Source organism: Bos taurus, chromosome 7 (genome assembly GCF_002263795.3).
Source record: "Bos taurus isolate L1 Dominette 01449 registration number 42190680 breed Hereford chromosome 7, ARS-UCD2.0, whole genome shotgun sequence".
NCBI classification, from domain to species: Eukaryota; Metazoa; Chordata; class Mammalia; order Artiodactyla; family Bovidae; genus Bos; species Bos taurus.
In genome coordinates, this window is record NC_037334.1 from 20662044 (window position 1) to 20715136 (window position 53093).

Sequence of the window (53093 nt, forward strand, 5' to 3'; positions counted from 1 at the left end):
GAACTCTGCACTATTGCTGCAACTTTTCTGTAAAACTAAAATGATTACAAAATGAAAAGCTTTAGGGAATCCCTTGGTGGTCCAGTGGTTAGAACTCCGAGCTTTCACTACCAAGGGCCCTCATTCAATCCCTGGTGGGGAAACTAAGATCCCACAAGCCATACAGTGGGGCCAAAAAAAAAAAAACCAACCTTTAGAAAAGATATTTACAAGACACATGGGGAAATGTGAGTACCCAGTGGATATTAAATACACAGGGATCATTGCTAACTTTTTTAGACGTGTTCACGTTGCATTATACTTTTTCTTTTTAGAAGTGAGTTTTGTCTTTTGCTTTTTACAATTCTGATGTGCTTTTAAGCTTTATTGGTATTGTCTTTTTGCTTGTTTTTGGCAGTGCCATGAGAGGCATGTGCGATCTTACTTCCCCTGCAGGGGCTGGAACCTGAGCCCTCTGCATTGGAAGCTGGGAGTCCCTAGAAAAGTCTTTATATTCTAAAAAGATGTGAATGAAATGGTACTATATCAGGGAAAATGAAAGTAACCAAGAGGCAGATTTCTCTGGTGACTCAGACAGTAAAGAATTTGCCTGCAATGCAGGAGATGCAGGACATGAGGGTTCGATCCCTGGGTCAGGAAGATCCCTTGGAGAAGGGAATGGCAACCCACTCGGACTTTCACTTTCAAGAGGCAGAAGGGGCAGGAAGGGAGGATGGAGAGATATGCATGGAACAGGCGTGACGAACTGTCACTCGTGGGATGACGGGGTTTGTGTACTAGGTTCAAGGTCAACTTAGCCTTCAGGCTTAGGGCTCGCAGCACTTTCAGGGGTCCATGGAATGTGTTAATTTTCATTCCCTTTTAAGATCTAAAGAGGAAAATGAATAGGCTAATCATGAATACATAACAACAAACCCAGTCTGGATTTCATCCTTCTGTCTACCTTCTTCTACTTCTACTACTGTCTACCTTCTTCTACTTCTACCTACTTCTACTGAAGATTTCCTTCAGTCTACCAACAGGGTTGTAAAAAATAATTTTAAATATTGTTTTATCAAGGAAGAAGCCTATGAAAACAAAAGTGCCTCAGACTCATGAGAGTCTTAATGGCTAGTCTCCCTGCTTTGGGAGCTTTGATATTTTCCATCTTTCAAAGGTTTTATTTTATTTTTAAAAAATTTATTTACTTACTTGTTTACTTATTTGGCTGGACCAGGTCTTAGTTGTGACATGTGGGATTTAGTTCCCTGACCAGGGATTGAACCCAGGCCCCATGCATTGGAATGCAGAGTCAACCACTGAGAAGTCCCTCCATCTTAGAGAGGTTCTAAAAAGAGTTGGGTGCCTGACTCAGACAGGGAACCAAGGTCATGCTGACAGCAGGTACTCTCACTATAGGGGCTTCCCAGGTGGCGTTAGTGGTAAATAACCTGCCTGCCAATGCAGGAGATGTAAGAGATGAGGGTTCAATCCCTGGGTCAGGAAGATCTCCTGGAGGAGGGCATGGCAGCCCACTCCAGTATTCTTGCCTGGAAAATCCCATGGACAGAGAAGCCTGCAGTCTACAAAGAGTCAGACACAACAGAAGTGCCTTAGCACACATGCCTGCACTCTTGCTATAATGGGCCAAAATTTTCTTCACCTCTCTGCTCTCCTGGTCAAAAAATTAAACTTCAGTCTAATCACAAGAAAAAACATTAGACAAAACAACTAAAGGACGTCTGGCCAAACACCTGCTGGGAGACAGCTGAGGTCCTAACCCAGGTATGGTATCTGGGAATACGACCTTCTTTGGAAATAGGATCATTGCAGATACAATCAAGTTAGAATGAGGTCAGGTTCATCTAATTCAGTATGACTGGTGTCTCTGTTGTTGTTCAGTCAATCAGTTGTGTCTGACTCTTTGTGACCCCATGGACTGTAGCCCACCAGGCTCCTCTGTCCATGGAATTCTCCAGGCAAGAATACTGCATTGGGTTGCCATTTCCTTCTCCGGATGTCTCTGTAAGAAGAGCAAAATTGGACACAGACACACACAAGAAGAAACGGCCATGTAGGGACAGAGGCAGAGACTGGAGGGATACTGCCACAAGCCAAGGGACACACAGAGCCACCAGAAGCGGGAAGAGACAGGAAGGACCTTCCCCTGGAGCCTCAGTCTCAGACGCTGCCTCCAGAACTCTGAGAGATTACATTTCTGTGGTTTTAAGTCCCTCTGTCTGGGGTACTTCATTACTGGAGCCCTGGACAAGCCACAGAGCTGACCAGCACTCTTCAAAATGGTCAAGGTCATCAAAGACAAGGAGAGTCTGAGAAACCATCCCAGCACAGAGGACCTTAAAGAGATGTGATGACAAAATGTCATGAGGGATCCTGGATGGTGTCCCAGGACAGAAAAAGGGCATTAGGGGAAAACAGGAAATCAGAATATAGAGTAGACTTCAGTTAATAATGTTTCAATGTTTGTGTGTGTTAATCACTCGTGACCCCATGGACTGTAGCCTGCCAGGCTCCTCTGTCCATGGGATTCTCCAGGTAAGAATACTGGAGTGGCTTGCCATTCTCTTCTCTAGGGGATCTTCCTAACCGGGAGATTGAACCCATGTCTCCGGCATTGCAGGTAGATTCTTTACCATCTAAGCCACCATACCATATTAATATATTAATAATATGGGAAATCAGATGTGGTTTTATAAGGCAACTCTGTATTCACAATTTTTCTATAAACCTAAGACTATTTTTAAAAAATAGTTAATTAAAAAAAATTAAAAAACAACAGACTTCCTTGGTGGTCCATTGGTTAAGATTCTGGGCATTCACTGCAGAGAGCACGGGTTCAATCCCTGGTAGGGGACCTAAGATCACCCACACTGCACGATGCAGGAAAAAATTTTTAAAAAGAAACCACAAAACTGTTGAATGAATAATAGAGTCTTGGCTCAGCCATCTTCAGGTGTGTAGCCTTAGTCAAATTATTCAGTTTCTCATGTGCCTCAGTTTCCTCATCTGTAAAATGGGGGCAATGAGATTTGTGCCACATGGGGCTGCCCTGAGACCAGGATATGGTGAGTAGAGTCATCATTGTCTCCATCAGAGATGGCTGGTGGCTGCTGCTGGAATTTTGGGTGAGTAGCAACAGAGGGCCCGCTAATACGACCCCATGGTCACACAGAGAGGCTAGACTTCACTTCCTGGCTTAAAGTGCACACAGTCCCGCACAGCTCTGTGTTCCGTGCCCTGCACAGCGGATGGACAAGTAGAACTTTTTCCTTCCTTTGCCATGTTGCTACCCTGTCCGGGACAGGAGACTTGCGATAGGACAGTGGGGGCCAGGGCTGGGGGGGTGGGGTGTTAAACAGGACGCCCCTAAGAAACCAAAGGTCTCCAGAATGTCATTTCTTTAATGTCCACCCTGCAAGGGGCCATGCAGAAGGTGAGGGAATAAATACAGAAGGTTGTAAGATGCAGTGCTCCCGGCTTCCAGCCTGGGAAGGAAGGCGGATGCCTGTGGACCTCGGTTTCCTTCATCTGCAAACCGAGGCAAGACACACTTTGAGCCAAGAGGCTCTGAAAGGGTGTCTCTTTCTCCTAAGAAAACGGAAGTCCCTGAGTTCCCCAGACCTCAGGCTGGGATATCGGTTCCTGTCCGCTAGGGGGAGCCAGATCCCGCGTCCCCGGCATGAAGGACCACTCCCCTCATCCCGGGACTGGCACAGAAGCCCCAAAGGGTCTCTGCCTGAGAGGACATGCCTATAGGTGGGGGTCCTGAGAGAGCCCCACCCACCCAAGTCCTGGATCCCTTGCTCTTTTCACCCTTTCCTGCACCTTGTCCTCCTAAACGGCCACTGTGTTTTCTCTCCGAGGAGGTAAACTGAGTCAAGGGACAGGGGATCCAGAGGCTGTCCTGACGAGGGGCGGAGAAGGAAAGGGATAGCGACCGGCCTTCCACGCCGGCTCACTCGTGGTCCTTCCTCTACCTGGGTCTGGGGCTGGAGCGACATGGGGCATCTGGGCTAGCTGAGCGCCGGCCCACCCCGCGCCCACTGCCCGCAGGTTCCACTTGCCCCTCGCGGGTCCGAGTTCGGAGCGGCGGGCCTGGGTCAGAGCAGGTTGATCTCGTCCAGGTAGCGGGCCAAGACCGAGTCCCGTACGTCCTTGAAAACCTTGCGGATGTTCTGGGTGTCCGTGGCGCACGTGTAGTGGCTGAAGAGGCGGCGGGAGCGCGGGCCCTTCCTTCCCCCGTCGGCACCGTCCACGCAGCCGGCATACATGCGGGTGTACATGTCCAGAATGAACTTCTTGGCTGCCTCCGCGTCCTGCTTGGGGCCTGGGGACAAGGGTGGGCAGTCAGAGCACGCGGCTCGTGTGGCAGGTGAGAGTCCCTCCCTCCTGGGACCAAGGTAGACTCTGGACAACATCGGGGCTGCAGGAACCATCCGGCAGGGTGCCTGCCAGCCTCCACCATCTTTTGTGTTTCTAGCCATTCACAAGACTGAGGCCCAGCCAGTAGGATCCTCAGGGGTAGGCTCATTTGGGTCACATGGCCTGGAATGGACCAATGAGGCTGGTGTCTGAGACTGCACACAACCGTGTTAAGGACCCTCTCTCTTAGCTGGGCTTGGAGCCTGGAGGTCCAGAGAAAGACATCCTGGGGAGATGAAAGAGAAGGGCAGGGATGGCTGCCCTGGTGAGGCACACATGGGATTTCCACCCCCTCCCCATCTCATTCATATACGTATGTGTATAAATATACGTATAAGTATGTGTATAAAGCTGATAAGAGGCTTCAGTCGTGTCGGACTCTGTGTGTGTGTGTATACATATATACATATACACACGGACACACATATATATGAAATACATATATATATATATATAGAGAGAGAGAGAGAGAGAGAGAGTGAGTCAAGGGCTTCTGGAACCCCCCAAGACCCGCCTCCACGACTTAGAAGATGGGTTACCTTATCTGTTAATCCACCTAATCTCTGAGAGTCTGTTTCCTCATTTGTTTAAAACAGGGATCATAACTGTCCTAGGCCTCCCTAAAGTGTTGTGAAGACTCAACACAATCATGTCGAAGGCTCAGTGTTCAATCAGAGAAGCTTTCAGGAGTCTGTACTATCATCATTCTGTCATAAAGGCAGGTCCCATAGTGGTTACGACCTGCCAGCTTTGGATCCAGGAAACTTGGGTGGGAATCCTGCCTCTGCCAGTCACTAGCTGTGTGACTTTTGGCAAATAACTATACCTCTCTGTGTGCTTCAGTTTCCCCATCTCTATAGTGGTGAGAGACATGAGTGCTCCTGAACAGCGATTTTTAATAAGCATTTTTAACAAGTCAGTACACGAGGGTGCTTCCATCAGTGTTAGATGTATTAGCTGTTATTGGCTTATTATTATTGTCATGAATATTATTTAGTAGAGAGGAGAGAAGACCGTGAGTCAGAAGTTAGCAAAGGGTGCTCCAGCCTCTGTGGCTGGCAGAAAAGGATGAGTTATGGGGGTTCCCTGCGACATGAAGGAAAACAAACCATCCTCAAAACGATCTACTTTATCCCTGTATCCAAACTCTCCAAGCCATGGTCCCACTTCCGAACTGCCCAGGGGATGCTCGGGGAAGAGGGAGAAGAGTGTCCAGGCCACCTTCCTGGAACAAGCTGACATCTGTCACCCAGACCTCAAGTCTTGTGGGTAAGATTGGGTGAGACTGGCCACACAGGCTCTGACAGACCAGTGGTCACACCTGTGGCTGCTGCTGCTGCTGCTGCTAAGACGCTTCAGTCGTGTCCGACTCTGTGCGACCCCAGAGATGGCAGCCCACCAGGCTCCCCTGTCCCTGGGATTCTCCAGGCAAGAACAGTGGAGTGGGTTGCCATTTCCTTCTCCAATGCATAAAAGTGAAAAGTGAAAGTGAAGTCGTGTTCGACTCTTAGCCACCCCATGGACTGCAGCCTACCAGGTTCCTCCATCCATGGGATTTTCCAGGCAAGAGTACTGGAGTGGGGTGCCATTGCCTTCCCTGCACACCTGTGGTGACATCATCAAGACTTACACACCAAGCTCATGCTAAGGGTTTCACTTACTGTGGTTGATTGTGTATTAGGATGAATACACAAAACTCACAATTTGGTGATACACCAAATCCATGTCCACTCAGAATCTCAGAATATGACCTTATTTACACATAGTGGGTTTTGGACGTGCGTTTTAAGCTAAAATGAGATCACACTAGGTTAGGTCATGTCCTAAACCCAATGACTGGTGTCCTTGTAAGAAGAGAAGAAATGGGGACTTCTTTGGTGGCACAGTGAATAAGAATCCGCCTGCCGGTGCAGGGGGACATGGGTTCGATCCCTGGTCTGGGAAGATTCCACTTGCCGCAGGGCATCTAAGCCTGAGCTCTAGGGCCCATAAGCCACAACTACTGAAGCCCATGCACCTATAGCCTATGCTTCACAACGAGAGAAGCCACCACAATAAGAAGCCTGTGCACCACAACGAAGAATAGCCCCCACTCCCTACAACGAGAGAAAGCCCACATGCAGCGACAAAGACCCAGCACAGCCAAGAACAAAGAAAGAAGAGAAGAGACAACCAGAGACAGAGAGTCACGTGGTAACAGAGGTAGAGATTGGAGACATGCAACTACAAGTCACGGAATGCTAAGGATTACAGGTGACCGTCAGAAATCAGGAGGGAGGCCTGATTCAGACTTCTGGCCTCCTAAACGATGAGGGGGAAATTTCTGCTGCTTTCAGCACCCAGTGTTAAGGCTTCTGTTACCGTCTCCCCATTCAACGGAGGTGGAAGCTGAGACTCAGAGGTCTCCGGCAGAGATCAGAGATGGGTCTGGAACTCAGGTCTGTCTGACTGCACTTGGAACCCCAGTGACTCCAGGCTGAGGTGTGGCCTGAACCACTGTCTCTCTTGGGAGCTGCTTTTGGAAAGTGAAGGGTATAGAAAGTTCTAGAACCACTCACCCCGGAAACTGGGGAAGTAGGTAGCCAGGTGAGATGTGGGGATCTTCTCCTCCAGGATGTCGGTTTTGTTGAGGAAGAGGATGACGGAAGTGCTTTTGAACCAGGGCAGTTCCAGGATGGTCCCAAACAGGGCCAGACTCTCCTTCATTCGGTTCTGGGTTGGGAGGCACAGGCTGGTCATGGATCCAGATGGATGCTCGTCCTGAACAGGAGCCCTCCCCGCAGGTGGAGATGGGGGCTGGCAGCCCACCATCCAGCAGCTTGAGGCTCCCCAGTTCCCGCCAGGCTGGGACTCAGGGCAGTGGGGCCAGCTGCCTGTGTATGCCCAAGATTGTTTTGTGCCTGTACGTTGGGCTAGTGTACCCCACCCCCAAACTCATGTCCACCTGGAAATTCAGAATGAGACCTGATTTGGAAATAGGGTCTTTGAAGATGTAATTAGTTAAGAATCGGTCACACTGGAGTAGGGTGGGCTCTGACTCCAATGTCCTTATAAAAAGGGGAAATCAAAGGACTTCCCTGGTGGCCCAGTGGTTAAGACTCTGTGTTTACAATGCAGGGGGCAAGGGTTCCATCCCTGGTTGGGGAACTAAGATCTCACATGCCATGCAGCATAGCCAAAAAAGTTTTAAAATTATTTTTTAAAATAGGACTCAGGGAGATGGCCATGTGAAGATGGAGGCATAAATGGTGTGGTGTCTTCTCCAGTCAAGGGATCCCAAAGATTGTCAGCACACCAGAAGTTGGGAGAGCCTGGAACAGATTCTCTTTCACAGGGTCAGAAGGAAACAGCCCCACTGACACCTTGACCTCAGATTTCTGGCCTCCAGGACCATGAGACAATAAATTTCTGTTGTTTCAGCTCCACCACCCACTCCCCATGTACCAGCCCTACCTCCCAGTTTGTGGGACTTCATCACAGCAGCCCAAGCAAAGTGGGACATCATGTGTGGCTCAGTTCAAGCAAGATCTGTGTCAGAATGACCTCAAATTGATTCTATCTGACTCAGTTTGATTCTATCTGACTTAACCCGAAAGTACAAATTATAACACCTGACCCTTGGATCCTGAAACTGTCTATGTGAAACTTTAACTCTGAAAAGTGCACATGTCAGAGATAATAGTGTGCCCAACCTTCACCGTGCTCAGTCGCTTTGGTCGTGTCTGACTCTTTGTGACCCCATGGACTGTAGCCCGCCAGGCTCTTCTGTCCATGGGATCTCCCAGGCAAGGATACTGGAGTGGGTTGCCATTTCCTCCTCCAGGGGATCTTCCCGAACCAGGAATTCAACCCGCATCTCCTGCATCTCTTGCATTGCAAGTGGATTCTTTACCGCTGAGCCACTAGGGAAGCTAAATTAGGAGAAGAATTCATGAAAAGGAGAAGAATCCTGAATAAAAACAGGACATAGCCCCATTACCACAGCATGACCCATACTCCCAGGACACACACACTGTGCTGCAGGGTGTGGGAATAGGGTGGTGTGCCTTGAAGCTTGAGTATCCAACTGTGTGTGTGTGTGTGTGTGTGTGTGTCCCCAGGGTCCTTGTCTCACAAATACTTGTGGATCTGTGCATTGGGGTTCAATGGTCTGGCCACAAAAGAGTGGACGGTGAAGCTCAAAGCCACGCCAGACACACAAAGACTCCCTCAAGAGTGGCGGTAGGCTTTCCTGCTCAGTTGAGGGTCCCTGGGCCAAGGAGTGAGTAAGAGGGTAGGGGAGACAGCACCCCCACATCCCCAGTGGCAGCTCACCTCCTGGTTGTTTTCCTCCAAACACTGGTCATATTCACTCAGTGAGGCCAGGTAGATGAGGGCAATCACGTTCTCAAAGCAGTGGATCCACTTCTTGCGTTCTGACTTCTGGCCCCCGACGTCCACGATCCTGCGGGGAAACCATCTCCTGTCAGAGTTCAGACCCAATCAGGGACCCTGAGACATGGCACCCCAGACCCCAGTCATGGCTGGGACATGCCACAATCAACATTAATAGCAGCAAGAATAGATGCTAGCCACCTGTGTGTGACTGCCTTTCACCCCATGGGGTAGGCATCACTATATACCCATTTTACAGATGAGAAAACTGTAAGTACAGAGAGGAGAGGGGACTATCCTGAACTTCTGTTGCACTGGGCTGCCTTCTACCCCACAGTAGAGGACAGCTGATTGGACACATCCTCAGCCTGCCCTGTTGACTGATGACCCAGGGGAAGTTGCAAAATGTCTCCAGAACTCAGTTTTCCCTTGGCTGTGTTCTGGGTGACCATGGGAGCTTCCAGCAGCCACACTGATGGACAAGAGCCATCCCCTTTGTTTGCGTCCCAGGACGAGTGTTCGCCTCCACCCCCAGACACACCACAACAAAAACCTGAGCCCTCCCGCCTTCCTGTTGTCTCTTCTAAGAAATATGGGTCGCTGATAACAAACCCTGTGTCATTTACCCGGGGATACGACCATTTCTCAGGCAGCAGGCAGGAAATGCCAGAAGCCTCAGAGCAAGAAAAGACTTGCCCTGATGTACAGGAGGAGAATCCAGACTGGTGCCTGAGGCTCCTGAGTCCCAAAACCGGCCTTTCTGGTGATCCCCAGATTCCCTCAGACCCTGTGTCCAGGGTCATATGGGGGAGGCAGTGGCTTCAAATGGGGCTCCAGGGGCTGAGACAGCTGTGGGGTTCACTTACTCTCCAGCCTCCCAGCTCAGAGTCTCCCTTTCCTCTGAGCCCTCACCTTTGCCTTGAGAATGGACTTAAGTTTCCCCTTCTGAAAATTCCCCTCCTCCACCCAGTCTTTCCTCTGAACTTCCCCAACCACTACTTCTACTCCTAAACTTTCACCAACTCACCCATCCACCTGTTCATCCATCCACCCACCTCCTCATTTATCCATCTTTCCACCCACCCATCTAGTCACCCATCTGTCCACATATTTACCCAACCATTCATGCATTCATCCATCTATCTATCCATCTATCCACTCATACAGCCACCCATTGATCCATCTATCCACCTACCTATCCATCTATCCATTCACCAACCCAACAATCCACTCATCCATTCACTCATCCCTTCATCCATCCAACCTTCCATCCATCTATCCACCCATCTATCTACCCATCCATCCACCCATCCATTCTTCTATCTTTCCAACCATACACTCATATATACAAAGTTGCACTCTGACATTCAGTTGATTATCAGTAGAGAAGCGATGGCTTCCCCAATGGCTCAATAGTCAAGAATACACCTGCAATGCAGGAGACAAAGGAGACGTGGATTGAATCCCTGGATTGGAAAGATCACATAGAGGAGGGCATGGCAACACACTCCTGTATTCTTGTCAGAAAAATCCCACGGACAGAGGAACCTGGAGGGCTACAGTTCAGGGAGTCGCAGAGAGTTGGACACGACTGAAGCGACTGAGCACACACACTCACTCAATATCACATAATATATCAATCAGAGAAGCAGTAGAATCAGTCTCAAGCTGTAACTTCAAGGGGCTCTCCATCTAGTGGAGGAGACCCAAATGCAAACAGTAAATTATGAACCTTCTTGTTTCAAAAGCATGGAGCCAAGAGGGAGGGCCATTCAAGGAAACAAGAGGTCAACATGAGTGGGTTGAACACTGGAGGTTCTCAGGCACACCTGCACAGCTCTCTGTCACCATCTTGCTAAGGTCGTTGAAGATTCTCTAAAGGCCAATTCCAGAAGTTGCTCGTCTCTTTGACCTTTTCTTGGTCTTTGACACTGGTCATGGCTCTGCATGGACCATTCTTGGCTGCACGGGACCCCCACACTTCTCTGTCTTCCAGCTCAGGCCTGTTTGCACCCAGCCATCTCCCAGATGTCCCAGACTCCTCAGACCCAACCTGCCCCCAGATAACTCCATTGGCTTTTCTAACACCTCCCTCTCTACCACCACCACAGTGGTTTTTACCATCTACACCATCATCTTGATGGGAAACTCACAGCAAGTCATTTTTGACTGCCTGCTCTAATTCCCACACTCACCCATTCTACATCAGAAACATTTCTTGCACCATTCCATCATTTCCATGCTCGTGGCCACTGCCCAGACCTTTCCCAACCCTGTCTGCCTGAACCATGGCTCCTGCCTCCTCCTGGGTCTCCTAACGCCCAGCCTGAACCCCTCATTGATCACTAGAGGGATCACCCCCTGAGCTTCCCCAGCTCCAAATCAATCCCTCTGATCTAGCCCTGACCGCACAGTCTCTGTCTCCTCCTTCCCATCACCCCATAGCTCTAGTGAACTCCTAATCATTCTTCAATGCCCTAAGACCAATGCCTCCTCCTCCAGAAAGACTTCCCCTCCCAGAACTCTGGGGGCTATGTGTGGGCCCTTCCAGGTCCCAGTCCTGACTCCATGGGGGGATGGAGATGTCTATACCCAGCTTTGCCTCCTCCAGCCTGACAGGCCCTTTGTGGGCTGGGACAGACAACTCCTACTCAGCCCTCAGCGCTGCAGTTCCTTTGGCCCTCCTACAAGAGCTTCCAAGCTCTGTGCTCACCTCAGGTTGGTTTTCTGCACGGAGAAGCAGTACTCGTTGATCCCGGTGGTAGGCATGCGGCTGCGGAGCACGTCCTGTGCGGTAGGTATGTAGCCCTCTTCCGTGATACGGTCCAGATTCGACAAGTAGCTGTGGAACCGGAAGACCTGAGTGATGGCCTTGCAACCTCCCTTTACTTCTCAGATTTCCCCTGACCCAGGGCCCCATGAGGACCCTGCTGGGGGAGGAGAGCCCCCAGAGAGAGGCCAGCATTTCTGTGGGTCCCAGGTGGCTGAGGAGCACAGCCTGAGGCCACAGGAGCCTCAGGGAGAAGCAGCTTCACCCTCAGGGCAGTGTGTCTCTCTGGGGAGGGTGTCACCCCAGGTGTGTCACTGCCACAAGAGCAGTGATACCCTTGAGGACTAGAAGCCAGCGTTGAGCCCAGGACAACATCACCCCAGAAATGGTCTCACGCCAGAAACGGTGTCACCCCAGGGCAATGTCATCCTAGAATAGTCACCTTCGAGGTGCCATCACCCCAGAAACGGTGTCACCCCAGGAGCTGTGTCACCCTAGTAACAGTGCACCCCAGGAACTGAGTCACCTGTGAGCAACGTCACCCCAGGAACACCCTTACCTGGGAGTCAAGACCACCCACAGCACCCCCGCAGTGGAAGCCGACCAGCCTTGGGGCCGCTCTGCCTGCTTGGCTCCCTGGGAATGGGTCTCCTCAGACTGTCCAGGCACAGCCTCCCGCCCCAGACTTTGGTCCTTTACCCAGCCCGCGGACCCCAGACTCACTACACAGCCGAGTCAAGCAGGTGGAACTCTCGCCGGCGCTCATAGCAGGCGCGGATGCCGGTGTCCTCCCACAGCCACTGCATGGCCACAGCGTGGCGCTTCTCGAATTTGGTCACCTTGTAGGGGTCCTGGCTCATGATCACACTGGCGTGGTGCTGGGAAGGGACGGACGGGGCGGGTCAGAGCAGCAGGACAGGGCGGCGGGGGGCGGGGCTGCCCTCCTGCCGTCTCTGCCCCCTTGGCGCGCGTGTCTGCAGGCCGCAGGGGCAGCAGGGGCGCACGCGCAAGGAGCGCCAGTTCGGGTGACCCTGCACGGGACAGCAACCTCTGCTCCATCTGTCCGCTTTTCTTTGCACCGGAAGCAGGCGCTCTTGTTTATGTTTGAATTATCTTTTTATAGAGGTAATTAAGCTACCAGGAGGTCATGAAGGTGGCCCTAGTCCGGAGTGCCCTTATAAGAAGAGATTGGGACACAAACACAACCGAAGGATGGCCATGTGAGGATACAGAGGACAGCCGTCTGCAAGCTAAGGAGAGAAGACTCATAGTGAACCAACCCTGAGGCCTTAGGGGTCAGGAGCTGTGTATGCTGCTGGGGAGAACGTAAACTGGTACAGCCACTGTGGAAAACAGTTTGGAAGCTCCCCCCAAATTAAAAATAGAGCCACCAGGAATTCCCTGGCAGCCCAGTGGTTAATATTCCACACTTTTACTGCCGAGGGTCCAGATTCAATTTCTGGTCAGGGAACTAAGATCTCACAGGCTGTGTGCAGCAGCCAAAAAAATAAATAAGCAAATAATTTGTTTTTTAAACATAGAGCTACCATATGATCCAGAAATTCCACTCCTGGGTATGAAATCAGGATCTTGAAAAGATATCTGCACTTTCAGGCTCATCCCAGCGTTACTGACAGTAGCCAAGATGTGGAAAGAACCTAAATGCCCATCGATGGATGAATGAATAAGGATGTAGATATAGGGACTACTATGCAGCCTTTAAAGAGAAGTAAATTCTGCAACAGAGGACAAGGCGGATAAACCTTGAGAACATTATTTTAAGTGAGATAAGCCAGTCATAGGACAGATCCTGCCTGATTCTACTTACACAAAGAATCTGGAAGCAGCAAGTGCACGGACACAGGGAATGGAATGGGCTGAGGGGATGGGTTGGGGGTTGATATAAATAAAGTTTCTCTTAGTCAAGGGGAACGCCTTCTAGAATTCTTTCTTTATGACATTGTATCTGCAGTTACTGATACTGTATTGTGCACTTAAAATTTGTTAAGAGAGTAGATTTCATGTGGAATGTTCTTCATACAATAAAATCTTTAAAAAGAAGAGTGGAGACTTCCCTGGTGTTCCAGTGGTTAAGACTCCTTGCTTCCAATGCAGGAGGTGCAAGTTTGATCCCTGGTCAGGGAACTAAGATCCCACACGCGGTCTGGTACAGCCAAAAATAAAATAAAATGAAATATAAAAAGAGGGGTGATGTGACACATGGTCTGCATAGCACTGTTCCCTCAGCAGGGTGGGGCAGGGCTCAGGAACCAGTCCACCATAATAATACTTCTAGAACAAAACATATGCCCACTCAGGACTCCTACCAGGCATCATAAGGTCCGAGGGAGAGATGATTGAGCCTTGGGGGTCCACGGGGGAACCCTTGAGGTGGGGGCACATGCTGGTGCTGAAATTGAAACTGTTTAGCCTCTCAGCCCTGTCCAGCTCTTTGCAACCCCATGGACTGTAACTCACCAGGCGCCTTTGGCTGTGGGATTTCCCAGGCAAGAATACTGGAGTGGGTTGCCATGCCCTTCTCCGGGGGAATCTTCGTGACCAAGGGATCGAACCCAGGTCTCCTGCATTGCAGGCGGATTCTTTACCTACTGAGCCACCAGCTGGTGCTAAGCTGCCTTACATGCACACCAGGATCCCAAGAAACCTTGGAGGAGGCGGTTCTTAAGAACTTAGGCGATCTGAGGGGATGCGGTCCCACCTGGACGCCCTAAGGGAGCCCCCTCCCCACAGGGCTCACCTTGCTCTCGGGCCAGCTGAAGGGGATCTGTAGCCGTTCCATAGCTTCGATCATGCTCCTCATGGATATGAAGATGTTCTGGTAGACTAGGGGCCGGAAGTTCTTTCGGTCCTCCTCCGAGTAGCCCGCCCCATGGATGATACGCATCTGTTTGATAAACGTGCTCTTTCCACTCTCCCCGGGACCTGGGGAAACGGCCACCATGGTCAGCTCAGCCCCCGGGGGGCTCCCGCCACCTGGCACCCGCCACCCCCGGGCAATGGGGCTCACATCCCGGCTCCATGACCCTGGGTGAGCACCTTCACGGCCCTGGTGTTTGTGTCTCCACCTGTAAAACGTGGTTTGCTGGGTGGCGTGAGGGTTAAACTGGTTCATGAAAACGTAGTCCTGGAGGGTCAACAAACCACTGGCCCTCGGACAAACCTTGTCAGTGCCTGTTTTTGTTTCATTTTTGTTTGATTTGATTTGATTTTCTGTTTCATGATTATTATTTATTTGGCTATGCTGGGTCTTCTTGGCAGCATGGCGGATCTAGTTCCCCGACCAGAAGTCAAACCGAGGTCCCCTACATTGTGAGGTTGATGTCTTACCCACTAGACTCCCCTGGGGAAGTCCCTGTTTTTGGTGTTGTTTGCATTTTGTTTTTGGCTGAGCTGCATGGCTTGTGGGATCTCAGTTCCCCAACCAAGGATTGAACCAGGCCCTCGACAGTCAAAGTGTGGAGTCCTAACCACTGGACCTCCAGGGAATTCCTGACAGCCACCTGTTTTTGCGTGGCCAGCAAATTTTTACAGTGTGCATGGTTTTTACATTTCTAGTTATTTTCACGATTACAATTTTTACAGTTTTTAAATGGTTAGTTTTTGCATTTTTTCATGGCTGAGAGGAATCTAGACGCTGTTTGATGACACCTGAAAATTACATGAAATTCAGGTTTCAGAGTCAGTAAATAAAGTTCTGGGCTTCCCTGGTAGCTCAGCTGGTAAAGAATCCACTTGAAATTCAGGAGACCCCGTTTGACTTCTGGGTAGGGAAGATCCCCTGGAGAAGGGATAGGCTACCCATTCCAGTATTCATGAGCTTTCCTGGTGGCTCAGATGGTAAGGAATCCTCCTGCATTACGGGAGACCTGGGTTTGATCCCTGGGTCAGGAAGATTCCCCCGGAGAAGGGCATGGCAACCCACTCCAGTATTCTTGCCTGGAGAATCCCCATGGACAGAGAAGCCTGGTGCGTTACGGTCCATGGGGTCTCAAAGAGTTGGACACGACTAAGCACAGCAAATAAAGTTTTAATTGGCACATGGCCACACCTGGTTGTATATAAATTATCTAGAGCTGGTTTCTTGGGACAGCAGCACAGTTGAGCAGTCAGAGACCCTCCAGCTTGCAAAGCTGGAAAGATTTACTGTGCCGTGCTGTTTAGTCACTAAGTCTTGTCTCTTTAGAGACCCCATGGACTGTGGCTCATCACGTTCCTCTGTCCATGGGATTCTCCCAGCAAGAATACTGGAGTCGGTTGCCATTTCCTTCTCTAAAGGATCCTCCTGACCCAGGGATTGAAGCCAAGTCTCCCACATGGCAGGAAGATTCTTTACCACTGAGCCACCTGGGAAGCCCAAAACGATTTTATATCTGGCCCTTTACAGAAAAAGTCTGTGGACCCCTGGCTTAGAATGCACTTTGATATAGTAAGAGTTACATTCCTGTTCACTACTATTAGCAGTAGTAGTCTTTACCATAATTATAATTACTGTTATCATTATTTGCTATAATTATTTCAGGTAGAGAAAGTTTTATGAAGGAAAAACAACAGGATAAATAGAGTGATTAAGTGACTACTGCTAAGTGCATGGAACACTTCTCAGTGGAGGTAACATTGGGGTTGAGATCTGAAGGCTGAGAAGGTTGCTCCCGTGTCAAGGTGTGGGGAAAGGGAGCACCAGGCAGCGGACAGAGCATGTGCAAAGACCCTGGGGCAGGACGGTGCCTGATGTGTTTGACAAACAGATGGGAGACCCGTGTGGCTGGAGCAGAGTGAGCAAGGGGGAGGGAGGAGGGGAGGGCAGGGAGGGGATGGGGCTGGTCATGCAGAGGCTTGTGGGCTACAGGAGAACTTGGGCTTTTACCCTCAGGGAGGTGGAAGCCTGGAAGGCTGTGGGCAGAGGAGGGGCAGGGCCTGACGCAGGTGCTCACAGGTGCTCTCTGGTTACTACAGGGAGGGTTTCCCACCAGCCAGATGGTTCAGGCTGACCCAGGTGGCCAAGTGGAGTGAGACCGAAGGGGACATTCACATGAGATACTTGGGAGACAGAACCCACACAACCTCACAGTGAAACAGAGTGGGATGAGGCTCCTTGCAGGCTCATCTACAGAATTTCCAGGGCCAAGTGCAGGATGAACCCTCAGGGCCCTTCTGAGTGCAGGGTTGCATGGCCCAAAAGCCAGGAGTGGGTCTGTGATATTAACACTAGAACCTTCCAGAGCCCAGGACCAGGAGCTCAAAGAGAAAGGCCTGGCTCGCTGCTCTCTGAGCCCCAATATCTCCCTCTTGGAGCCTCTGTTTTCTCATCTGTGAAATGGGCTTGACAGCCAGGTGAGAGGTACATGGCCAGGAGGCCTCCTCCCACACCTCCATCACCCTGCCAGCCCCTGGGGGACCCTGGCGTGGGGTCCCTCCAAGGGCGGGGGACACTCGTGCAGGAGGAACTGAGACCAGCTGCAGAAAGGGAAGGGGTAGCCTGGCTGGAGCCAGAAAGAGGAACCGGGAGCAGTGGGAACATAGTGGGGAGGAGGCAGGGAGTGTGGGAAGTGGCGGAAGAGAGAGTGATCCCCCATATCACCCATGGCGGGGCCCAGTCCCTCCCTGCCCCCGCACATTTGAGTGCAGTGAGGGCTGGGCTGGTGACACTACTGCACTTGAGATCCAAGAAAAAGAGTCACTTTTCTGTTACCCCAAAGGACATTCATGGGGAGACTGGAAACACTGGTGGGACGTGATGGAGACAAGACTGTATCACATGCGTCAGCCGCTCATCATCGTCCTGGGGGTCTTTGCCTTTTAGTGGGACCCAAACCCACAGAAGTATTTGGAGGATAAACAGGTGAAAAGTAATTATCCTCCAATTAAAAATAAATAAAATTTTAAAAAACGATCAGGGCTGAAACTGTACTCACAAATGGATCAAAAAACAATGAATATATCCGTATTAAATATATAAATGTATAGCAAGGTGGGACTTCTCTGGTGGTCCAGTGGCTAAGACTCTGCACTCATAATGCAGGGGTCCTGGGTTCAATCCCTGGTCAGGGAACTAGATCCCACGTGCCAAAACTAAATAATCTGATACTGCAACTAAAGATTCTATATGCTGCAACTAAGACCCAGAGCAGCCAAATAAATAAATATTTTTAAATGCAATTGCATTTTAAAAAATAAATATATAGCAAGTAAGCTATAGACATACATCATGTAAATTACAAATATATACACACACATATATATAGTGTATATGTGTATGTGTATGGAGAGGGAATAAAGGGCATGAGATAAAATATTAACATTTTCAGGAGAATCCAGTACAACTTTTCTGAAACTCTGAAAGCATTTCAAAATGTAAAGTTAAGAAAGTGGGGGGAAAACCCCTCAAACGCCAGGTGAGATACTGCATTGGAGGCTGAAATGAGAAAAGGGTATTTGTGGAAAAACCAGTGATATCTAAAGTTTGGAGTTGAGTTCACAGAAACTTAAGGGTACAGTTCCCACGTTAATATCTCAGCTATGACAGCCCAGGGCACTTATGTAAGAAGTCATCATAGAGGAAGCTGTTCAGAAGTTGGGAATTCTCTGTGCAGTCTTTGCCACGTTTTTGTCCATTGAAAGTGATTCCAAAATAAAAAGTTTCCAGGACTTTCCTGGTGGTCCGGTGGTTAAGATTCTGTGCTTCCAATGCAGGGGGCATGGGTTCGATCCCTGGATGAAGAACTAAGATCCCGCATGCCATGCAGCATGGCCAACGATTAAATAAGTTAAATGTTTACTATAAACAAATTAACAACAAACAGACACCACCCCTTCAGTCAGGAGCCACCTGTCTCAGATTCTGAAATTCCTTGGGTTTCAGGACAGAGATACATCAAACTCACTAAATATTCCTGCAGTGGGATATCTGACTATCACAGTCGGTGAGATAAACCCACAACCTCACCTCCCACTGGGAAACCTGGAGAGGTGGGCTGGTCTCTGCTTTTTAACAGCTCTATTTATTTGGCATATCACGTGGCATGTGGGACCTTAGTTCTCCAACCAGGCATTGACCCTACTTCCCCTGCAATGGAAGCGAGGAGTCCTAACCACTGTACTACCTGGGTAGTCTGGTGGGGGGGTCCATGCCCCAGCTCCCCCAAGCCCACAAGAACAATGGCCCTTGGCTCCACTTTTCAGGTGGAAGAACTGAGTCCCAGATTGGTGGGGTCCTGCAGTTGGTGAGTGGCCAGATTGGGACTAAAACACAGTTTTGAGTCCAGAGTTCTTGGGCTCTTTCATGATCATTCTGGGAAATTCCCCAGGTGCTGCATGAATCATTGTCATCATTCGTGTCTTCCCAGCAACAAAGATTTAAGTCTTAGCATCTGCCAAGCCCTGAGCCCAGGTCCTCTCTGACTGACCTTGGTGGATCCTCACAAACATTCCTGCTGTGTTCCCATTCACAGTGGAGACATGGGGGCTCAGAGAGGTGCAGTGACTTTCCCAAGGTCACACAGCTAATGGAGAAGCAGAGGAGTAAAAACAAACCCTTGTGGATCCTTCACCAACAAAACAGGATGTGGATGGTAGGCTGAGTCAGGCATCATCAAAATATCAGTTAATAGGATTTTTCTCCACACACTCCGAAGCTCATCGGCTTCTCTGGGTGCTGCCAAAATGGCAGTGAGACCTACGGCCGGGAACTACATTCTTTGACCTTCCTCTGGGCTGCTCCTCTGCGAGCACAAACAGAGATCTCACCAAGCAACAGTTAATTTTGTTGGGATGCACTGTTTCGTTAAAGAAAAAAAAAAAAGCCTGGTTGCCACCCAGAACTTGGGTTTCATGACTCACGTGTGAGTCCCAACCTGAAGTCTGAAACACTTCACCTTTGCAGCCATTACTCCTAGAATCACTGAGGATTCAGGAGCCTCTCGTGGTATGGTTCAGGAAGCTCCCCAAATGACGCCGAAAGACGTAGGAGAGCTGTCTCCACCTGGCACAGCCTCGAAGCCCAGACGGGAAGTGTCCGCTTCCTCCTGGGCACGGGGGAGGAAGTGGAAATGCAGAGGCCAGGAGCTGCGCCAAGTCCCAGGCATCACAAGACACTGGGTGGCTCCTTCCATGGGAAACTGCAGCCCCCACCCCACCATCCACTCCTGGAAGACGGGGCTCCTGGGGCCAAGGGGGTCAGGCCCGGGCAGCTGGAGACCACACAGCTCAGCTTCCATGCCCAGCTCTGCCTCCAAACCGGCTGCAGACTCCAGACCCAATCCTGCCACCTCCCTGGGCCTCAGTTTCCCCATCTGACAGGGCAGTCAACAGCGTGGACTTTGGAACTGGAATTCTAGGCTCCAGTCCTGGCTCTGTGACTTTGGACAAGTTGCTTCACCTCTCTGGGCCTTGGTTTCCCCATCTGGGGATAGGAATGGTTCCCACCTCACATAGGACAGACATAGCTGGCTTCTTTATTATTATTATTATTATTATTATTATTGGAGGGGACACACTGCATGGCATGTAAGATCTTAGTTCCACAAAAAGGGATCAAACCTGCACTCCCTGCCATGGAAGCTTGGAGTCTTAACCACTGGACCACCAGAGAAGTCCCAGAGATGGCTACTTTAATTGTTTGCTTCAGACTCCTCCCCCTTCTCAATGTGGTGACTACTTCCTGCCAGGGACAGACCCCTGGTCCCTTGGGCTTCTTCCTCAAAAGGATCAACTATCGCCCAGAAAAAAATCAAAAACTTTTAAATTCAATTCCTGTTTTTAAGAAGGAGGGCAGGTGTGGAGGCAGCCCTTGGGGCTTGGATGGGGGTGGTTGAAACCACAGTCCAGCAGGCTGTCCACAGGGCTACATCAGTGCTTGGACATGTGAACAATCTCCCTTCTCCCCTCCCCCCTGACCACGAGCAGAAGTGGCTTCCTGATTTGGGGCTGGCTGTCCAGTAGTCAGTGGAGCAAAGGACTCTACCAGCTCTAGGAAGATACAGTATAACTCTGGGGAAAATCACCCCGGAAACTGGATTCATTCATTCATTCACTCATTTATAAAGCATGCCCTCATGACCAGGCCACTGTACTCCTGAAAAATGCTGAGGACAAAGGAGTGAATAAGATGGACATGGTCTCTACCTCTGTGTTGTTTGCTGTGTCACTGGAGAGACAGACGGTGAAAAAGGAAACAGGAAAATACCAGAGAGAGTGTCACGAAGTGAGTGCTATGAAGAAAAACTGGGCAGAGGAAGAAGGATGGGTCTGACTTTGAAGCCAGGGAAATCAGGGAAGACGTCTCTGAGGAGGTGGCACTTGAGCTGAGACCCACTGGCCAGGCAAAGGCTTGTAGGGATGCTGAGAGCCCTTGGCAGGGAGAACAGCAAGTGCAGAGGTCCTGAGGCACGGTTAGAGAAACCTGAGATGTGCAAGGAAGGATCACTAACACTGACAAACCCCTAGCCCAACTGAGCTCCTGCTGCTGCTGCTGCTGCTGCTAAGTCACTTCAGTCGTGTCCAACTCTGTGTGACCCCATAGACGGCAGTCCACCAGGCTCCCCCGTCCCTGGGATTCTCCAGGCAAGAACTCTGGAGTGGGTTGTCATTTCCTTCTCCAATGCATGAAAGTTAAAAGTGAAAGTGAAGTCGCTCAGTCGTGTCCAACTCCTAGCGACCCCCATGGACTGCAGCCCACCAGGCCCCTCCGTCCATGGGATTTTCCAGGCAAGAGTACTGGAGTGGGGTGCCATTGCCTTCTCCAAACTGAGCTCTTAGCTTCCCCAAAAGGAAGAGAAGACAAAGAATGGAAAAAGAGACATCACTACAAATCCTACAGACATGAAAGGATAACAAAGGAGTGTTAGAAAAAATTGTACACCTGTATACTTGAAAACTTCAAGGAAACAGACAAATTATTTGGAAGATACCAATAACCAGAGCTCACAAAAGAATAGCCAATGTAGCTCTATGTATTAAAAAATAGTAAATACCATATAATATATAAAAGCCTAGTTATTTCAGAAAGTGAATAGAGATAGCTATTAAAGTCTTAATTAAAACTTTCCTGTGACTTCCAAAGGAAGACTCAAAGGAATACCCTAAGATTCCACATCAGGGACCATGGGTTCGATCCCTGGCCAGAGAACTAAGAGCCCATATACCATATAGGGCGAGGTCAAAAAACCAAAACAAAATAAAAACCCCTTCCAGGCTCAGATGGCTTCACTGGGGGGCTGTGCCCCACTTTCTCCTCTCTTTCCATCGCTGAGGGCTGCCCCTTCCCACTGAGCAGGAGAAGAGACAGGGCGGCTATCCAGATGACCAAGCCCTGCCCTTTGTCCCAGGGCAGGCAGGTGGGAATTTGGGACCTCAGGGCCTTCCCCAGCCCTCGTCCAGGGCTCAGGCATTCCCAGGAGACCCTCCAAGGTTGGGGTCCCTGGGCTTAGGCCTGTGGGGCCACACACAGGGCAAAGTGGCTGGGGGAGTGGACACATGTGGACCATAAGACGTGAGGTCTCAGAGGTCACAACTTCAGAGCCTTCCAATCCGTCACACCCGAATCACCCCAGCTCCCTCACAGAGGGTTTTGTTTACCTCCTCTTCTTGCTGCCGGAAATTATTTTATCTACTTGTTAGTTTATAGGCTCACAGTCTGGCTCTGTCACCAGAAGCTGAGGTCCCTAAAGTCAGGGACACACAACGCTCCATCTCCCTGCTGTTGTACCCCACCTCTAGGAATTATGCAGTACATCTTGAATGAATGAACCGATCCATCAATTAATCAATCCATTAAAGGTGCTTGGCCATGCTTTGACCATGGGACTTGTCCTAATGAACCACCAGAACAAACCTAGGTCAAGCCCTCAGGGGGACGGAAGGGTCCTGGACTCTCCACGGTCACAGGGCTAGGCTGGAGGTCCCGGCGCTGGGCAGCTCATTCCCTTCTCATGACTCAGGAGCCCGTAGGGCAGGCTGGGCCAGCCAGGCCAGAGTCGGGCCACCCAACTGAGCCACCTCCATCCCTGCAGATGCCCAGGAGGTGGCTGGGCCAAGGGAACGGGCCCACAGCTCCCTCCCTGGGAGGAGGAACCGAGCCTCAGTTGATTCATCCTGAAAGTGGGCTCCCAGGCTGCCCCGCCCTGGGTGGCCTCCGACTCACCCAGAAGCAGCAGTTTCAGCTCCCCTCGGTCGCGCTTCTTCTGCTCCAGGAGGATCTTGTTGATTTCCTGGTCGATCCGGGCCGCCGACTTCTCGTCCTCGGTCAGACACCAGGGGCAGCAGCGCCAGGTGAGCGAGCGAGCCATGACAGGGCCTCAGCGGGCACGAGGCGGCATCGCCCCCGCCCCCGCCCTGGGAGGAACCCCAGCCCGGCGGCTCTGGGGAGGGCTCCTGGCACCGGTGGGAAGGGCCTCCCTTGTCGTGGGGGTCGCCCCCCCAGGGACCCCCTGGCTTCCCGGCCTGGGTTACCGGCCGGCCCAGCTTCTCTAGGCCTGTGTGCCAGCCCCGGGGTGGAGGAGGAGAAAAGATGCTGGCTCAGGGCTCCCCGCCCATCCTCAGACCTGCCTGGCCCGGCCCGACAGGTTGACGGCAGAAGAGCTCAGAGATGAGGTGGGCGCCTCGGGGGAGGGCGGGCCGGGGAGGAAAGGCCAGCCGCCTGGGTGCACGCTGGGCCTCCTTCCTCATTCTGGAGAAGGGGTGGACCCGGTTCTCCGTCCTCCCTGAGCCTCTGACGCCCTCCCTGGCCCACGCCCCTCTTCCCTTCCTCTGGGCCAATTAGACGCAATCTTCAGAATACCTGTCACCATCTTTAATATTTATTTTTTTTTATAACTTTTTGGCCATCCTGAGAAACATGTGGAATTTTAGTTCCCCCACCAAGGATCAAACCAGCGCCCCCTGCATTAGAAGCCTGGCATCTTAACCACTGGACTGCTAAGGGAAGTCCCCCATCCTGATATTTTTTTTAAAAGAACATCCAAGGCCCAGGGGCACATACTGCTTTAAGCACTTCTGTGTATTACGGGAGGTGGGTTTCATGCAGACAGCGCCCCAAGTTCATTCCAGCCCCCTGCACAGATGGGGACATGGAGGCACAACCAGGCCTGACTCCTGGGGGAGGCTGTCCCACCCGTGGGGCCCCAGGGTTTCAATGCAGAATCGGCAGCTTTAGAGCCAGGGCCATTCATTCTCCCTGCAAACTTGTATGTGGTGCCTCCTACGTGGCAGGCAGTCTACGCAAAGATGGGACTGAAACGTCAAACGCCCCCCTACCTCCCTGTGGGATACCCTTGACAGACAAAGAAATATCCTAAATATATGTATATCCAAGCCTATCAGATGGTGATAAAGTGTGTGTGAGAGGAAAATAAAGCCCAGGGAGGGGATGGGAGATGTAGCGGGGCTCATCTGTGGCTTGAAACGTGGGGCAGGGGGAGCCAAAGAAGGTTACTCTGACGAGAGGACCTTTGGGACCAGGACGAGAAACTGGACAGGAGCCTGGCCATAGAATCTCAGGAGTGGAAGCTGCTCCCAAAAAAGCCAAGAAGTCACCATGCCCAGGTCTCCAGAAGTAGAGGGGGACCAGAGGGTGAATTTTGGCTGGTCCCCCACTGATTGCCTCCAATCCAGTAAGAACTTTGCTGTGTTTGGGAGCAGAACGCTCTGGGAGAGGTTCTAGACACTTCTAGAAAGTTCCCAAACACCCCTCTCCCCAGAGAAACACAGAATCCTGCAGCCTCCGGGCCCCTCCCAAAGGTGCTGGTGAGACCCAGAGAGGGTGTGTGTTGCACTTGGGACACACAGCCGCAACCGTCTCCCTCTACCACGCCCTAGCCGCGACCGGTGTGGTTTTCTTGCTGTTGATTCATAACGACTGGCAGATGGGAAGTTCGATAGGGGCCCCCTTGGGTCACTGGGGCCCGGCAGGCGCTGCCCTGCCCACCCTTGTCCCCGCCCCCGGACCGGATGGCCGTGGGGAGGGGATGCTCCCCGGGGCCCCGAGGTCTGGGTAACTTCCCGCTCCCAGGCAGGTGAAGAAAAACAGAAATAAGTCTGGGCCGTGCAGAGCTGGGTGGAGAGAACAGAGATGACCAGCTTGGCAAAATTGAGAAGCCAGGCTGAGTCACGGGATGGAGAGCAGATGGTGGGGCGAGGCGGGGAGTCCCTGGGGCCACCCGGCTGACTATTTCCCAAAGGATACCGGGCCTTCAGCACGTGACATGGGGCTAGCGCGGTAGGCACTGATCTGATGCCTTCCTTGGCTCCCGCTGACCTGAGAAAAAACAAGCAGTGCCTTGGTTCCTTTTGCTCCAGGGCCCAGACTCTGTGAATTTCTCTAGCCTCACAGCAAATCTTCTCAGTTCCCCAAACAGGAAAGGGTTGCTTCCTCCCTTCCAGCCGGGATGCCTGTCACCTATTAGTTGATGCAGGAAAAACAGGGTGAGCTCTATGCATACACACAAATATGGACTTCCCTGGTGGTTCAGTGGTTAAGACTCCACATTTCCAAAGCAGAGGATGGTGGGTTTTGGACCCCAGTTAGGGAACTAAGATACCACGGGGCTGCCAAATAATATTAATATAAATAATAATAATTCTTTAAATGCAAACACACATGGAAAACACAGAAAACATCAACATATATTAATCTAATTATTTCTTGTGAAACCAACACCCACGTGATCCCCACCCCGGCCAAGATTCAGGGTGTCATCAGCCCCACGAGGGCCCCCACATGCTCTTTCAAACATGAACAACCTCCCACCCCCTCCTCTGGCCAGGTAATCAGCACTACAGCGATTTCTATGGTACTTCTGTGTTTGGGGGGTACCTTTTGGTTACAAGATTTATTTTGTTTTTCATTTTTTCAATTTATGTGGCTTGGTAGGCACTTTCTTTGGTGCAGGGTTCTAAGTTTTAACAAATGTACAGTTGACAGAACATGGTTCTGCTACCTGAAGAACCTCCTCCAGATACTGCTTTGTAGCCAGACCCTCACCCAAGCCCTCACCCCTGGAAACCGTGGATCTGCTTTTTTGTTGCTATGGTTTTTTGAACCTTTCAATTTATTTTTATTTATTTGGCTGTACCAGGGTCATAGTTACAGAATGTGGGATCTACTCCCCTGACCAGGGATCAAACCCAGGCCCCCTGCATTGGGAGCGCATCTTAGCCATTGGACCACCAGGGAAGTCCCCGTTTTTGTAAAAATCTTTTTGAGAATGTCATACAAACAGAAACATACATTGTGTAGCTTTTGAGATTAGCTTCTTTCACTTAGCATCTGAGACCTGTCCATGCCTTTGGCTGTGTCAGGAGCCCCTCCCTTTGGACTGTCCAGTACTGTTCCTTTGCGTGGGCTCATCACCCTTTATCCGTTCACCTGTACAGGGCCATCTGAGTTGCTCCCAGTTCAGGGCGATAATGAGCAGTGTTGCTATAAACATATAAATATCATCAGTGTTTATTTCTCTAGGATAAATTCTTAGAAGCAGGCTGCTTGAGTTATAGGGTAATTGTACATGTAACTTTGTAAGAAATGGCTGGTTTTCCAACGTGGCTATGCTGTTTTTCATCCCCACCGCCAACACCTGAGAGTTCCTGTTTTTCCACATCTTCATCAGCACTGGGTATTGTCCTATTTTTTTTTTTTTAATTTTAGCCATTCTAAGATGCTTTATTTTCTTGGACTCCAAAATCACTGCAGATAGTGACTGCAGCCACAAAATTAAAAGACCCTTGCTCCTTGGAAGAAAAGCTATGACCAACCTCAACAGCATATTAAAAAGCAGAGATATTACTTTGCCAACAAAGGTCCATATAGTCAAAGCTATGGTTTTTCCACTAGTCATGTATGGATGTGAGAGTTGGACCATAAAGAAAGCTGAATGCCAAAGAATTGATGCTTTTGAGCTGTGTGTGGTGTTGGAGTAGACTCTTGAGAGTCTCCCTGCGAGGAGATCAAACCAGTCAATCCTAAAGGAAATCAATCCTGAGTATTCATTAGAAGTATTGACGCTGAAACTGAAGCTCCAATATTTTGGCCACCTGATGCGAAGAGCCGACTCATTAGAAAAGACCTTGATGCTGGGAAAGATTGAAGGCAGGAGGAGAGGGGGAAGACAGAGGATCAGATGGTTGAATGGCATCACCGATTCAATGGACCTGAGTTTGAGGAAGCTCTGGGAGACCGTGAAGAACAGGGAAGCCTGGCATGCTGAAGTCCACAGAGTCACGAAGAGTCGGACACGACTGAGCAACTGAACAACAGCAAAGATGCATGTAGTGGCACCTCATTGTGGATTTTAATCTGTCTCCCTGATCAGCTAACAATGTTGCACATCTTTGCGTGTATTCATGTGCCATCCATGAATCTTTTTTGGTGAAGCGTCTGTTCAAATATTTTGCCATTTCTTTTAGTGGGCTTTTTCCCCTATTATTATGTCTTGAGAATTCTTTATATATTCTGGATACAAGTCATTTTATGGGGTATGGGATTTGAAATTGTTTTTTCAGCTTGTGGGTTGGCTTTTCATTCACTTAGCTGTGTCCTTGGTGCTTCACTTTGATGATGCTCAGTTTATCAGTTTTTCCCCCCTTCATAGGTCATGTGCTGTCATGAAGAACCCTTTGCCAGACCTAAGGCCACAGAGAAGTTCTCTATTGTGTGTGTGTGTGTTTAGTCGCTCAGTCGTGTCTGAAACAGGGGCCCTATTATTTCTTTTTTTTTATTAATTTATTTTATTTTTTAACTTTACAATATTGTATTGGTTTTGCCATATATCAACATGACTCCTCCACAGGTATACACGTGTTCCTTTATTTGTGTATTCGGCTGTGGTGGGCCTTAGCTGCGCACACTGAATCTGTTTTTAGCTGTGGCATGTGAACTCTTAGTGGTAGCACATGGAATCAGTTCCCTGACTAGGGCTTGAACCTGGGCGCCCTGCACTGGGAGCACAGAGTCTTAGCCAGTGGACCACCAGGGGAGTCCCAAGAAGTTCTCTGTTTTCTTCTAGAGTTTTATTGTTTTACATTTCACATTTAGACCTATGATCCATCTTGTGTTCCTTTTTGTTTAGGTAGAGGGTTTTTTTTATTTGTTTTGTTTGTTTCTGCATAGGATATCCCATTTTTCCAGCACCATTTGCTGAAAAGACAGTCCTTTCTCTGTTGAACTGCCTTTGTATCTTTGTCCCAAATCATTTCACCATATTTTTGTGTCTGGTTGGTGGTATTGTTTAGATCTCTATTCTTGCTAATATCTTGTCTGCTTATTTTGCCGATCACCAAGAGATGACTGTAGAAGTTTTGAAGTGTAACTGTGACTTTCTCTGCTTTTCCTTTCAGCCATATCATATTTTGCTTCATCTATTTCATGCAGACACATTTAGGATTACTATGTCCTATTGCTGAGCTGATTGTCTTGTGATTCCCTTTTGTAATGTCCCTCTATACTTCTTTGCTTTCTTTATTTACAATCGTATTAAGCCACTCTAAAAATTGTGTTCTTTTTCTGTCATTTTTGAACATTCTGCAAATTATCTATCACTCAACACTTTGTTTGTGTCATAAATCATATGATTACCTGTGGTTGAAATTCACTAATTCTCACTTCTATAGACTATACCGTTGGGTGAACATCCCATCATCCATGTATATATCCTTTTAGTCAGCATTTTCTATATATATATATATTTTTTTAAAGTGAGCTATAATTGATATATAACATATGCACTTCAGCTGTACAACATAATTATTCTGCATTTGTATATATTGTGAAATGGTTACCACAGTAACTCTAGTTAGCATTCATTGGCACATGGAGTGGTTATTTTTCTTGTGATGAGAACTTTAAAAAATATATATATTTATTCATTTATTTGGCTGCACCAGGTCTTAGCTGCAGCATGTGGGATCTAGTTCCCTGACCAGGGATCAAACCTGGGCCCCCTGCATTGGGAGCTGAGAGTCTTAACCACTGGACCAGCAGGGAAGTCCTGTGATGAGAACTTTTAAGACCGACTCTCTCAGCCATTTTCAAAGTACAATACAGTTTTGTGTGGGTTTTTGGCCACCCTGTCGTGTGGCACATGGGATCTAGTTCCCAGACTAGGGACTGAACACATGCTCCCTGCATTGGGAGCTCAGAGTCTTAACCACTGGACCCCCAGGGGAGTCCCAATACAGTGTTATTAACTGTTACCACCATGCTGGGCTAGTCATCTATTCGTGTCGAGCTAAGACCTGGTGCAGCCAAATAAATGAATAAATATATATTTTTTTAAAGTTCTCATCACATTTGGGGCTGTAATGAGAGGGGTGGCTGTGGCCATTGGGGTGTGCCTTTCTGAAGACCTATGTATGACTCTCTGTAAGTAAATGCCCAATTGTGGACCTGCCAGCTTACACCTGGCTTACATTCCCAGATATGACTTCTCTCGCCAAAGTGCATGCACCAATGTACACCCCCGCTCCCTCTGGTGAGTTTTTCTAGATCTAAATGTATCCCACCCAAAAGTCTCTCCTTTCTTTTTTTTTTCTAGGTGACTTTTTATTTTCATAGAATACTCTGACAAATGAATACTTTATCTCAGCATTGTTAGGTCTTTATAAAGCTATCTATTCAAATCATCATAGTGACCAATAAGAGTTTCCATTTGCTTTAAGTATCATGGAAGAATTGTAGATGTATGGGGATCAATAATACTAATAATACTGTGTACTAATAAGAGAGACATTACTTTGCCAACAAAGGTCCATCTAGTCAATGCTATAGTTTTTCCAGTAGTCATGTATGGATGTGAGAGTTGGACTGTGAAGAAAGCTGAGCGCTGAAGAATTGATGCTTTTGAACTGTGGTGTTGGAGAAGACTCTTGAGAGTCCCTTGGACTTCAAGGAGATCCAAGCAGTCCATTCTAAAGGAGATCAGCCCTGGGTGTTCTTTGGAAGGAATGACGCTAAAGCTGCAACACCAGTACTTTGGCCACCTCATGCAAAGAGTTGACTCATTGGAAAAGATTCTGATGCTGGGAGGGATTGGGGGCAGGAGGAGAAGGGGATGACAGAGGATGAGATGGCTGGATGGCATCACCGACTCGATGGACGTGAGTTTGAGTGAACTCTACGAGTTGGTGATGGACAGGGAGGCCTGGCGTGCTGCAATTCATGGGGTCGCAAAGAGTCGGACACGACTGAGCAACTGAACTGAACTGAACTGAATGCTATAAATGCATAGTCTCTCCTTTCTTTAGAAACAAACCACTCCCTTCAAGTGCTGTTCGTTTAATATTAAAAATGTCCTCTAGAAGTCCAGTGGTCAAGATTTTGCGTTCCAGTGGAGGGGGTGCAGGTTTGATCCTTGGCCGGGGAGCTAAGATCCTATGTGCCTCCTGGCCAAAAAACAAAAAACAGAAGCAGTATTGTAACAAATCCTATGAAGATTCTTTATTAAAAACATCTTAAAAATAAGTCCTTTTTGTTTAATGAGGATGTTCACATAGCTTCAAAGTACCTGGCGCTCCTCAGATGATGAGAGACCACAGCAGGGTCCCTCCCTGGCCATTGCGTTGGCCACACACACCCCCCAACCAGGGTTATCCCAAGCCTGGGCTACAAAGCCCCGCCCTCTCCCTTTATTAGCTGATGAATCACAGATTTGATTCCACTTCTGCGATGTATCCAGAGCAGGGTCTGCACCAGGTCCTTCTTACCCAAGTCCACCGCAGCAGGATTCACCACAGCCAAAAGAAGAAAGCACCCGGAACCCCTCCGTGGCCACCTGCGTAGGTGGGTGGTCCAAAGGTTTTCCGTCTTGAAAGCCTCCTGGTTTTGTAAGGACCCTGCGTTTTCACTTTGCTAGTGCCCGGGCCCGGGGGCACCGCCTGCCGTCAGGGCAAGGGCCCAGCTGCTCAGTTTCCCTGTTGGAACGGGGATGTGGAGAGGACATTCCCCGCAGGTGCGCGTTGGAGCCCGCAGGTGGCGGGCTGGCAGGCGCGGAAAGCCGGCGAGCGGCACCTGCCGGCGGAGGAAGGCATGACAGCCAGGTGCGCCGGCAGCGTCTGCGGGCCCCCTCTCGGCCCCCACGTCCCAAATCCCACTCCTTTCCTCTGCCTCCATCATGTCCTGCCTGGTCTAGAGAGGTCCCCTCCATCCAAGTTCCGGGTTCCGCCCTCATCCCCTCAGTCTCTCCTCCGCGCAATAGCCACCAGAGGGCGCGCCTGAGCACTAAATCAGGCCTCTCCCCTCCTCTGCCCGCAGCCCTCCAGGGTCCCACCTCCCTCGGGGTAAGAGCCCAGTTCCTCCCTTGGCCCACGAGCCCCTGCACGAGCTGCCTGTGCCCTCCCTGCCTTCCCTTCCTCCTTCTGTTTCCCTCCTTACTCTGCTGCAAGCAGGCCTCCTCGCTGTTCTTCCAGCAGTCAGGCACAGTCCTGCCCCAGGGCCTTTGCACTGGGCTGTGCCTTTTGCCTGGAAAGTCCTTCACTGGGACTTCCCAGGTAGCTCCGCTGGTAAAGAATCCGCCTGCAATGCAGGAGACCCCGGTTTGATTCCTGAGTCAGGAAGTTCCCCTGAAGAAGGACATGCATCCCACTCCAGTATTCTTGCCTGGAGAATTCCCATGGACAGAGAAGACTAGCGGGTTACAGTCCATGGACTCGCAGAGTTGGACACACTGAGCAACTAAGCACAAACACAGATCCCTTCACATCTCCCAGCATATTATTCATATGCCACCTTCTCAGAAAGGCCTTTCCTGAACAGCCTGTCTGAAGTGGCCCCTGTTGCTCCCCATGCCTCTTTTCCTGGCTGTCAGTTCACAGAGTGAGTCGTGGTGATAAACACTCTTCTCCTCCCTGTATACACAGTGCCCAGGACAGTGCCTGGCACACACAGGTCTTCTAGGCATTTCCATTCCGCTGATGAGTGAGTAAATAAAACTGGAGGACGATGTGGAGAAGTGGGAATCGGGTGAACGGCTGGTGGGAACATGAAAATAAAGTAGCTGCTGTGGAAACAGTCTGGTGATTCCTCAAATGGTTGACTAGCATCACGGTGTGACCCAGCAGTTCCACTTCTCTTTACACCCAGTAAGATGGAAAGCCGTCTCAAAGAGGCACCTGCACACTGGTGTTCACAGAGGCATGATTCATGGCAGTCAGAGGCGGAATATGCCTAGTGTCCACCAACAGACAGATGATGGATAAACACGGTGTGGCCCACCATTGGAATGACTCAGCCTTAAAGAGGAAGGAGGTTCTGACACCTGCTACACCATGGATGAACCTGGAGGACATGATGTGCAGTGAGAGAAGCTACACACAGAAGGACAAACTCCGATTCCACTCACAGGAGATCCCTATAGACTCCATAGAAAATACGGTGGCGGGGGCTGGGGAAGAGTTGGGGAGTTATTGCTTAACAAGAAAGGAGTTTCTGTTTGAAGTCATAAAAAGGTTTTGGAGACCGTTAGTGCTGCTAGTTGCACAACATTATGAATGAAATTAATGTCACTGAATTGCACATTTAAAAATGGTGAGGAGAGGCTTCCCAGGTAGCTTGGTAGTAAAGAATCTGCCTGCCAATACAGGAGATGCAGGTTCAATCCTTGGGTCGGGAAGATCCCCTGAAGGAGGAAATGGCAACCCACTCCAGTATTCTTGCCTGGAAAATCCCATGGACAGAGGAGCCTGGTGGGCTATAGTCCATAGGCTTGCAGAGTCAAGCACACTAGGCATGCATGCACGACCTGATCTCATAACATGACCTATTGCTAATGACCCATTGCAACACAAATAAAATCTGATTTTAAAAATTGTAAAGATGGTAAGTTATATGTGTATTTACCACAATATATGTATTTAAAAAATTTTTAAAGCAAAAAAGACTGAGAGATGGGAAGATTACTGGCCCAACATCTTGGTTTACACAACTGGGTTAGGGGAGGGGCACACACTTCCAAGAGCATCCGTGACAGTGAATGGCCAGCTGGGCCCAGGGAAGGAGGCACACCCCAGGCAGCCGGGCTGTGGTTCCCGAGCTGAGACCCCAACCTGAAGGTGACAAGACCCCTCCCAGCCGCATGGGAATCCAGTGACACCCTGGGGGCCTCAGGGTTCCTCTGCTGTACCTCCCCGCACCCCGCCCCCAGCCAGCAACAGAAAATAAGCCAGAGGGGGGCCACGTGTTTAGGAACAAAATTTATTCCAATTTAAAACAGAATTCATTTCAGGAGAAAGGTATGAAAAGTCAATTTCCACCAGCTTTCTCTGGATTAAGGGGTGTGGGCCCCAATGCGGACGCACTGCCTGAACATGGGCGGCTCCAGCAGCCCCCAGAGGCCGGCACTGAGCTGACCACCCGCCCCTCAGCCCGCACGGAAGATACATGCATCTCAAATGACAAAAGGTTTAAAAACAGCATCTTTATATAATATTCTTTTTTAAATAGATTAAGATTTAAATTGTCTGAAATCAGGATTGTTTAATATACAAGCAGGTGAAGTTGCCCCCGCCGGCTGCAGGGCTCCTCACGCCACTGGGGCGTTGGCACTCGGAGGGCAGTTCTGCTGGGTGATGTGACATGGGGGTGGGGGCTGGCACTCAAGGATGCGCCGCAGAGGTGAAGTTCATACTGGGGGCGAGGAGGGCCTGAAACCTGCCACCCCATTCTCCCGGCGCGGAGGTGGGGCCAAGTTGGTGGGGTGCCAGTGGGCCGGATGGGGAGGTTTGGCACTGCGGGGCCAGGCCTGCCCTGGGATATTGGCACGCTGACCTCTCGGGAAGTTAATACTCTGGGTGCACGTCGCCCACCCCGCCTCCCCCTCAAGAGCCCAATCCAGTTCCCTGTGTGATGTGGGACCGCGGGAGCCCACAGCCAGCGGCACCACCTGTCCCCCACCCCCACCCCACCCCTCGGTACACATCAGGGTTAGGGTACAAACCCCACACGTGGACACATGGCACAAAAGAGGGCCCTTCCGGTGAAGACACCAGGGTAGAACAGGCCAGGAAGTGTACCCCCACCCCACCCCGGGCCCCGCCTATCAGGAGTGCAGGGGTGGGGTGGGGGTGGGCTGCCACGGTGGGGCTGGACCGGGACCCGGCTGGGCAGAGCTGGTTTGCTTTCTCCCATCATTCATTCCTCTGCAGGGATCCAGGGCCGCCCAAGTGCTCAGGTTTAGGGCTCAGGTGTGCTGGGCAGGTGCGAGCCCCACCAGTGGGCCACTCTCCGCACCTTGGTGCAAGAAGTCAAGCACACAAAACCAACCACCGCAGCCCCTGGTCCATGCCTTTCCCCAGAAACCGACCCTCAGGCCCTCTGGGAGGCGCCTCTGTGCCTGGCCATGGCCGTGGCTGTGACCAGGCCGAGGGCCCACCTCCGGCTGCCACGAGCCCAAGGTCTTGGTTCTGGGCAATGCACAGGGCAGTGGGCACCGCCCTGATGGCCATGGACCTGCCAGGGCGACCCTCCCTCTCTCTCTGCTTCCCGGGGACAGACCTGAGAAGATTCTGAAAAAGTCCCCACCGCACCCCCACTGTTTCCGAAATGGCCACAAAATACAACAAAATAAAGAGCGACTCTGGGTCCCTGTGGGCCCCTCGGTGTTGGGATTGGCACTGGAGCCCAGGAGTGCTCCCAGGGGGAGCACAGGTGCTGGAAGCCCCCCACCCCCACCCTGACCAGAGAACCCAACGCACCTGGGCTCCCACCCCGGGCTCCCACCAAAGGCAGGACGGCCAGAGGCCCTGGGCTGCAGTTTTGTTTCTTCAAAAAAAAAAAAGAAAGAAAAAAAAATGGTTAGGCACTTCCCAGGGCGGGCAGCGGGGGGCGCCACCCACCCCCACTTCTTGGAGTCCGGCGCAGAAACAGGGCGACTGTGGTGAGGGTGTCAATAACTTAACACGGGAAGAAAGAGAAGCCCAGCCACTGCGTCTCCGCGGCTCCGAGATCAAGGGGAAACCGGCCGTGTCCTGTGACCCGGCACCGCTGGTGCCCGGTCTCCTCTCTGCCTGTCTGCTGTGGGTTCTTTTTTTTTTTCTGTTTTTTTTGTGTTTTTTTTTTTTTTTAGAAAAAAGCAAGCCACAAGTCAAGGCCAGAAAAAGGCGGCCTCTGCCACTGACAAAGACGAGAAGGTGCACGAGGTGTGTAGGAAGAGAGGTGTACGTCCCCTGATAACTGTGAAATAAAAACCATTTGTTTAAAAATATGAAACCCCGACTCGTGGGGCGACTGGCGACCGGCAGGCGGCTGGCGGGAGTCCCGGTCACACCAGGTTGTACTCCTTCAGGTTGAGCTGCAGGATGGTGTCCTTGACAGCAGCGAAGACGAAACGGATGTTCTCTGTGTCGGTGGCGCAGGTGAAGTGCGAGTAGATGATCTTGTCGCTGTCGGGGTTTAGGTCCACGAACATCTTCAGGATGAACTCCCGGGCAGCCTGCGCGTCCCGCTGGGGGCCTGGGAGGGGCGGGGCAGGGCGGGTTGAGCTGGGGTGGGGGAGGCTCTGGGAAGAGGTCCCTGTCCTGGCCTGGGGTCAGCCCCCCTCACCTAACCCCTCACTCATCACCCACCTCCTCTCCCCACCTCCCTCACTCCTGCCTCACCTCTGTGGATTCGGCCCACAGCACACCCCACACTAGGGCACGTGTCAATAACGCACCTCCAGCTACATCCCTGGCCCCCACCCCCCAGAGCCTCCTGTGCTCACCCACCACCCACCCCAGCCCACAGCCCACATTTCTGGCCCCACCCGGCCTCCTGGCTCCATAGGCAGCACCTTGGGGGACATGTCCTGGAACATCTGTGATGCTCCTTCCTTCCCTGCCACCAGCCAAGGTGGGAGTGGTGGAGCTCTGACCACTCCCCAGACCTCCAGGGATCCCCAGGGATCCCCAGGTGGGAGGTGGGGATGGTCCCAGGTCCACCTGCATCTCTAGTGCCCCCCACCTCCCAGTGCCCAAGCCTGGGGAGGCAGGGGACAAACCAGCGAGCAGTGACCGCAGGGCACCCCCTCCCACAGACACTCCCCTGGGGGACACCAAGGTCTCCCACCCTCTAGGGTCCCAGGAGGCACCCGCGAAGCTTAGCCACACTAACTGTGCTGCGGCCTCTCTACAGCCTCTGGAAGCACCTGCCCTGCGCCACAGACCAGGACACCGAGGCCCAGAGAGGGTAAGGGATGGCTGGCAGGGCGCCTCACCGTCGAACTCCGGGAAGTAGTCCACCAGGTGGGAGTGGAGGATCTTGTCCTCCAGCAGGTCCTTCTTGTTGAGGAAGAGGATGACGGATGAGTTCTGGAACCAGGGGTAGGTGACGATGGTCCGGAACAGCGCCTTGCTCTCCTCCATGCGGTTCTGCGGGGAGGGTGGTAAGTTGGCATCAGGCCCCCCAAAAGGGCCTGTGGCCCACATCCCCAGGTTCAGCGCGGGCCTCACCTCGTTGTCCGATTCCACCAGCACTTGGTCGTACTCACTAAGGGCCACAAGGAACATGATGGACGTCACGTTCTCAAAGCAGTGAATCCACTTCCTCCGCTCGGACCTCTGGCCCCCCACATCCACCATCCTGCACAGCGGGGCACACAGGTTCAGTACTGGGTTGCAGAAGACACTGCCCCTGCAGCAAACCCAGCCTCCCTCAGGACAGCTGCATTGGCCAGAGCCACGAAGACCCCCTGATGGCATCGGAGCCTGTCCCTCAGTCATCTGTCACAGGCAGCAGAGACCATCAAACACTGGAATTCCCGGCCACAGCAAGAGCTAGCCCGCTACTTCTCTGCAGAGGCTCAGGGACACTGATGCTGATACCGGCGGGGTGAGGAGACGGGGACATGCTGTGACCGGTGAGAGGTCTCTCTTCCTACTTGTGAGTTTCCTAAGTTTTCTATGACGAGGAAACACTACTTTTAAAGCGGACAGTGAGAAGGACAGCGGCCTGAGAAGGTGGGGAAGGGCCAGGGAGCAGCTCCAGACAAAGGGCACAGCAGGTGCGAGGTGGGGGCCAAAATGAGGCGGTGTGATGAATACCCGGGATGTGGGGTTTGGGAGGAGGCTCGCCACAGGCCCCGTCTGTGCCCTGCGGGCCTCTGCCATCCCAGACTCTATCAAAAATCTGAAAGAGACCAAAATGCTGAACTCTCACCAGAAAATGTACCCTCAGGCATGGGTGGGGTGATGCCTGCAACTTCTGAGGGCCTGAGGGAATCATCAGGGGCTCTTATGGGTGAAAAAGGGCGAAGGGGGCAGGCAGGGGGACCCGAGGCTCTCTCTCTGTCCCAGGAGCCTTAGCCTGAGCAGTAGGGTCCCAGGGGGCAGAGTTGGGTCTCTAGCCAGAGGGCACCTCAAGGTTAACCTGACTGAGTTGGCTGGCACTTCCAGATGCAGGTTAGCACCTGCCAGCAGCATTATCTCTGGGCCCCCACCTGGGGTGGGCTTGCCCAGCAGAGGGGACCCTGTGAGGCGGTGGCAGGGAGGGAGGGCTCGCAGCCAGAGCAGACTCCCCTCGCCCGGAGCCTGGGCCCTGGTTGCAGTTGTACAGCCTCATCTGGGAGCGGGGTCCCTGCAGGCATCACCATTAGGACACAGTCACCCCAGAGCAGGGCCCTGAACCCAGACACTGGCGGTGTCACCGTAAGAGGGAAATATGGGCACAGACATGGGAAGGAACCACATGATAACGACAGGGAGACAGAGCGATGTGGCTATGAGCCAGGGAATGCCAGCACCACCAGAGCCAGGAGGGATGGGACAGATGACTCCCACGCCCTTGGGGGTCCCAGCCCTGCTGCCACCTTGACCCCAGACAGCTGGTCTGCAGAGCTGGGAGAGGACACATTTCTATGGTTTAAGTTGCCCATCTGTGGTCATCTGTTATGGATGTCCCAGGAGACACACTTGGCTTTGCCACTTGGCAGCTCTGGACAAGCTATGATCTCATGGAGTGGCAGGGCCTGTCCTTGGGGACAGCCCTGAGTCCACTCTGGCCACACAGCCTGCAGGACAGGGTTACTGAGGGGCCTTCAGGTCGTTCCACTGCCCAGAGCACCCCTGCTCTGGCCCGGACTCCAGACCCCCCACCCACCTGCAGGAACCCGCATCCTCCTCCGTCTGAAGCCATGCTCCCCAGGCCGCCTCCGTTTAGCCCCTGAACGCCATGAGGCCCTGGCTCCCTGGGAAACCTGGGGACAGGCCCAGATAACAACCCCTCGCTGGCGCCCCCCCGGGGCCCAGGCACCTGAAGATGATGTTCTCCAGGTCGAAGGGGTATTCGATGATGCCCGTGGTGGGCACGCGCACCCGCAGCACGTCCTGCTGGGTGGGCAGGTAGCCTGAGGTGGCAATGCGGTCCACGTCCGTCAGGTAGCTGCAACACAGTGGGGGGTGGGCTCAGGCAGGCTTCGAGGGGCCTCCCGCCACCCCTGGGGTCTCCTTCGACTGCCCTGGGCCCCTGAGTGGCTGGGAGGGGCCGAAGCAGCCCAAGTACTTGGGACAGAACGGACAGGGACAAAATGAGGCTGCAGGGAAGGCGTGGGATGAGCCCCGTCGGCTCTGGGGGCCAGCTATCAGGGCTGGGGATGGAGCAGGAGTTCCAAGACAGACTGTAGGCTGGAGGGGTAGCTTTTCAAAACCAGGCCTACTCCTTTGGAACAGTTTTAGCTACACAGAAAAGGGGCAGAGACAACAGAAACCCCCGCAGATGCCCGCCTCCCTGGGTGACTTGTCCACGTCCCAGCTGAAGAGCAGCGTGCAGATGGCGTCACCCAACACCTTGTCCACTCCCCTCCGCTGGCCCCAGGCACTGCCCTAGCCCCACTCACTACTTGGTGAGGTCCAAGAGCTGGTACTCACACCCCCCACCCATCCACACCCCCACATCCCCTTTCCCAGCCTTCAGCACGCCCCGGCCCCACTCACTACTTGGCGGAGTCCGAGAGCTGGTACTCGCGCCGGCGGTCATAGCACTCCTGGATGCCGGGGTCGTTCCACAGGGTCTTGATGGCGCTCACGTACCGGTGCTCGAAGGTCGTCACCTTTTCCACATCCACCTCCCGGATCAGGAGTGCGTTGGCCTGCAGGGGGAGAGGTAGGCAGGGGGGACACACGGCGCCAGTGGCCGACTCAGAACCATCAACTTCCATTTCCCATGAACACAAATCACAGCAAAGTGACAGGCAGTGACCGTTCCCCAGGCCCGGATCCCCAAAGCAAAACTCAGGACAGAAGCGGCTCCCAGGAGCAGGAATGCCACATGCCTCAGTGCCCCAAAGGAGGGGACAGTAGGCTCTGAACAGGACGGAGGAACAAACACTGCAGAGCTCCCACATTCCCAGGTCACAGGAGAGGAAACCAAAGCACAGAGAGCTGCTCTGACCTGGGAAGAATCTGCCCCGTTTCCGGGCATATGGCTCTGGAAACCCTCAGGGTCTCTGAAGGGCTAGGTACTCTGTGTGCAGCTGGGACGGGGCTGGGGGCCAGAGCCACCTACCACGGAGTGGAGGCTGGGTTCATCGGAGCGGCCCGATGACTCACGCCTCCAGGATGGAGCCTCCACAGACCCTGGAGTACAGGGCTTAAGAGACCTGCTCCTCAAGAACTGCTGCCCAGAGAGCCACACATGTGTGCACATATACACATGTACACACTGGTGTGCACACACACACAACATGGGGCAGAGGGCTCTCAGGAGACCCCCCTTCCCCTTCAGCCCTGTGCTCAGGGTGGTCCAGTCACAGTCAGCTGAGTGACTGGGGAGGAGACACAGTGGGGTGGACCCCAAACAGGGAGTGAGGGGGCCCCAGCCTGGGCTCTGGAACCCAAACCCTTGCCCTCCCAGTTGTGGCACCCAGCCTCCAGTTTCCCCTACAGCCAATCCTTCAGCCCCTCCCACTTCTCAGCTTAGGCCTGGAGAAGCAACTCCAGCCCCAGAAAACCTGCCTGACTGTGGATGCACGGAGATCAGGGACCAGAGGTCTGTTCCTACAGCCACACTGTCCCTGCCATGAATGACAGGTAAGCGAGCAGGCGTGGCCTGTGCCGAGAAAGCTGCCATTTAGAGACAGGCCTCTATCCGCTGATCCCTGTTCCACACTCTGCTGGATTTCATGACCAAAGGTGGACTTGGAGGGGCCTTGAGTGGAAGTGATCTTACAAATCAGAGGGCGAGAGGCTCCAGCAGGCCCCCACACTTGACCCCACAGCCAGGCCGGCCAGGCCCCCAACCCATCACTGGGCTTCTAGGGTCCCTGATAACAGCGGGCATCAAGGCAGAAAGATGCCAACATCTGGTGAACTGGCTGTCTGAAGCCTCAAAGTGAAGGGATTAATGTAAATAAACCCTATGGGACATATGTGGACTCTGGTGCCACTGTCAGCCTGGGCAACTCCTGGGGTTGAATGAGGAGCCCCTGAAAACAGATCCACAAAAGGAAAGCCAAGGGAGGAGGCCAGCAAGAGACGGCTGTGACGCACAAGTAGGAGAACACCGCTCGGCCAGCAGGGGGCAGCCGCTCCAGAGGGCAGACCAACAGGGACCCTGGACTCCACACTCCACTGCCGGGGACACACCCAGGAGAACGAGGATGCGCACACAACAGAAACTTGCACACGAACGTCCCAGTGGCGTGTCCGCAAGAGCCAGAAAGTAGAGACAACCTCATGTCCCTTGACGGATGATGATAAACAACTGTGGTCCATCCACACACAGAGCATGACTCAGCCACAGAGAGAAGCCCTGACACTCGCTACCGTGTGGACGGACCCCGAAAACATGACGCTCAGTGAGAAAAGCAGACACACAACGACACACAGGGTGTGACGCCACCGATGGGAAACGTCCACAACAGGCCAATCCACAGACAAAGAGGGGGGTTCCTGGTTGTCAGGGGCTGGGGCAGGAGGCTGGAGGGGGTGGGGGGTGATGGGTGACTGCTGATGGGGACACGGTTTCTTTCTGGTATGATAAGAATGTTTTGGAAATAGAGATAATGGTTGCACAATGCCGTGAATATGTTAAAAATGAGTGAAATGCACACTTTAAGTGGATGACCTCATATGTAAATGTTCTCAATAAAGCTGTTACAAAAGAAAGTAAGAGGAAATGCCACTCTCTGGGGTCCCAAAGGTCCGACTCCGCACGCGGAAGGCCTGCAGGACAGGCTGTGAACTGCTGCAGGACGCGAGCAGCACCGCCTCACCTTGTTCTGCTCGTACTTGTAGAGGATCTTCAGCGTTTCCATGGCGCGGATCATGGCCTGCATGGCGGTGAAGATGTTCTGGTACACCAGTTTGGTGAAGCCCCGCTTGTCCTCCTCTGAGTAGCCCGCCCCGTGGATGATGCGCATCTGCTTGATGAACGTGCTCTTCCCGCTCTCGCCCGTGCCTGCAAACGGCCCAGTGAGACCCCAGCCCTGTGTTCCCTGTGCCCGCCCATGGGGAGCCCCACCCACGTGGGGGCGAGGCGGGGACATGCCTGGCCTGGCCTGCTGCTGCCCCTAGAATCAGGCATCCTCCCCTGCACACCCACATCTACGCGGGGAGCCAGGGAACGGAGCCTCTTAAGAGGTCAGGACGATGATGTGGGCAGGGACAGGAGGGGAGCGGCAGCTGCACCTGCAGCGACTGGGGTCTGAATTAACTCTGGCCGCAGCCGAGGAACCAAAGGCTGCAACAGTGAAGTGTCTCCCAGATGCCACCACCTGCTTAACTGCAGGTGGCTGCAGGTTCACTCCTAGGTCCCAAGCACCCTTGTATGGCAGCGTCCCACCAATCCCTAGCTGCTCCTCTTCCATGACTTCCAACCAGAACAGCTTTCCTTCGGGGCATGAGTTTGGCATCTGTGCACCTCAGGGAGGGGAGCGCAGAGGCTCTACCTCCTGAGAGCTGGGGATCAGAGTCAGCTGCAACCCCCCTGAGAGGGACCCCGGGGGCCTCTTCATCCTCCGCTTCTTTAACCAGTGCACAGCGTGCCAGCGCCAGCCCCACCCGGCCCCACGGGCACCAGTGCTCCCCAGGCCTCTCCTGCTTCAGCCCCTCACTGCCCTGTCACCTCTAAGTGGCAAACCCATTTCCCCACTTTCATTCACCCCCAAGTATAGCCACACCAATTTTACATTGCAATGTGTCCAGGCGTCTCTGTGACACCTCCCTTGCAGAGCCGGAGCCTGATCCCCCTTCCCAATCCAGAGAGCCAGACCAAGGACAGCCTGGCACTGCGAGACAGTCCCAGAAGGCACTGGGCTCCCTGGTCTCTCTGGGACTCTCAGGGGCTAGGGGATAGCTCCGCAGGGGCCCACATAGACAGGAGCCATGTGAGGGGCCATGCCAGAACCCTCTCCTCAGAACCTGCCTATGGTTTTCAGCTACTAAGTTACAGGGTGACTTTACTGCACAGCAGGAGAGAACTCTACATCCTAAGGATGCACCGCCTCAATCCCTACTTGATAACAAATGCAGGTCCCACTCACCCATGGACCGAAGGCCCAGGGCCCCCTTTTGGGGACTTAGAATCCCCCTGACTCACCCCAGCCCACCTGCCCAGGCTCATCCTCCTCACCCTGAGTGGCCTGTATCCCCAACCCCGACTCGGGGGCCTGGGCTGCATGCTCTCCACACACTGTGGGGCTCACGGCCACCGGTGACATGGGCAGGGGGCAGGAGCCCCCCTTCACTGGGACCTATCACCATGCCTGCGGGGGTCTCTCTCAGGTATCTGCTGCCCGCCTCCTTGTTCAGGGGGGTTCCTGGAGAAGAGACAGGTTCTGAGTGCCCCGCAATGACCACGTTGTCCTGCAGCAGGAGACCCTCCACCTGCGTCTGAATAACTGACTGCAGGCGGTCCCCTGGGGAGACCCAAGTCTCAAGCTGGACAAAGCAGGAGCCTCATGCAGCCGCCCCTTCTAGGATATCCATAAAGGCCCTCAGTCCTTGGGTTTGTAATAAACAAACCCAACTCTGGTTCTGTCTCCAAGTGGTGACTACCCCTATGCCACCTCTCCCCTTCCTATCTCTGCACAGCATCAACCAGGGCCAGTTGCCCACTCCCACGAAGGCACCCCAGTTCTGGAGCAGGAGAGGATGACCCCACACCTCCCCAAGAGATCCACGAACACTCATTGCACAGGGTAGGGTGGGGGTGGGCAGGAGGGGGTGGCACACAGGAGTACCATGTCCAGCGCGGTCACCTCTGGACCAGGGTCCTCCCAACACTGCTGCTATCGGGCTCATCGCAGGTTCTATGGGCTGTGAAGCAGTCTCCTTGCCCCCACCCTCTTGATGCCCCTATCCTCAGTGAAACAACCATGGATGTTCCCCGACAGGGCCCAAGGTCCTCTGGGGGCAGGATCGCCAGGGTAAGAATCACTGGTTTTGATAAAATTCTACTGTAAAGAGATCCATGCCCTGCTGGTCATCTGGAAGGGTTTCTCACTGGAAACACCAGACGGTGGCCACTCAAGCCCAAGCCCCTGCAGGCCGCAGGTCAGCCAAGGTGGAGAGGGCGGCCCCTTGTGTTGAGCCCCCTCAACTGCAGGACAGGCAAGGGAGCCACGTGAGTGCAAGGGCACCAGGAGACCAGAGAAAGCTGCCTCTGAGGCAGACATAGCCAGCATCTTCAGAACCGGCACCAAAGGGGTGAGCAGCCCCAACAGCGCCCCTCAAGGGCAGTGCCAAGCACCAAGGGTCACACACACCAGCACATGGCCTGCACCCACAGCCAGGGACCGCGGGCAGGGAGTTACCACTAAGGAGCCGTGAATGCAGGCCAGAGAGCGGCCGAGGACAACGGGGATGGCCGAGGGCCCACCCAGACACCACCAGTGGGACACGCCCCAACCGAGAAACGGAAGATGGACCCCAAGGAAGCTGGAAATACGATCAACCCTGGAGACACGGGGGTCCTGGACAAGGCACGTGGCCCAAACCCTGCCAGCGCAGAGAAGCCGCTGTGAAGACAGAGCCGTGATCCAGGCCAGGAGCAAAAGGCACTGGTGAGGTGACAGGGCGAGATGGCCTTGACTGGCGATCATGTCACAATGCCTGTTCCAAGTCCTACACAGCTCAGGGAGCAACTCAATTTAACAGGTGTAAAAGGGACACGGCGGGCCCAGAGTGGGACGTGGCAGTGTCACTTTGCCAGGAAGAACAGAGAAAGGCAAGGGGGTGGGGGGAGGTGGTGGCCACAGAGGCTAGGCCCCCAGGGACAGCCCCACCAGTTAAGGGTTGTGTCAGCCGTGCTCGGGGCCAGGCCCTGTGGAGCCTCCGCAGCAAGGCAGCAGCGCGAGGGACAGGAGTCCACAGGCCTGAGCTTGGCCACAACTGTGCCCGGGAGGGGGAGGGAGGAAACAGTCTGGCCGTCCCCTCCAGATGCCCGTCTCCTGGGCCAACTCAGCCCACGTGCTGCCAACAGCCAGGCCCCAGTGCACCCGACCCAACGTCTATCTGCGCAGAGAAGTCTCTGGGCGCAAGGCCCGCCTGGCCCTCACAGCTGGACCCGTATGCTGTGGCTGATGCCCAGGTGTCCCAGGCAGCTCCAGCTCACCCCAGCTCTTCGTCAGTCCCTCCAGAAGATCTGGTCACTTGTGCCCTTCAGCTCAAAACCCTTCAACAGCTGCCTGCAGGGGGAAGAGCGAGGCCTCACAAGCAAGACCGTGGAGAACCTGTGCTGGCCTCGTTCCAGCCCTACACCTGCAGAGGGGACGCACAGGGCACCCACGCCACAGCCCTCCCCTTCTGGCCATGCTCAGACCCAGGCTTGCATCTGTGGGTCCCTGGCCCCCGCCAACAGGACAGGCCCAACGTTACATGAGGACTCAACCACCCATCGGGCCCTCCCCCATCCAAACACTGACCCAAATCTCTGCACAGAAACCCCTATTCATGTTTTCCAAGAAGCACTCCAGCACCCCCAACATCCCACCAGCTGAAGCCGGCTCCCTGAAGGCGAGGGTCTACCTGCAGCCCCACACCCCAGCCCAGGCTTGGCCCACAGAAGGCACCACACAAATTTTCCCTGAATGAACCAAAATAACTTGGCCCTACCCGTGGTCTCGGCTCTGTCACACGCCCCCCATCCCCTCACCCCCACCCCGGGCCCTCTGCATCCCCAGTGGCTACCCCAAGACCAGGTCAGCCCAGGCGAGGGAGGTCCTGGCTGTGGGACCTGGCAGGGTCAGCCTGATGCAGCGGGCCCAGAGCCTGCAGGACGCCCTCTGGACACTCAGCGGCATCACCAGCCGCCCAGTGGAGAGTGCCTGGAGAAGAGGAAGAAGAGCAGCCTGTCTTATGAGGGAGGGAGAAAGCCACAGCCTGCCTGCCAGGTCGGCCAAGATCTAAGACCTCGGATTAGGAGGAAGTGGGTCTGAGCCCGCAGCCGCCACTCTGATATGGGAAAGCTGGGGGCAGGGCCAGGGCTTGGAGGGCAGAAGGGAGGCGCTGGGCTGACCTCATCCCCGGGGCCTCTTGTGTGCAGCAGGTGGCCACCATCCAGCAAGAGAACATCAGCGTCAGAAGCTGGGGTTCAGGGCTGCCGCCTGGCTGTCCCTAACCCCTGTGAAGCCAGGAAGCCCAGGAGCCCAGGAGCCCTGGCGAGAACACCACCAGATATCTGGGCTCCTGAAGACACAGCCAGAAATCCTGTGTCAACAGGTCTAAGATCAAAGAAGGACTCCAACCTCATGCGAGGACAAAGAAAGCGCAGACTCCTCATATATGTAGTCGAGGACAGCGCCTGCACGCACCCCCTTGTCCCCACTGGCCTATTCATTCATTCATTCATTCATCATTCATTCATTCACTGGTAAGTCTACCACCCCACCTCCCATTGGACAGGTGAGCAGGCTGAGGCACAGAGAGGTCCCGCAGCTTCACTGAGGTCACACAGCTGGTAACTGTCAGACCTCAACAGGCTCAGAGCTTCCGGCTTCATGTCAGTCCGTCTCCCCATGGTCTGTGTGTCAGCCACCCAGGGAAGTGAGAGAGTGCAGGAGCACCAGGGGGACAGTCGCAGGGCCTTGAAGACACCACAGCAGTGGGTTTGAGGCAGACAATGGCCAGAGGGAGGGCGTGGGATGGGCCTTGGGACTCACCCCTTTATTTGACCTCCACACAGTGGCTGCTAAGCCGGCAGGGCCTCGTCCTGCCCAGGTGGCTCCAGGTGCAGGACACCAGACCCCTCCGGGCCAGCCCTACTCATCCCCACATGCTGGGTCCCAGTGCAGTCCTCCCTGAATCCTGACTCTCAGGAGTCAGGAGACCTGCTGTGAGTCCCCCCACCCCGCCTACCCACTGAGGCTCAGGAGAGATGGGACAACTCACCTCCCATTCAAACTTCCCCCTCCTCGGCCTCCGTGAGGGCTCTGACCTTCCAGCTCTGGGCCTGATCAAGGTCCATGAGCAAACCTCCATGGTGGGGGCTGGGATCAGAACAGGGCCTGGCTCTGAGGGCCAAGCTCCAGAGACCTCCTTGAGGGACAGGGAGGCCTGCACAACAGCAGCGGGACACCGGCCAGTGCAACGCTGTGAATGGAAATGGGTGCAGAGGGTGTTTCCCATCTGACATATCACTCCACCTGACCCCCCCATAGCCCTGCAATCAGTGGGACACTGTCCTTTCACAGAAGAGAAACCAAGGCTCAGGAGGCACCGGGGACCAAAACCCCCTCCCAGGGGCACTTGGGCAAAGCGTCAGGTAAGGAGGAGATAGCGCCTAGCACTGGCTCAGCACCTCGCAGGCATCACAGTCTTAAACCCCAACAGACAGACATGGCAGGAGGCCCTCCACGCCCGCTTGCGGGAGGCCTCAGGCAGGTAGGAACCGTGGGCTGTCCTGAGTCACCGTCTATCCATGCCCCGGAGCAGAGGGCCACCAGCAGTGGCAACGGGCCTCTGAACAGGAAGCCTCACATACAGGAGAGATGTGAGGACGCCCAAGCTGGGGCACCCAGGCATCCCCATTCCACCTGCCTGGAGGAACTGTGTTCAACTGAGCAGAGTCACCCAGAAAACATCTCAGAGGCCTGCAGGGCTCTGTGCTGGCTGAGGGGTGGCAGCGCCTAGAGGGGGCACGTCGTGAGGGGAACAATGGGGACACCTTGGCAGCAACTGGCCAGGTGCCCTGCTGAGGAGAGACCACGGCCACCTGGGAGACAGAGGGGCTGGGGCATGGGGGCACAAACTCCTGTAGCCGGCAAGCCTGAGGCCAGGGTCCCAGTGCTGAGAAGCTGGAGTTCCACCAAAAAAATACCCCTGCACATGGGCACCCCCAAAGCCCACGGAGACGCCCTGGACACCATGGTGTCCCACCATGGACACCAGGCCAACAGAACCATGGCTCCCTGTCCTGATAGGAGAGGAGCCCTGCGGGGACCAAAGACACCACTGCCCTGGGCTCCCGCACCCAGGCTCAGCCCAGGCCAGACCCGCCCACGTAGGGCTGGGCTTTGCCCCCAAGACCCTGTTGGGCAGAGGAGGGATAAGTGGGCTCCCCTCCCTCCTGCCAGGGGTCCCCACTGCAGCCGCTTCCAAATGCCCAGCCCCCAGCTCCAGAGCAGCAGTGACCACGGGGAGCAGCAGGGAGCAGGGCTCCACCACAAAAATCAGAAAGTGAAACCTCCTGTGGTTAAACATCCGAGCGGAGCACTTCCTCGGGGCTCTCAGCAGCTCAGCCGAGGCTCCTGGAGGCTGGGACTCGTCTGTGTACAGGAGTCCGGGCCCAGGGACAAGCCTGGAGACAGCTTGGGGGCCCTGGGAAGGGAGAGTCCCGCCCTCCCACGCAGCACACAGGGCACAGAGAGGCGTCCTAAAAGTGGGTCCAGGCTCCCGCACCTCCAGGGACAGCGCCTACTTAGCTCTTAAGCCCCTAAGACACACTCTGGGGTGGGTTGAGAGGGGTGGCTGCAAGGAGTGGCCCAGAGGCCCAAGGGGCGTCCAGCTCTCGGGGTCCATGGAGGACACACAAGGCCACCGCCAATAGCCACGGCCACGTTCCACTCGTGCCTCAAAGCGGGGCAGTCACACCCTTCCCGCTGGGGCCACCACACCCCGGGCCGGATTCCGGGCCTTTCCACCGCTGCGGGCCGGACAGGAAGCCTGTGGAACTGACCGCCCTGCTTTATTTAGAAATCCCGGAGCCGCTCTGTTGCTCAGCTCCCAGAGCGACGCTTCCCGCGGCAGGCCTCAGCTCTCTAGGGAAACCTGCTCTGAGGAGCAGAAACCCGCCCTAAGGGGTCTCCTCCATGGGTCTCCGCACTTGCCCCAAGAAGGATCCCAGGAAGTGAAAGCCGGCCAGCCTGCCAGGGACACCCGCGAGGAGCTTCTACCTGGGCCTGGGGTCTCTCTTGCAAAGCGGGAGAGTGAGGCTGAGCCACGGGGACCTCAGTCTACCCTCTGCAGTGCCCCCCCACACCTCAGGGTCGCCTGTTCCCCACCACAGACAACTGTCCACAAGGACGCGGCCAGGAGTAACAAGACCAACCAAACCGAATCATCACCCACATTCGCAGACATACTGAGTGTTCAGTACAAGCACATATGTGGCTTTGGACCATACAAACAAGAACAGTCCCTTTTTAAGCATCCAGACACATGACAAAACAACCTACACCTATCACCACCAGCCCTGTCACACACATTGAGCTCTGTGTACTGACACAGTGCAGAGCTGATTCCAATAACACAAACGGGGGTGACCCTGCTCTCAGGGGACCCGGGGCCAATGTCCAGGGACACCTGTGGTTGTCAGGACCTGGGGCTTCTGGTGTCGAGTGGGCGGGGCTGCTGTTCAGCATCACCACCCCCCACCCCACCCTCGCAGCAGATTCCCTGGACTTCTGCCCCACATTTACAGCCGCCCTCCTGGGGTCATTAACCTTCACCTTGGACCTGCAGGCGCTCATCCTCCTATCTGCCCCCGTGCCTAGGACTTAACAGCTTCCTGGGCGGGTGCAGACGCCCCGTCCTGACCCTGGACACACTCTGATCTGCTGCAAGACTCCTCGGCCCAGGTCCAGCGAGGGTGCAGGAGTATAGGCCGCCAACCCACATCCTGGAACCCCAGGTCAGTTCAGAGCCTGGGTGTACTCAGGGCAGGCGGAAGCGCACGCAGCCCCCAAGTAAGGCCCTCGGCCTGGTAACATTAACGTGCCATAACTTCCAAACACACCTTGGAATAAAGTCTAGCTCTACTGGCAAAAGCCAGCCTGCACCACGCTGTCCTCGAAGGTGCCACTTCTTACCTTTGACTGCAGAGGTAAGTCCTCCAACAGCCCTTATTTGGGGTGACAACACTGTGTCAACCACCAGGCCGACCAGGTCCCTGCAACAGGTGTGCCACGGGGAGACGGAGACTGGGAGAGGGGTCTCCCTCAGGATGGGGAGGAGGACCTAGGCTCCCACTAGGACTAAGGAGAGGGGTCAAGGAGTTGGCCAGTTCTGAAAAGCTGCCCAGGTTCCTTCAGGGGCTCCACCCACCCCGGCCCCAGAAAGAGAGGAAAGGCTGTCTTCTCCCCTATGGGCTATACTCCACTGGGGAAGGAAGGGACACAGGTCTTCCCGGCAGAGGAAAGGGAGGTGGGGACCCACCTGAGGGGAAGGGGGGCGATGGTGGTGTGGTGTGTGGAGGAGGACAGGCCCTGTGTGCAGGGAACAGGGCTCCACCTGGTGGGAAGAGTCGAGAAGGGATCCCAGGAAGCAAGGGTGCGTCTGATGGATTACAGCCCAAAGGTCTGGTCCCAAACAGATGCTAGGGTCAGCAAGGGGGCACACCTGGCGGGGTAGGGACAGGGGCCAGCCCAGTGCAGGGAGGGGGCTGGTCTCATGAGAAGGGGCAGACCCTCGAGGGTTCTGGGGGCCAGACCTGGAAGCAGAAGCTGTCCCTGCAGGGATCGGAGGTGAATAGCCAAGACAAAACTGATCCCAAAGGGCCCAAAGGACCCCAGCTGGGTAGTTGAGGCAGGGGCTGGCCCTGCAGGGACTGGGGACCTGCCATGGGCAGCACTGGCACAGGCACACCCAGAGGGTCCAGGGCGTTGATGTGGACAAGAGAGGCAGAGGCAGGCCCCTCTGACGTCTGGGGCTCAACTAGACAGCACATGCGGAAGGGATGGGCTGGCCCAGAGACGGACAGCACAGGTAAGTAGGGTCTGACCCCAGACTCGGGCCCTGCACAGGTGGGTAGGCGCTGACGCCAGACCCGGACCAGCAGCAGAAAGCACAGGTGGGTAGGCACTGACCCCAGACCCGGCCCATAGCAGACAGCACAGGTGAGTAGGCGCTGACCCCAGATCCGGGATCGCAGCGGACAGCACAGGTGGCCAGGCGCTGACCCCAGACCCGGGCCCGCAGAAGAAAGCACAGGTGGGCAGGCGCTGACCACAGACCTGGGCCCGCAGCGGACAGCACAGGTGGGTAAGGCGCTGACCCCCCGGGGGTCGACCCCGCCCTAGACAGCACGCAGGGCTGCCCAGCCCGCCCGTCAGCCGGCACGCGCATCGCTGGCCGGGACCCCGCAGGCCCCGGCCCCACTCACCGAGCAGCAGCAGCTTGAGCTCGCGCCGGGCGTCGCGCTTGTCCCGCCGCAGCTGCTTCTCGATCTCGGCGTTGATCCGCTTGGACTCCTTCACCTCATCGCTCAGGCAACACGCCATCATGGACTCCAGAGTCATCGTCCCGGCCCCGGCCGCTCGCCGGCCGCCCCCGCCGCCGCCCCCCGGCCGGCCCGGCCCTGGTCCCGAGCCGCCCCGGCCGCGCCCGCCCGGCCCTCGGCGCTCGGCCCCCGGGCCGGCGGTCCGCCTCGGCCGCCTCCGAGCGCCGGTCCCCTTCGGCCGCTGGTCCCGCCCGGGCGCCCTCCACCCGCACCGCCACCGCCACTACCGCCGCCGCCGCCGCCGCCAACCGCAGCCGCCGCGACCGAGCGACAGCACCTCACAACCTAACTCGCGAGCGGACAGCGCCGACGGGCGGCCGCTGCGGCCAATGGGAGTGGGCGGCGGCCCGCGCGCCCGCCGCGGGGGTGGGACTAGCGGTCGGGCTGGGCGGGGCGTCACGCGGGCGGGGAGGGGCGGGGCGAGGCGGGCGCGCCCGCGGGTTAGGTTGCGCCGACGTGGGAAGGGGGACGCGCAGCCGGGAGCTGGGCGGGGCCGCCCGGGATTCTGGGAATGTGGCGGACTCGGCTGGGCCGACTCGGGTGGCCGGCTCGGCTGCGCTCGGCTCCGCTCGGCCCCGCTCGGCCCCGCTCCGACCGGCGGCCCACTTGGCCCAGGAGCAGGGGGCTTCGACCGGTCGCTGCGGTCGCAGAGCTGAGCGACCCAGGCCCCACGTGAGACTCTCGGATACCAGCCCTCAGGGCCTCCCGGGGCGCCCTGGCACTGCCTGACTGAAAACAAAACTTCCTCTCATCCGTTCTTGGAACAAGCATTAATGGAACGCCTCCTGTATACCAGGCTTGGGCTTAACATTAATACAGAACCTGCTAATATGCCAGGTATGGAGCAAGCATTAATGGAGTACCCGCTGTATACCAGACATTTACCAGCCATTTATGCAGTACCTACTGTATACCAGGCATGGACCAGCTTTTCACGTAGTGTCTACTGTGTAGCTAGTTGCAGTCCATGGGGTCGTAAAAAGCCAGACACAACTGAACAGCAACTGTCTAAGGATTACCAGGCGGAAAACAGTGTGATGCCTACTGTAAGCTAGGCACACACCATGCATTAATGCAACACTTGCTGTATATCAGGAATTAGTTGCCTGCTGTATTCCAGGCAGGGAGCAAGCATTAATGAAGCACCTACTGTAAACCAAGTACTGCAGGGTTGATTTTTATGGGAGCATTGCCACACCCATTCATTACGGAGGTTGGCCGCTCTCACCCTGCACCAGGGCAGAGTTGAGTTTTTGCAGCGTCACTAAAATATTTACTATCTGGCATCTTCGGAAAAGAGACCTAGGACGGGGTCTAAACACACAGTAGGTGCTCAATCCATGTTTTTTTTAGCTTATTTATTCTCATTTATTGAACATCTACTATATATCAGGCTAATAGGTAATTAGAAAGAAAAAAAGGATGTGAATAAATCGAAAAATAAAATAATGAAATTCAAAATAAATATGACATTGCTGTCAGCAACAGAGATCTGGAAATCACGAAAATGGGAAAGACATAGTTACAGCATCAGATAGAAAAATTCATTCTTGGAATTGTTTTAAAAAAATTTGTAAAAAAAAATTCATAAAAATACTATAAATAAAGACACTGGCAGCTCTCACATGTTTTTTATTTGACAGAGTCTCTTTTTTTCTTAACAATATTCAGCAAACAATTGGCATTCAGTTAGGACTACTAACTGATCAATGCAGATGAACTCCCTCAAGACTGGGTGCTGCACTGCAACCACTTCTCAAACGCTGCCTTTAAGGTGTCCGTGCCGATGTGCCTGACCCTCCTGTAGGGTTTCGTTTGTTTGGCTGCTGTGGGTCTTAGTTGCAGCAGGTGAGATGTTCAGTTTTTATCGAAGCATGCGGGTTTTTTAGTTGCAGTGTGCAGGATCTTCTCCGTTTTTTTTTTTTTTTAGTTGAGGCATGCAAACTCTTAGTTGTAGCATGTGGGATCTAGTTCCCTGACCAGGGATCAAAATCACAACCCCCTGCATTGGGAGCTCAGAACCTTAGTAACTTGAGCATCAGGAAAGTCCTTCTAGAGGTTTTTAAGTTTAGTTTCAAAAAGGGACATATTTTCACTGCCATATATGCATATTAGGATATGCCTTTTTGTAAACTTTGTTCTTATTTGGTTTCACCCTGTAACCCCTTTGGGCTTCCCTGGAGGCTCAGGCGGTAAAGAATTCACCTGCAATGCAGGAGACCCAGGTTTGATCCCTGGGTTGGGAAGATCCCCTGGAGAAGGGAAGGGCTACCCACTCCAGTATTCTTGCCTGGGAAATCCCATGGACACAGGAACCTGGACGGCCATCCCATTGCATATCATAATGTAATTTAAAATCTTATATATTTTTGATCCATGTGTTTTGAATGATGGAAAAGGGGACGGGGGGACGTCTGAAGTGGAGACCCATCTCACAGATGAGGAACCCGAGGTGCCCTTCTGCATGGTTCCTTGATGAGGACACCTGTCCCAGCCCTGACCTGGTCAGAACCCCGACTCTCTCCCCACCTGGCCCTACCCAGATCCCATCACACACCTTCCAAGCTGTACCTTGACACACTGGGCTCGCCTGTCTTGAGATAATGGGAGAGACAAAGGTCAAAGTCTCCATTTATTAGTTGATTGGGACTGAGGAAAGGTTGATTCTTTGAGATGTTCATCTTGGGGGCACCCCTGCTGGACACACAGCCAGGGTAGGGGCCCCCAGGGCCTCCCCCCGCCCCCACAAGAGAGGAAAGCTCCACTTGAACAAAGACCCAACAACCAGAGAACCCGAACAAAAACTTGGTTCCAGGCGCCTTGGCTCCATTGTCCCCTCCTCCAGGGAAGGCAGTCGGGCCAGGCCTTCCCGATGACACTTTCCAATGACACCCCCAC

General features: G+C 53.7%; 2 protein-coding genes and 1 non-coding gene across 5 annotated transcripts; 1 reads left to right on the top strand and 2 right to left on the bottom strand.

The window, feature by feature from the left end:
• Positions 1 to 3383: 3383 nt before the first annotated feature.
• GNA15 (G protein subunit alpha 15) lies at positions 3384 to 23251 on the bottom strand. 3 transcript variants are annotated; one of them, XM_059888245.1, is made up of 7 exons: positions 19118 to 22706; positions 14325 to 14509; positions 12290 to 12444; positions 11510 to 11638; positions 8737 to 8866; positions 6981 to 7134; positions 3384 to 4327 (listed from the first exon to the last, which is right to left on the bottom strand). In XM_059888245.1, the coding sequence occupies exons 2-7, from the start codon at positions 14469 to 14471 to the stop codon at positions 4101 to 4103; spliced, it is 942 nt and encodes a 313-aa protein (XP_059744228.1). In that variant the 5' UTR covers positions 14472 to 14509; positions 19118 to 22706; the 3' UTR covers positions 3384 to 4100. The 3 variants fall into 3 exon arrangements, with proteins under 3 accessions (XP_059744228.1, NP_001179643.1, XP_059744227.1); NM_001192714.2 differs by lacking the exon at positions 19118 to 22706 and adding an exon at positions 22725 to 23238 and having other exon boundaries at positions 3385 to 4327; XM_059888244.1 differs by lacking the exons at positions 3384 to 4327; positions 19118 to 22706 and adding exons at positions 4334 to 4648; positions 22725 to 23251.
• Positions 17564 to 17636, top strand: TRNAM-CAU (transfer RNA methionine (anticodon CAU)). Its single transcript has one exon. It is a non-coding gene; the product is annotated as a tRNA-Met (tRNA).
• A 9491-nt stretch (positions 23252 to 32742) lies between the features above and the next one.
• GNA11 (G protein subunit alpha 11) lies at positions 32743 to 50451 on the bottom strand. Its single transcript, NM_174322.5, has 7 exons — positions 50079 to 50451; positions 40753 to 40937; positions 38474 to 38628; positions 37794 to 37922; positions 35996 to 36125; positions 35761 to 35914; positions 32743 to 35018 (listed from the first exon to the last, which is right to left on the bottom strand). Exons 1-7 carry the CDS (start codon positions 50212 to 50214, stop codon positions 34828 to 34830), a joined length of 1080 nt encoding a protein of 359 aa, NP_776747.2. The 5' UTR covers positions 50215 to 50451; the 3' UTR covers positions 32743 to 34827.
• Positions 50452 to 53093: the final 2642 nt, after the last annotated feature.

Excerpts from the sequence above, each read along its gene's own strand:
- GNA15 (NM_001192714.2), bottom strand. The coding sequence starts at position 22,869 with ATGGCTCGCTCGCTCACCTGGCGCTGCTGCCCCTGGTGTCTGACCGAG. Across the intron at positions 8,867-11,509 it reads GTGCAGAAAACCAACCTGAG|GATCGTGGACGTCGGGGGCC; the intron begins GTGAGCACAGAG and ends GTTTCCCCGCAG. Across the intron at positions 4,328-6,980 it reads CTACTTCCCCAGTTTCCGGG|GCCCCAAGCAGGACGCGGAG; the intron begins GTGAGTGGTTCT and ends CCTTGTCCCCAG.
- GNA11 (NM_174322.5), bottom strand. The coding sequence starts at position 50,214 with ATGACTCTGGAGTCCATGATGGCGTGTTGCCTGAGCGATGAGGTGAAG. Across the intron at positions 38,629-40,752 it reads ACAAGTACGAGCAGAACAAG|GCCAACGCACTCCTGATCCG; the intron begins GTGAGGCGGTGC and ends CTCCCCCTGCAG. Across the intron at positions 37,923-38,473 it reads CTCTCGGACTCCGCCAAGTA|CTACCTGACGGACGTGGACC; the intron begins GTGAGTGGGGCC and ends ACTGTGTTGCAG.